General features: G+C 28.3%; 4 protein-coding genes across 5 annotated transcripts; 2 read left to right on the forward strand and 2 right to left on the reverse strand.

Annotated features, from left to right (window-relative positions):
- Positions 1–3,831: 3,831 nt before the first annotated feature.
- On the reverse strand, positions 3,832–4,978 carry LOC119685790. The gene is made up of 2 exons (XM_038100174.1): positions 4,904–4,978; positions 3,832–4,524 (listed from the first exon to the last, which is right to left on the reverse strand). Exons 1-2 carry the CDS (start codon positions 4,976–4,978, stop codon positions 3,832–3,834), a joined length of 768 nt encoding a protein of 255 aa, XP_037956102.1.
- A 580-nt stretch (positions 4,979–5,558) lies between these two features.
- Positions 5,559–8,127, forward strand: LOC119668107. Of its 2 annotated transcripts, XM_038077504.1 has the most exons (7): positions 5,559–5,726; positions 5,803–5,895; positions 5,960–6,350; positions 6,407–6,509; positions 6,567–6,752; positions 6,812–7,152; positions 7,801–8,127. In XM_038077504.1, exons 3-7 carry the CDS (start codon positions 5,996–5,998, stop codon positions 8,064–8,066), a joined length of 1,251 nt encoding a protein of 416 aa, XP_037933432.1. In that variant the 5' UTR covers positions 5,559–5,726; positions 5,803–5,895; positions 5,960–5,995; the 3' UTR covers positions 8,067–8,127. The 2 variants fall into 2 exon arrangements, with proteins under 2 accessions (XP_037933432.1, XP_037933431.1); XM_038077503.1 differs by having other exon boundaries at positions 5,559–5,895.
- A 3,078-nt stretch (positions 8,128–11,205) lies between these two features.
- On the forward strand, positions 11,206–39,545 carry LOC119685799 (serine/threonine-protein kinase ULK1-like). The gene is made up of 3 exons (XM_038100185.1): positions 11,206–11,574; positions 39,253–39,426; positions 39,522–39,545. The coding sequence occupies exons 1-3, from the start codon at positions 11,485–11,487 to the stop codon at positions 39,543–39,545; spliced, it is 288 nt and encodes a 95-aa protein (XP_037956113.1). The 5' UTR covers positions 11,206–11,484.
- A 7,330-nt stretch (positions 39,546–46,875) lies between these two features.
- On the reverse strand, positions 46,876–55,209 carry LOC119669040 (slit homolog 1 protein). Its single transcript, XM_038078766.1, has 7 exons — positions 55,087–55,209; positions 48,920–49,110; positions 48,583–48,836; positions 48,241–48,516; positions 47,752–48,046; positions 47,471–47,671; positions 46,876–47,409 (listed from the first exon to the last, which is right to left on the reverse strand). Exons 1-7 carry the CDS (start codon positions 55,137–55,139, stop codon positions 47,255–47,257), a joined length of 1,425 nt encoding a protein of 474 aa, XP_037934694.1. The 5' UTR covers positions 55,140–55,209; the 3' UTR covers positions 46,876–47,254.
- Positions 55,210–65,347: the final 10,138 nt, after the last annotated feature.

Below are 65,347 nucleotides of genomic sequence, written 5' to 3' on the forward strand. Positions count from 1 at the left end.
TTCAAGCGCTAATGAAATCCTTTGGATCACATTCGGTATGAATGCGCCCCAACGAGGGTCGAATGCGTTCCAAACATGTTTCAAATACAAAGGAATACATTGAATATACCCTAAATAAAAGCTTTTCATGGCATTTTAACAGTTTGAGAAAGCTATTTTCAACGTATTTACAAAAAAAAACGTAAACAAATGTTTGGTGGTTGCATTTCCTTGAAAACGATGCACCTCTTTTTATAACTTCTACTTCACAAAAAGTACTTAATAGAAGTTAAAAATATGTTTTCATTTTATATTGTAAGGTTTGAAGATATATTTAACGATCATGCAACATTTTTTTAGTTGAAAAAACAGCTGTTTGAAATGGGAACAAATGAATTACAACGAATATAAACACTTCATTCAAAATGAGCTTTAGCAATGATCTGTTCACCTTGCTAATTAATAAAACTCTAAAAATTTTCAATGTTAATAAACTTTTATTCAACTTTTTACAGAGAGAAAAATCGGAACGTTCTCCTCAATCAAAACAAAAAACTTAAAAATATTTGAAATTGAATTTTACTTTTTAAATTCAATAAATGCACAGCCAACTGGGTCGCCACAGTACCCCCTCCTAGCGATGGAGTACTAGCAACAACGCGACACCACAACTAAGTCGACAACACCACTCTTAATCACGAAATTCCGCTAACCTTGCTGGGAAACGCACTACTCTACCAGCTCGTGTCACTTTCGGAATCGGCAACAGGGATTCACGCCTACAATCACCAGAAGTCACTAACTGATCACCATTCAACAACGCTGAAGGCTGACGCGTTTCTGGAACAACCTGTTCAAGATCATCACACGTTAAGTACGCCGCCTTCAACCTATCATTCGAAACAGTCACCTCTCTCCCACGACAAACAATAACAGACGTCTTCTCACTACGACTCAGCACCTCAAATGGACCTTCATAAGGCTGCTCAAGTGGAGCTCGAGCACGATCCACTCGAAGAAAAACGTGCTTACAATTAATAACGTCACGCGGAACATACACAGATGGATGACACTGTCTTGTTGATTCAACGGATTTAACCTTAGCTAAAGCCCTTCGCAACGCCGACACAAAATCAGTCTCGGACGACTTCTGCTTGAAATCCGAAAGCATCTGCCCTGGAACACAAAGAGGATTTCCAAACAACATCTCTGAAGGACTAGCATTTAAGTCTAATTTCGGTGTAGTTCGCAATCCCAACAACACAAGCGGAAGAGACTGCGTCCAATTACTTGAGGAATGACATCGAATGGCTGCCTTCAATGTTCTATGGAAACGTTCAACCATACCATTTGCTTGAGGATGATAAGCCGTGGTATGAAAGTGTTTCACTCCAAGCAATCTCGTCAGTTCCCGAAATACAGCAGACTCAAACTGCCGACCCAAATCAGTGGTAATAGCCTGCGGAGAACCAAAACTTGCCACCCAACCGTCGATAAAAGCCGCTGCAACTTCTTCTGCCGTAATGCCCGACAGAGGCACAGCAACAGGCCACCGAGAAAAACGATCGACGCAAGTCAAACAATAACGCTTCCCCTGAGACAAAGGCAATGGACCCACAATGTCAACATGAACATGCTGGAACCGACTATCAATATCAGCAAACGAACCAATTGGTGTTTTAGTATGCCGCTGAATCTTGGACTTCTGACACGCAATGCAACTACGCACAAACACAGCTACATCCTTAACCAAACCAAGCCAAACATACCTAGCCTGCACCAATTTCCGCGTTGCTCGAATACCAGGATGAGCCAAACCGTGGAGTTTTGAGAGTACCAGCTGCCGACAGTTTGCGGGAACAAAAGGACGAACACGACTGCCTGACACATCACAGTACAGTTCAATACTCGAATCCGGCAATCTCAACTTCTTCAACCCAACACCATCTTCAGACTGGCTCTTCAGCTGAGCGAGCAACTCTGCATCAGTCTTCTGCCCCTCAGCAATTAACTCAATAACATTTGCCTCCAACTGAACCGTAGCAACCCGAGACAAAGAGTCAGCCACCGTATTATCTGCACCAGCCAGATGACGAATATCAGTGCAATACTGACTAATAAACTCCAGCTGTCTTGCACGACGAGGAGATGCCTTCTCACTTATTTGCCTGAACGCAAACGTTAATGGTTTGTGATCCGTAAAAATGACGAAATCACGTCCCTCTAATGCATACTTAAAATGCTGGACAGCTTGATAGATAGCAGTCAACTCACGATCATAAGCACTATACTTAGTCTGCGCTGGACTCAAACCTTTTGAATAAAATGCCAATGGCTGAGTCACACCTTTCACTACTTGTTGGAGAACAGCACCCACCGCAACGTCTGAAGCATCAGTCGTGAGCGTCAATTGTGCATCCAGAGCCATGAAGTTAAGCAACGTAGCTTGGGCAAGATCCTTCTTGCAAGCCTCAAAAACCTCTATATCTTCTGGAGTCCAAGAAATCACCGACTTATCATTCTTGCGGTTACCTGGTGTAAGATGAAACAACCGCTGCTGATTCTGCACAGCGTTACGCAGAAACGGCCGATAAAAGTTCACCATGCCTAAGAATTGTCTAAGCTGTTTCACCGTTGCTGGCAGAGGAAAATCACGAACAGCTTGAACTTTACTCTCCGGAGGACGTAAACCCTTTGCACTAATAACGTGCCCAAGGAACTCGATCTCGGAACAGCCGAACTTACACTTGGCAAAATTCACGGTCAAACCAGTTTCTCTAAGTCGATCTAAAACCAGTCGCAAATGCATTCTGTGTTCTGCTTCATCTTTTGACGCAATTAAAATATCGTCGATGTACGCAAAAACGAAATTAAGATCACCTAGAGTCTCATTCATAAAACGCTGAAACGTCTGGGCAGCATTACGGAGACCGAAAGTCATAAAGCGAAACTCGAACAGGCCAAACGGAGTTGTAATAGCTGTCTTCGGAATGTCTGCCAGTGCAAGCGGTATCTGATGATACGCTTTCTGCAAATCTATCTTCGAAAACATAGTTTTACCATGAAGAATACTCGTCACATCATGAATGAACGGAATCGGATACCGATCAGGTTTAGTTTGCGCGTTGAGCATGCGATAATCGCCACACGGTCTCCAACTTCCATCGCCTTTGCGAACCATGTGAAGTGGACTTGCCCAACAGCTTTTCGAAGGTTGACAAATCCCTGTCTGGACTAAAAATTGGAATTCCTTCTTGGCTTCTTCAAGTTTGGCTCCAACTAAACGTCGGGGACGAGCAAATGACGGCGCACCAAATGTCTCGATGCAATGTTCAACCTTAGTAACTAAACCCATCCGATTTGCACTCATAATGCCTAAATCACGGTATTCATTAACCAGCTCAGCATAAGCTGAAACTGAACCACACACACGCACAGTATCTTCTTGAGACACAGCAGCCTTACCCTTCATCATCAAAGTCGTCTTCGAATCAACTAACCGCTTCCTTTTCAAATCCACTAACAAATCATAGTGATTAAGGAAGTCGGCTCCAACAATAGGACAGCTAACATCCGCAATCACGAACGTCCACGGGAAATCTCTACGCAAACCCAAAGACAAAAGCAGTCGACGCTCGCCAAATGTTTGAATAGGCGTACCATTAGCGGCATATAAATTAACTGATGCAACACTGTTAGCCCTTTGCTTCCAACGACAGAACGACTTCGGTAAAACTGATATGTCCGCACCAGTATCAATGAGAAAAACGGTCGACGTGGCGGGATCTTTAATACTAAGTCGAGCTATACGAACACTAACCCCTTCTCGGCTCGACGACGTAGAAGGAGTGCCTAGTTTTTTGACTGATGAGAGCTTGCCACAAAACTACAGGGCTGCCGACAAGCATTAGCTCTATCACCAAACCTTTCGTGATACCAGCACCAATCTGGATGACTTCCTGGTCGGGAACGAGTTCGCCTACGTCTCCTCGATGACGATCGACTTTGCACCGACTCACTACGACGTAAATCCAAACGACTCAGACGCTGTTCGATTTGCTCAAGCCTTCGTAAAATCACAGCATTCTCAGAATAGGCTGGACAATCAGAGGCTGACGCTACAGCTATCTGTTGAAAATCACCCGCCTCGCAAATACGGTCTGCTAATTTCGCCAGTTCTGCTAGTGCCACGTTCGATGCCTGCAGAATAGCGCGCACTTGTGGTGGCAAACGCTTCAGCCAAAGAGACTTAAGGAACTCATCGCTCACCTTGTCTTTAGCTAACGCTGTCAACTCCGTTAGCAACTGTGTTGGGCGTCTATCACCAAGTTCAACTTCTGACAACAACCGTTGAATCTTCCGCTGCTCGCTCTCACTGTACCGCTCTATGATGCAAGCCTTTAAATTAGCGTATCTTCCAGTTTCAGGAGGATGAAGCACTGCATCACTTACATCGGCGATAACACTTGACTCAATCGCTGCTACTACCGTGTTGAACTGTGTGATGTCACTCGTAATGGCAGCTACTGCAAATTGCGCCTCGATCTGAGCAAACCAAATCTCCGGTCGCTCGTGCCAAAACGGTGGCACCTTCACTGCTACACGGTTTACGACACTTCCACTATCAGAAGCCATTACTACACCTTCGTCTGCAACTGACATCACAGCTCGATAATTAGATATTTAGCTCAGAAGTTAATATTTCTAAATTTAAACTTTTTCGAGATCACGTCGGGGTCACCAATTTAGCAATGATCTGTTCACCTTGCTAATTAATAAAACTCTAAAAATTTTCAATGTTAATAAACTTTTATTCAACTTTTTACAGAGAGAAAAATCGAAACGTTCTCATCAATCAAAACAAAAACTTAAAAATATTTGAAATTGAATTTTACTTTTTAAATTCAATAAATGCACAGCCAACTGGGTCGCCACAGAGCCATTTTCGGGCAGTGTAAACGCCATATAAAACTTTAATAGCACATTTATACTGTTTCATTTAGGTACTTGCACATTTATATATATAAATGAGTGACCGTTCATATTATAATGAGCTCATTTATGCAGCTGATAGATCTTTTATAAACTTCACATAATAAAATATCACACAAAAAAATTGAACATATAATAGGTATATTAAATCATATATATATATATTTTATATGTATATCAATTAAATATTTAATTAATAAAAACAAAGATTTTATTTAATATTTACTTCCTCAGTGTCTTTGCTTACAGCTCAGCTGTAAATTTGTTGTTTTTTCACATTTTACATATAAAAAATATGTAATTTTGGTAATTTCTCTTGTGGAAAATTTGTTTTTAAAATTTGCATTCGATATTTTTCGTTTCATATGAGATGATTTATGAGAATTCACGTCATTTATATGAAAGTACTTTGTATGGGAAATCATCGTTATTAGTGGCTATAATGAGCAAAATTTCCTAAATGAGCTAATTCATATTACCTGCTTTTATCAGAGTTCGGCAAAAGTTTTATATTTTATCAAGAGACTTTATTAAAATTTATTGAGCGCGTGTAAACCCTAAAAACAAGTATGCATAAACAAAAGGCATTGGCGGTTAGATCGGATATTGGTGCTGATATTTTCATATTTTAAAAAATAGTGTACGAGGTAAATTATGTTGGCTGTAATACGAAAAATATTTTAAGAGCTTAAAATAAGTAACACAATGGAGCAGAATAATTTAAGGCAAAATTCAATGATTCAATTAACGGCAATGTTAATAGAGACTATGTCAAAATGTATAAATTTAATTAATTCTGACTATCATTCCAATATGCTTTTGTTGCGACAGCGGCGTAGAAAGTGTTTGCTAAAAATATTAAGGGCAAGAAAATTACAGACTCATATCTTATCAAGTCTTAATCAAAGAATATTATGGAAAACGGTATGATATTTTGTTCGTTATACGATTTCATATGATTTATGTATTTAATACATACATTTTGCAGGACACAAAGAAAGCTTTTTGGGAACGTGAATCTCAAATGAACAATGATCGGTTTTTTAAAGAGACTTATAGAATGAGCCGTTCAACATTCGAATTATTGTGCAAACATTTAAAGAGTTCAGATATGGACTTCAGAAAAGGCATTCCGTTAGAAAAAAGAGTGGCTATTGCGTTGTATACCTTGGGATCTGCAACGGAATATAGGAATATTGCTAACAAGTTCGGTGTTAAGAAAATTACTGTAGACAATATTTTGTTAGATTTTTGTCAAAAGGTATGGAAGATATTATGCCAAATTTATGTAAACCCATTCCCATTGAAACGGCAAAAAGTTGGAGAATGTGTTAGTGGCTTTGAGCGGTTAGGTTTTCCACAATGTTTAGGTGCTATTGGTAAGATTACACATTATTTAAACATACATCCTATATATGTACCTTTGTTTTGAAAGGTTATTGTCATATTAAGGTGCATCCCACAGCGGAAGTTGCAGAAGATTACCTTAACTCTAAGGGTTGGCATTCAACCATGTTGTTAGCTCTGGTAGATTACAAGTAAAATGTTTATGATCTAAATACCATTTATGTAAGTGTAAATATTTCCTTCTGTAGATATAGATTTTTATATATAAATGTTGGTGCCCCTGGACGTTGTAGTGCATCTTATGTTTTTCAAGAATCTGCGTTAAAAAAACAATTGGAAAATGCGACGATTCTTGAGGAAATGACAAAGCAGTTAGGCCAAACTCAAGTACCTGTGGTAACAATTGCAGATTTTTCTTTTAAATTGTCAAAGAGGTAAATCAAAATCAATTCATATCTTTCCCTCTTAAAGATAAAAGTTTTTTTTCTTTCAGAGTAATGAAGCCATATCCTTTTGTAAAAGAGAGTGCTGATCGAGCAGCATATAATGATAAGTTGTCCGAAAGTATAAAAGTTGCTAAGAATGCCATAGGCCATTTAAAAGGCAGGTTCAGACGCATCGGAAACGTGGTTGATAATAATATGCAAAATGTAAACACTGTTATAAAAGCTTGTTGTGTTCTACATAATTTTTTAAACGAACACAATGATGAAATGTACAATCATTGGGTACCAGAGGAAAATAATGAGGAGCTGAATAATGTCACTTACTATGATCTTGTAAATCCTGACAAAAGTGGAATAAACATAAGAAACGCTATTGCTTCATATTTGTGTAAGTTTTTTATAAAAACATTTTGAAAACCATAACGCATAATTGCATAATTTATTTTATTGTGGCTAACTTTTTAGCAAAGTATTTTAAATGTTATTATTTTATTTCATGTTTTTTGAATAGGCACATCAAAAAATGTGCATTCCTTAATTTGTGATTTTTCCAAAAAGCATGTAATTTCTTATTACATTATAAAACAATATATACAGCAATATATTCTATAACAATATATAAAAACAATTTCTGAAAATTAATTTCTTTCGTAAGCAACTTACGAGCATTCTTAATATTAAAACATAACAAACAAATACATAAAATAATTTAAAATATAAATAACTTACAACTATATTTAAATACATTAAAAACATAGCTTTAAACTTAATTAAGTATACACAAAATGATTAAAGCTAATTTAATTTTTATTTAGAAAATTTATGAACGCGCCTTTTAAGTCTTTAAACTCCTTGTTAAAATCTTGAAACTCCTTATTGAAACTTTCAATTGCTGTTGTTCTCCTCTTTTCAAGTTCCAACATTTCACTATTTATTTCCATCAGGCACTCACTTTCTTTCTGGATTATATTATTAGATTCTTCCATTAGTGCAAGCATATGAGATTGAAAAGTGCTCAAGTATTCACTTCTTTTAGATGAATGCGATGTCAATGACTTAGATGAGATTGATGTGTTTGAGTCTTCTACTGGTGAAGATTGTGCCGACGGCGATGGTACTCGTGAGGGTGCTGGCAATGATGACGGTGGCGGTGATGGTGATAGCGGTAGCATCTCTCGAACTGGTGTTGGTGTACGTGCTGGTGTTAACTGTGATAACGGTCGCGGAATGAGTGTTCGTACTGATAACTCCGATGGACGTGATGCTATTGATAACGCCGATGGTACTTCTGAAATAATTTAAAGCTGTTTATTTTACATGCTTACTGTTTGTATATATTAATAATATAAAATCAAAACTGCTGATCAAATATATATGTACATATACTTAATAATCATTTAACTATATTTAGTGTTAATTAAAAAATTATAACTAGTCAGTGCTTCATATGAAACGAACTTTATTAATATTGATATTAATTATTGACGTTAATTATTACTTATTAAATTTTACTATCAATATTTATTATGTATATATAGAATAAGTTTTTATATAATAAAAATAATTATATAATAAAAATAATTATTTAATTTCACACTTAACGCATTTTGTATTTTCAAAGCTATCAGTTGTGCCGGGTTTTGGGAGCATTAATTAATCAACTAGTAGTTAAATAAAAATATGCAATAAACAAACTTACTTATAATACTCTCATCCATATTTTCATAATTAAGCGTGTCAATAATGACATCAATTTTGTTATATAATGACCAAAGACTTGGTGCACCGCCAGTTCTTATTTTTTGCTTTTCTTTTCTGTAAGTTAAAACTTAGTTATTTTTGGACATACATAATACAATATCATTAAAATGAGATATAAAATACTTACTTATATTTTGTTGTTAAATTATGTATTTTATTTTTCAACATGGGTGCGTTTATTTCCACCCCATAAGAGGCAAGTTCGGACATCATCCTTTTGTAAACAGGAGCATTCCTTTTTGCGCTTCGTAAATCTTTTATATTCTCTCCCCATACTTTTACAATTGCAACCTCTTCAGATAATTTAAATCTTTTTGGGCACGGCAATTCCATATTGCGGTTATATTTGTTTACTATTTTCTGCATTTTGATGTTTGCACATATCTTGTGTTAAAATATGTTAAAAATAGGTAAACGCGTTTCAATACATGATAATTGTTGTTGGACACCAAACTCGTTTCGATAACTAAACAAGTTCGATAACTAAACGAGCTCTAAACGCAGAGATGCATTTCAAGTTATTTATTATCTTTGCATACATTTTAAAAGCAAATGCAAATAGTTTAGGTAAATTTTTTTATAATATAAAAATGTGTATGCAATAAATACATTCGTTCAATACATTCGTTTTTTTTTTTTTGTTAAAAGAATACAAACTTTCTTGTATTTGTTTTATACAGAATGACAAAATCACAATTTATGTTATAATAATTTATTGTAGTAAATGGTTCTTATTATGATATAAATTATAAGTTATAAGTTAAATATATTACAATTCACATAAAGCAAAAATTCTTGCCGAATTTCTATATCTATACTTAATATTAGAAGTATTCTTTTAAGTAAGAGTACAACTCAAAAATTTTGTTTTTAAATAAGCGTCTTTAGGACGTGTGTGAGTTAGGCTAACTTGATGATAAACCAAATGGGAGATTTTTTGGAATTTTTTGCACTGCACACATTTAGCCATTTATCAAAATGTATCGACACATCACAATATCATCGGTACAACTTAGAATTTCCCTCATTTAGAACGCAACTTAGCCTAACTCACACACGTCCTTAGTAATAAAAATATTTTTCATCTCAATTACTTGCTTTAGAAAAGGACGTTGGTGATTTTTTCATGATAACTCAAGACGTGAGCTCAAAATAGTTCATTTTACTAAAACGTATTGTCTCATCGGCATGTCCGGGAAATGTCCTGATTTGCGCTTTGAACGTATTCAATTAGACACTATTGTGATTACCTAGCTTCCGCAATTTAACGACTGATTTATAAAAATCAAGCGTTTTTGATCAAATTTTTTTCACAGTTAATGTCAATATAGCTTCATTCTTGCGATATAGGGATTCAAATCAACATTCATAGAACATATTTGTAAATTATAATATTCAACTAGCTATTTGAGCGAAATATATGAATAAGGAAATATAAAATAAAATTCCACAATATCTGTAATTGCAAACTATGAGTATATAGGAGCATTTACAAAAATCAATATGAATAAGTTCTTAAAAAGAAGCAATTTGTATTCATTTAAATTGTTTTAATAATTTTACTATCCCTTCTCATTAATAATTATAGTTAAATCGATCAGCATATCTCATAGTATTAGCTACATTAAAAATTTAATAAGCCAATTTTGTTTCGCTTAAAACTATTAAATTTTATTTAAGGTAAAGTAAATTGTTATTTCTGTAAAGTTTGTGTAGCATTTTTAAATTTTGACAGGGATGTTACGCTCTCTCAGATGCTCTCATTTACTCGAAAATTTGCTGGTGGAACGCACATTTGTATACACAGTGTTTACTAAGTAGCTCGTGGAACAGACCTCGTACTAGATATGTTAAAAATTTAATACGCTAATTTTTTTCGCATAAAACTATTAAATTTTTATTAATACGAAAAATCTTTAAAATCAGTTATAAAAAAATATTATATAATATTATATACAAAATACTAAAATACTTTTTAATTATAAATCTGTATATACTATTAATTTAGATGTGCATTTTTAAATTTATAATGTTTAAGTTATTCATTTAGGTTACTTCAAGCACGATATGATTGCTATATATATTTTTAAATTCTTACAAATTATATATATTTCTTATTTATGCATAAAAAATTAACTACAATGGAAAATGGCATATAGAGCAAGGCATACACAAAAATATAAGTGGTGATGTTTGGCTCTGCTATTTTTGCTAAACAAAAATTATTGCTAGTCCGGTAGCACCCTGCATTGCTGCTGTCATTTTTTTCATTTGTTTTTGTTTCTCGTTTCTTTATACAAGAAATAATTTTTCTGCACCGAGTTTTCACAGCTCAGTCTTTGTCGTGAGCGGATGTATTGTATTTTCGTCGGAGGTGAAAAGTGAAAATTGAAGTGGAGTGAAGAAGAATATTGAAAAAATTGTTTCTAAATATTTTTAACAATTGCGAAAAGGAATTTAAATCAGCGAAATTGATATTGTCTTAAAAGTACAATATGCTTTTGTAAAATAAATTAAATATTTATATTTTCACTGTCACTAACGCGATTGAAAATTTTCTGAGCGAAAAGAAAAATATGAAAAATCTGTGAATTTTATGTTTGTGGAATATAATTGATTGAATAGAAAGAAAATAATAATTATCTACAAAATATTTATATACCTATTTGTGATTAATATTTATTGCATTTAAATAAATAATGATAGTAAAAATAATAAGTAAATTGTGAAAAAATTTTTAACCAAGTAGAGAATAGTGAAAGAGGCAAAAATTGATTTTCCAACAGGCGAAAAAGAAATAAATAATTATCATATTGTATAGCACCCCCTCCCCCATCTTGTTTGTTTTTGTTTTGACTTCTTCGACGACAATTTGTCTGCCTGCCTGCAAACCAACAAAATTATATTGCTCCATTAAAATACTTCATACCTACATCCTTGCATAAATAAACCGCATGCAATGAATATCGTTGGTGACTACGAGTACTCCACCAAGGATATGCTTGGACACGGAGCGTTTGCAGTCGTGTACAAAGGACGCCATCGCAAGGTAATAATTACATAAACTGTGCATTAATAATTTATAATTATTAAATTTTCTATTTGCTTTTAAATTAATTAAGTTTAATTCTTCTAACTTCTAAAATTATTATCGGTTCTTTTTCCAAAAATTTAAATGGAAAAAAATTAAATTTTGTTTAATATACAATAAAAAAAATATTTCGGTAAACATAGTACAAAGAAATTTGTTATTTGATGAATTGAGTAATGTTTGCTTTGTTATACTATTTTGTTATTGTTGTTTGTGTTATTTTTCTATTAATATTTACGCGTGTATATGAAATAACTTACTTACATACTCAGCTCCGAGATAAGATCTTAAAGCAGAAAACTTATTTTATGGGTAATAATAATGGTAATATTTATTGGGTGACCTAATTTTGTTCTAAAGCGTTTGAAAATATAAGTCAATTAAAAAGAAAAATATTTAGATTTATGATATGTAATTTTATTTCCATTAATATATGTTAATGGAACACTAATATAATGGAATTCGATAACTCGTTATTCGATAAATTATTACTTATAATTAATTTTTGTAAAATTACCATTTAAAAACAAATTAATAAGTGTAAGTTATCGAGTTACTGATTTATATCTATATTTTTATAATTGTACATATAATTTGATAATTACACAAAACCAATTTGTATGTGAAAGTTCATCTAACGTCGAGTTACCGACTTCGGTCTGAATAGCATTGATATTACTTTTATAAAGGTAGTCAATATTTGGCATATATCGTAAGTTCATATATATATTTTATATCAATAATTTCATCAAGAATAGTTATATTGTCTTCAATATGAGCGATTTAAAAATTCTGTAGTAGGGAACTTTTGTTCCCTTTATCTGCTACTGGGTTAATTCATATCTTACATATCGCACACTCTCTTCAAAAGAGGTACAACTCGAAATTCGAAATAATTTATTTTATATCGAAAAAATCAGTTATATCTCTTCTTTTGTTAGGAATGACACTACGCTGCAAAACATTTTTTGCGTTTTCTGAAAATTGACGAATTTCGAGGGTGAAGAGGGTGTGCGATATGTATTTTCGTGGTTGGTTGTGTGACCATTCTCAATACAAGTTACTTTACTTATCTACTAAATCTGCCATTGATTAGAGAACCTGAATACGAATTTTTTATATACAAAAATATTTATACAAGATGTGAATAGGCAAAACCTTTCTCCTGTTAGCAGATATATAATGTACCATAAAATGTCAAAGCAAATACATACATTCTGACTATTTGTTTCAATTTATTATTGAAACAGAAATGTGGTTATAAAAGAAAAATAAATCTTAAATAATTATAATGAAGGAAATGCATTTAGTTTCGAAATCATATTCTATATTTCAATTAAAAACATATAATTACATTTGAAACCATCATCAAGTCTTTGATAGATCAGTTAAAGACTTCAGTTTAATCTTATCTCAAGCTTAATATCTTTCGGAATTAGATTTTTAAGTTTTATTTTCTCTAAATCTTTTTGCAAACTCTTCTATAGTGTTGGATTATCAAAGAATATACCATAGGCAGGAAATCCTATATACATTTTTTGCCTTATTGTCCGCGTTATACACCCTACTATTCCAATAGACTCTAGTCTAGACAATCTTTAACCAAATAAATACATGAATAGAGTTGAAGCAGGCTTACGAAAATTTAACCTTTTTAATTTGAAGGAATTAAAGAAAACATGGAAGAGTATTTTGCGAAAGGCCAAAACTGGCCTTTAGCTATAGTAATAGCAAGGATGATCATGAGTTTTCTCTTCTACTTTCGAAGTGAAACCTGTCTATTTTATGCATATTACAAATTTCTTCTTTGTTGTTTTGTTCTATATCTATTATTTTTAGTGTTTTATTATATCATTACAGATTTCATTTTATATATTGGTTATATATTTTTTTATATTATTTAATGTTTTGAATGTATGTACATTAGAAACCACTTCGCCTCCACACCTAACATTCAAGATCACGATAGTTTGCTAACACCGACCTTTTTAAAGCTGGAGTCTAGCTTTATTGTGAGATTAGTTTATTACTTCAAATAACTGTTGGGTTAAAATTGTATATTTTTCTTTTTAAAATTTATTTATTTACATTAAATTGACTACATATTTAGTAACGTTTCAAATCAGTCAATGTCACTGTATATTTTTTTAAATTTTTTATTTTTAGTTCAATATAAGACGTTCCTCTAAGGTTGTTTCTTCGTTTCTGTTTTTCTTTCCATATATTCAACTCTTCTATAACTAGGCATCAATAATCATTTTGTATTTCGTCTATCACATATTTTGGAGTTTAATAATTTTTATTTTTAATGTTGATTTCTCTAATATTGTCGGATAAAAAGATGTTCATGCCATTATAAACATTATTCTGCACTGGAGTAATGATCTTCTGATCAAAATTGGAGATTGAATAGATAACAATTCTTGTGCATAGATGCTATCTTTTACTTTAAAACATTCTTGGCATTCTTAGCTATTTTTTTCATATAAATTTATCAAAATATATCAGTTCTTGCTATAAATTTATCAAAATAATTTTAAAAGTATACACGTACTGTTACTGAAATTTATTATGGACATTCATGGAGTTAATTGCATTAGTGTAAACGCACTAATACTTACTTAAAATAAAGATGGAACAACCATCGTTGTCATTTATTGTGTTAACTGTTACATACACTTTAAAATTTAAATATATTAACATCTGCGAGGAATGTGTTGTTTCTATATTATATTTTTTTTGATGCAGAGAAAAACCTGAACAATTCCCCTTCCTTTAAATGATAATTTTTCCAAAATTTCTCTTTCATTTTTCGCTACCTCTCGCGATATGTTGTCAACAAAATGGCCGAATAGTTTTGTCTATACTTTATTCATATAAATTTCTTATTTTTACACATATTACAATTTATGTTGAACCAGAGAGTTAGAAAAATAGTTCATATTATTAAATATTTAATAAAGAAGGTTTTCCAGCTCTCTTCGATACTCGAGTCCATACAGGTCATAAAACTTTTCCATAAGGTTGGCATGTACATTAAGACTGAAAAGTTTTCGGAAATTCTCATTTAAAATTCGCGCGCTGTATATTTTTCGATATTTTAAGTTTATGTAGTTTGGCAGCCCTGTCCTTAATTACTATGCCAAAAATGAGCGCGATCTGTCAGACAGTTCGTTTACGGCAGCTGTTGAAACCAGTTCACCTCAGTAGTGCGTTGCGAAATGTCTTCGACGGTCTTACGACCGTCCTGAAAGGCTTTGTACCACTCATAAACTTGAGTTTTCGATAAAACTGATTCCCCATAAGCCTTTTGTAGCATTCGCAACGATTCTGCACACGAAATTCGTTCGAAACACAAAATTTGATGCAAACTCTTTGTTCAATATTTTTTTCCATTGTTTTTTTCGCAACGCACTACTGAGGTGAACTGGTTTCAACAGCTGCCGAAAACGAACTGTCTGACAGATCGCGCTCATTTTTGGCATAGTAATTAAGGACAGTGCTGCCAAACTACATAAACTTAAAATATCGAAAAATATACAGCGCGCGAATTTTAAATGAGAATTTCCGAAAACTTTTCGGTCTTAATGTACTTCAAAAATCAAGTAAAAAAAAATATTACAGGCTCACAACGTCCTGCCGGTATGATTATTTCCACCTTGCCTCTTTTCTACCTATTTTCACCCTTATCGGTATATTCGCTTTTGCAATTGTTTCTTATCCTTTTCCTACGTACTTTCTATTTTTTTGGTGAGAATTCGTATGATGCCCTTATATGTGTGGATTAGTTTTTCGTTTTTTTTTTGTTGTATTATTGAGTGACAATTTTAATCAAAATAGAAGTAAAAAGCCGCATATATAGTTTTTAGCAGAAAAAGATTAACAGTTAATGGAGTCAGACTTACTGCACAATTCCAATCTTCATCTGATGTTTGCCAACTGTTAAAGTGGGGCGAATAAGTCGGAACAATAACTATAAGTCTCGACTCGATGTTTCTTTTTTTTTTTTTTATTTTAATGTCCAAATGTACATAGTTGCTTAAGATTAATAGTTGTTTAATATTAAGATAAAAGTATCTGCATATTTCCAGCGTAAAAACAGTTTGTAGAATATTGTCTAGTTAAATGGAGACTATACTGTGTCCTAAACTATAAATATTGATTTATTTACTTGTTTTTTAAATACTGGGTACTGAAAAGAAACAGAGTTTGCGTTAAGCAAATCCGAAGATATTTCTAAAAAGTATAGAGCTACAATAATATAGGCTAAAATTATATCCAGTAATCCAGGAAGCTGTGGCGATAAATTATCACTAATTGCGCTACTAATTTTTTACTGTAAACTTTCAGTAGCCTCTAAACTGATAGAACTCTCAATTAAACTTTCTCTTTTGCTCTTTTAACGAATTGGGCATCATGTTTTTAAACTCAGCTTCTAAAAACCTTCGTGGTTTAAAACCAAGAATATTAAAGTGAGAAATCCATCAAACTAGATACTTTCTCAAAAAAACAAGAAAAAATAACGCTGGTGGAGTAACTATTTCTACAATATACTGTTCTCCTCGTCATAATATAACCGAATGTAAATCCGTAGAATATTGAATTATTTGCGGGGTTGTAGCAAATAGTTTTCTTGACTTTATCAACAATTTGTTTTTTATTTTGGTTCTACTCTACGAAATGTCTTACATCAAGAAGTCGAAAAAATTTTTAACTTGCGATCGTATTGGTAACTGCGTGGTCGGAATGAAATGTGGAGCGTTTCATCTCATCCATTATTGTTTTTTGAATGTTTACCTTGCTGTCATGTCCACTGTTTTTTACCATTTGGTTATCCAATGACCTTTTAAAAGTTTTTAACTTTAGATGTTCGCATGGGTTCCAGAGGTTAAATGTTATAAGTTCTACGGTTTAAAAACACAATCTGACAGTCACTGTTCCGGCTGGTTTTTTGTAGCCATTTAAATGTCTACATTTTTATATGATCCCCCTGTTTTTGAAATAATCGAATATACTTAATCTTCGATTATTTCATTTGTTTATTAATTAGTTTAAATTAGGAAATTTTTCTTATTACAAGAATATGATATTTGGCAAATGGCCGTATTCGCTCTAATGAGTTTAGGTATTGATGGAATATGGTTGTTATAAGTATATTTTTTTTTACGCTTATGAAGTTTCATTAGGAGCTTGTTTCTGATTAGTCATGAGATAGTTGTTTTTGATATGCTCAGGTGAGTTTCCCTTTACTTTCCTATTTTGTTCAATACAAGCTTGAACTTCGAGACATATAACTATTATTCAGATTGATATTTTCGACGGCTCTAACAATGGCTAATTATAGTTCTTTACTTATATAAAGGTCTATCAAGCTATTACGTTTGAATACCCTCGTTTTTTTCCGTAAAATTGAGATGCAGTTGTATTTGTACTCATGTACACGCTAAAATCACCTGTCAGTAGGTGAAATATGGGTACAGTATCGTATTATTTTGAAAGTTATAATTGTTTTAAACTAGCTGCAGGTCAATTGGGCTATCTATCTTATCCTAACAGGGAAATTACGGCAAACATCGTTTAAAGTCTTTCGTAAGATCTTTGTAAGATCGACCGTAAGACCGTTTGTAAGATTTTAGCTATTCTAACATAAAAGTCTTCCAAAAGAAGTTTTATCATTTATAATTCGTGGTAGAAAGCTGTTTTGTTCTTTTTCTTTCGAGGTGAAATCAAAAACAGCTATTAATCGTTACTGCACGCATTGTATTAAAAACAAAAGTGATGGAAAGTCGATAGATGTACCATTATGTTCCATTATTATTGTTATTGTTTATACATAAATAATTATTTACGGAACTTAACTCATGTCATAAAAGAAATGGTAACAGTTATTGATGCATTAGGGATAGTAGTGGAGAAAAAAAATTAATTAGTTTTAAAATTATAGCTTTAATATATATAATTAAATAAATAAATAATAATAAATATTAGAATTTAAATATATAAAATATATATTTTAAATTTTTTTGAAGACAGTATAGTATATCAATACATGTATGTTTCGTATTAAAATGAATTTAGAAATAATTTTTCAGTTTTTACAAATTTTAATTAATTAATTTATCATTTTTTTAAATCTAATTTTTATATATTTAATTGTATATAAAAAAAATATATGCATAAAAATACAAACAACATCTTGGCTGACAATCGAAAGACCTGATCAACAGCAGGTCTTTTATTTGGTCTTGTGAAAGATCGTAAACAGTTTTCAGTCTTGCACAGGACCACTGCCAGAATACGAATGATCTTTCAAACAATCTTTCGCAAAATTTTTGTGTGTGGTGAGCTAAAAGATCGTTGCCAGAATTGCCCTATAAATCTTATCTTTTATTATACTATTTTTTAAATAGTTATATATATGATTGTTGTTAGATATTTCATTGCATATTGACTTTCAGTGGCTGCAGATAAATTAAAAAAAAGTAAAATATTTATTTTTATGTGTTACATTATTTAATGAATGAGTCTTGATATGGATACATATACATATACCTATGTATGTATATTCATTAAACGGTTTTGTTATCTAATCTAAAGTTCTAAAGTTGGATACTTGAAAAATGGACAAATAAGTAAATTGTTGCAAAATCTATAAAGAAACTTAATGAAAAATTGTTCTGTCATTGAGCAGTTTGGAATTGCAAATGAGAAACGTGCTTATCCGTTTCTGAAACAGATTCCAAAGAATATTTTCTGTTAATTTTTTTTATGCAAACACGCGCAAATATGGAAATCAAAATCAAAATATTCGTTCGCTTCATGTCAAGCGTTTGCTTCGCAAAGCTGCCAGACAAAGGCCCGTCATTTAAATCAGCAAAATAAAAAGTTTTTAAATAAAACGCAGTAAACACGACAAAAATAAATAAGCAGAAAAGAAGAACGAAAGCAAAACAAAAACATGTGGACAATGTTTTGAAGTTTTGGAGCTTATTAAAGCATTCGCAAATCAAACGCTCGATTTTACGATTTTACACTGAAAAATTGAACTGAAAAAATCAGTCAAAAATGCCAAAGATACAATGCCAAAGATACAATTTAACATAAACAATTCGATCGACACATTTCGATTTCGATTGATGGCATTCGAGAAGGGTCTCAAAATTTATTATAAATATTTTTCTTGTAATATCATTGCTTCTACACCCATATAAACTATAGAATTGTTTTTTCTGTTGTTACATACCTATAAAAAAAATTAACTACATATATTTTTTAAAATGTTTGTTTTTACTAAACGAATTTTTAAAATAACAGCAATGAACTTTTCGAGGGTCACCAAAAAATTATTCAAACAATTTAAACTGATTTTTAAGAACTGAAACAAAAGCAACAAATAACAAAATGAAAAACCAAAGCAAAGTTAATTTAATTCATAAAGAAGAAATATATGTATTTTAATAAAAAAATATACATTTATATACAACAGATTTGAATTTCCAGAAAAATGCTCTAAAATATCTATAAAGTATATATTTGTTCTTTAAGAACACAAAATTACATCACAAAAAGAGCTGTAAAGGTTGACCTAATAAGAACCACATCCCAACCCATGTATTCGTCATGTAATATCCTTTTATGTTATTTGTTTCCTGCTATTCCAGATCCCTGTTGGCTACCACAACAACCAAAACATCAACTAAGAATCATATGTTGAATCATAATTGATGCATGGGTATTTGAACTCTGTACTCAATAAATTGTTTGTACCCCGATACATATGATATCTTGATATCTTATATATATATTTTAAACATGTTTTTAAACTCGACATTAGAGGGTTTCGAATTTAGTCCTTTGTGCTGTAGTTCTGGTACACATGCAACTTGCTTTCAGGGTACTTTGTTACTTTCCCTCCTCTATAACAAGAACAACAATTATTTCGAATGTATTTTATTTATTTATAGTTGTTTATTCCTAATTTTTGTAATAATTTATATACATTTTATAATTAACTAAAATAACCTCAATTGATAATGTAACTACGACAAATTTTGAAGAAAGGTATTTTTTGAATCTTTTGATTACCTTATATTAAGTATTATCTACTTGTACACGGTCTTTAAACTTTCACAGTCTTTAAAATAGTCTGATCCTAAACCCTTCTGTGAATACACAAAAATCTACTTGAATAAAGTTATCAAGAAATAATAGAAGTTAATAGCTATGTATATGTCAAATAAAAATAATTCCTGATACCAGCAAAGAAAAACCAAAAACCGGATTATTTTCGTTAACCAGGGTAGACTTAAGGGTTTTATCTATTTACTTCACAGTATAGTGCGACTTATGTTATTATTAAGACTGCTGTTTTTAGGTTGTGAATGGACATCGAAAGCTGAAAGCTTCATTCATGTTTTTGTGAATTCTTTGTTATACCTTCTGCTCTAAAAGTATTCGGATTTTGTAAATAAAACACAAATTTAAATTTTATTTCAAATTTATTTTATCTTCTTTAAAATATGTTCCTTCTGAAGCGATACACATATGCCAACGCAACCCAATCTTCTATACACTTTTCGTAGACCCGTGCAGGTATGGCTTTTAGTTCCTTCAGCGAATTCTCTTTTACCGATTCAATCGACTCAAAACGCTTACCACGATGGAGTAATTTGAGTTTCGGGAACAGGAAAAATTCGCACGGCGCCAGATCTGGCGAATCTGGCGAATAGTGCCTGAGCGATGACAGTGGTGCCGTGTTTGGTCAAAAAATCGCGTACAACAAGAATTTTCCATAGTAAAAATCGCTAAATGCACTTGAGATAGTCTCACATTAACAGCTGCTGTAAACAAACTTATTGACAGATGGCGCTCAAATTTGTACCATATGTCAAGAAAGGGTGTACCAACATAACAAAAAAAAAATTAAATCCAGATATTTTTTGAGCAGAAAGTAAGCTTTATCATTTAGATAGGGGCGTACCTCCATATACCTCCATACAAATCTCTTTTGTTTCCAATAGTAAGAAAAATATTCTAGAGCTTGTCTTATTTCTCTCTTCGGAGATAATAGCAACGTTTAATTTAATATAGTTGATATGGGTTCTATAAATGATCAGAGATACAAATGACTGTATACACTCCTATTATTTTTTTACTTCGTAATTCATATTAAATGCGTCTTCTGTGTTTTACATTCTGCTTCTTGCAAGTATGTTTTATAACTATTAAAGTTTGCTCGAATTTAATTTCATTTATAAAAAATATTATATGAAATTCGTAGGTGTAAAAAACAAAATATAACGTCATTATGATAATGAAATGTTCTCAAGACTTTTTATGCGAATTTTATTTATGAATTTTTTTTGTTTGTTTATTGCTATTTTTGCGATTGAGTTATTATTTTTACTTGTAGAATTTTTTTCACATAGTTTCCGGCTATCTGATACTTGTTTATAAACGAGATTTATATGAATATTTGTTATAAACACATATTTTAATCCTATTTAATTTAATTTTTTAATTTGTTTAAAAACTAGTTTCAATTATGAGAGTTGTTTCATAATTTAGTGAAATTATTAGTATTTTGTATGGTAGATTTCTTAAGAAAGTTTTGTGTAATTATATATAACTATAGAAAATGTTTTAATTATGTAATTAAAAATATATTTTTATTTAATTATTATTATTATTTATTGTTATTATTATCAGTTTATATATTTTTGTCATTGTTATTGAGAGACGTATATACAAACATTTAAACAATGAAAAAAGAAAAATAAAGAGTAAGAAAACAAATAAAGATAGACCGTCTTAGAGAAATGGAGTAAAATAAAAATATATATTATAAAGAAAACACAAAGTTGAAGATAAAAAGATAAAAAGTTGAAGATAGAAGACATAAATAATTAAAATTAAAAGTAGAAAGAATTATAGCTGCCAAACGGGAGAGAGCAAGTAAAATAAAATGACAAGCAAACGATTTTAAAAGATTAAAAAAAATTGTTAGGAAATAAAGGAAAATTAGGATATAGTAGAAGATGAAGTCGCATGAATAGAAGACGACAAAAACAAAAAAAAAAATATGTAATTATTGCATAAGCGAAATCAGAAGAGGAATATTAAGAAAGAATTGTAAAAAGAGGTAAATAAATTGATAGTGAGATAGGCAGGGAGATATGGCATAGTGATCCATAGTAAGTAGTTCAGGTGTCTAGGAGTCTATAGGTGTAATATTATTCATTAATGCATTTCAACTTTAAAGGTAACAGAAGGTGACTGTTTATTTTATTTTAAAATATATGAAATATATTTGAATCTTTAAGTTGCGGGTACTTTTAAATATAGTCTTTTGTTGGCTACAATACCTAATACAATAGCTTTATATATTTGCTATCAAGCCTATTCGAAACTCTTTACGAATGATTATTTTTAGTAATATGGACAAATTGTGGCGTACAGTGAAATTTGAGATTTCCTCTGATGATGGGAAGATGGGTTAGGGCACTGCAATTTTAAGTAACCCTGAGGAACAATATGAATATTTATGTCTCCGACTATATATAGCCGTAGGTATTGAACAATGTGAAAGTTTATTTTTAAGTACTATAATATGATATAATATAAACTTAAAAGAATTAAACGAACTCCATTAAACTTCATGAATAATAATAGAAAAGATTTTTATTAACACAATCATCTTTAGAGACTGAAACTTTTCCAAATCAAATTTATAATCACTAATGTAAAATTTTTTATTTTTTGATTTATGGACGGACTTTCTAATTCTCATTCTTTTACTACTTATTTATATAATTTTTTTTTTGGATTTATTTTTGTTGTGCAAAGCAACACTTAACGTTAACACGATTTTTAGTCACTTAAAAAAATTAATTTTAATTATAAAAATTTATCTCGATTTTAAAGGTTTTACTATAAAATTTAATATAACAAATGGACAAACAAAATACAAAGGAACGAGTTTTTATGTTTTAATTAATTTTAAACTTCAGTTTAAAGATGCGAAAACGATGACTAATTAAATTTAATTAAGCTCAATCATTAATGTATTTTTCCTTTGGGTTATTGACTTCTAAACTTAATTTTATAGCTTTTATGTAGCTTACGAGTATATGAAGTTTCATTTAAAAAATTTATTAAATAAAAACAGTTTCCTGTAAAACTTTTTCAAAAGTTTTTAGTTTTTGTCAATTTCAAAAAATGTAAATTGTTATTTTAATTGAAGATAATTAGTAGAAGCTTTGGGGCTTAAAGAGGTTAAATTAATACAGTAAATAATTATAAATATTTTAAACTGTGTTTTTTTGCATCGATTGGTGTATTTTTAAATGTAGATATGATGATCAAGTTAGTTATTATTGTATTTAATATGTTTTTTATATTGTATTGTATTCTAATAGCACTGCCATAAATCGAATATATATCATTTTTCATAATATCCATTTTTTTTAAGCGCTCTCCAAAAAAATTAATTAAAGCAATTAAGATGAACGGTAACGGTTAATATGCAACCACGTTTCTAACAATAGTATCTGGTTCTTCTTCTTCTTTTTTTATTTGATTGTTTCACGTACTGGGCAATATCTAACTTATCAATTTTTCCGACTTCATATCTTTTAAAACCATTTTGGTTTTTGTGTATAACGCACATCAATATCTGCAACAGCTTCATATGAACCATCTACCTTTATTCACGTCTTTTAAGAACTTTAATTTTCCATTCTTGCATGCCTTCGATTCGATTAACTTTAATAACACACCCATTTATCTGGCTCGTCCTACTACTTTATTTGATACTGAGCAATAATCCATGTCAACGTTCGTTCTCTGTACGTTTTTGATGTTTTTGGCAGCTCTTCGACAGTCCGCCATCTATATTTACCATGGCTTAATCATGTAGAATCGAAAATTCTTAATAGAATCTTTTTTTCGGATTCCTTTTACTCCGACAGTATCCATATTTCGGAAACATACAGCAGTATAAATAATACTAGGGATTTGCATACTGCTACTTTCGCTATATTATATAGTAATTTTTATTTGAAGATATTTTTATTAGCATAGCATCTACTGTTTGCACCGATTATTCGTTACCATATGCAATCAACGATATAATTATCGTTACTTATAATGCAGTTATTTTTTTTAATTTTTTAGTTCTAGTTTATAGACCTTTTTAAACCAATGACTATAAAGAATTTTGCGCATCTGGTAGCTTCAAAGTATTTTAAATAGGTTCGGACAAGCAAAATTAGAGTAGGCGAGAACATTATGAAAAGTAAATGCGGCTAGAAGACTACTTTCAAAAGGCCAAATAACATTATTGCTTGAAAGGATCCGTAAGGGTGTTGGCAAAAAATTCCAAATAAGGGTTGTTAAAAATTCCAAATTATTTATGGAATGATATCTTTACCTATTCTCATAACAAAGTTCGATTTATATTGATAACAGAGGGTTTTTTTCTAGAATCCCTTACAAACGTGCTTTTTTGGATATGATTTCTAAATGTTTGAAATTCTCTATTCTCGTAAATGTGTAGTCATCAATGCGGGTACATATTTGAAATGTGCAATCATAAAACTACTAGCTCGAGCTTCATAGAAATAACTATAGTAACTATTAAATTCAAATTAAATATAAATTATATATTAAAATAATAGACTATTAAATACATATTGAATTACAAGATAATTGATTATGAATATTTGGCGATATCCGAAAGAGCCCAAGAACATGTGTGAAAATTTCTTTTAGATATAAAATTCTTTTTTATAAAAGTTTTATCAAAATTGATCCACGTGTATTACGATTAAATAAGGATACAAAATCTTATTTTTATATACATATATATCCCTGTGTACTCTGAATCATCTTAACATCTTTAATTACAAATAATTTTCAGTATGTCTGAATTTATAGACTCTCTTCGTACTTATCAAAGCATAAGAGTAATTTGTGTTGTATATATGAAAATTTATTTTAAATAATTATATACATATGTATAAAAGTACCTAGTAATAATATGGAATAATACATGACTCACAATTTTCATTTTTCGCTCTTAAACATTAACTTCTGTCAAAACAAATCGTGTGACTAATTAAATTTCACTCAGTGAAAATGTTTGCTTATTTGTTTTCATACAATTTTCAATGCTGGAAAAAATGTTCTGTACAACTTTCACTTATTAACCTTAAAAAACGATAAATTTGTTAAATTTGATTATATCCATGTATTTGATTATATGTTGTTTTTTATACAGAGTATGCATGAGCTTTGTCAATCTTCACCAAAATTTTTATTGGCTTTCATATAGCATTTTAAGCCTACAAATGTAGTGAACTATGAAGTGATTTATCAGTCTCATTCATGAATAAATCTTACGTTACAAACATAAGAGCGTGTTTTTCGTTGGCCTCAAATGAAGTCAATTTCCATAAAAAGTTGCTTGCCAACCTGTCAGAAATGCACTAAAAACGCGTAAAACAAGAACCGTGTAAGACAAAAAAGTTGACCAGTTTATTAAGAAACACCTGTAAAAATTGCATCAGCTGATCTTACCAACAAACCTGTTGCTGCTGCAACTTGACTGGATCAGCTGCGAGACGCATCACAAACACACTGAGATATGAGTCGAAAAATAAGAAAAATAATAAATAAAAAACAATCAAAACGTTGATATACCTACATGTGTTTTGAAGAAATCCAATGTTTTTACAAAAATGATTAAGAAATTTTTTGTAATTTTTAAAAATATAATGAATGTTAATTGTTAATTGATAATTCTTATCAACATATTAACACATTTATACTCATACTCATAATTAAAAAAATCTAAAACCTGATAACAATTATAAGTGGCCTAGTGAACGTAATGTCTGTCTGACCTATAAGCGCCTCTGCCTCCAAATAAATGCAATGAAATTTTTAATTTTCATGCACTTTTCATTTAAGTAATTCCGTCTTGGAAATATTTTTCAATGAATTTGCAAATATTTCAAGTGAATATATACGCGTATTGATATATACATTATATATCATCTCAAACCGTATGCATAATATATATTATATTATAAATATTTTTATATACACAAAATTTTTATACCATGTAGTGCAATACTATTAAAATATAAAACCTTGTAGTATATATTTTAATTACCTATACAATTTTTAAATAAAATGTTTATTATGAATTGAGCTAAAAATAAAAACTACGAAATACTTGAAATAAACAAATAGCAATGTTATTAATGTTATTAATTTTCAAATAAATAAAATTTAAAAACTTAAGTACTGATATAATTGGGATTTTGTTTTTTTTTATGGTGACAAATAAATTGGTAATAATAAAAAATTATAAATAGATTTATTTGAATTATACAGTGTAAATAAAATATTATGGCAAAATATACTGATAATTTACTGTATAAATTAAGCACATAAAGTTATATTTTCTAAACACAGTAGTCCATCAATATAACGAGCACTCAAAGAACTATGAAACTCTGTCATCGACTGTTCTACTGTATATAACGAATGCATTATTCGTTACATATTACATCGGCTGAAAAACCTTGCGATTGATACATAGAAAGCATTTCAATATAATGGCACTATCTTACTTCGGGGTCAAAGCGACAGTTAGCTGAGTGAAGCTGGTAGAAGCCGCTCACAGCGACGAAAGGCTTTCAACCGCTGGTTATGTTATATCATCTATATTGTGGAATGCGCATGGTATAATATTCATTAATTACTTCAAAAAAGGAAAAACTATAAATACCGAATACTACATACAATTATTGCTACGTTTGAAGGAGAAGATCACGAAAAAACTGACATAAATTAGGAAAAAATAGTATTAGCGGGCTTATCAGACTTAACAAGTATTGTAGAAAATATATACTAATAATCAAGAAAAGCTGTGCGTGAATACCAAGGGGGCTTCAGACCGAATCGTTCAACGACCGATCAAATATTCCTGCTAAACAGAACTTGGAAATGAGTTATGAGTTCAATGCAGTAGTGCATATCCTTTTCATCGACTTCAAACAAGCATTTGACAGCATCGATAGAAAAATGATACAGGAAGCTCTACAATCACTCGGGATCAATCAGAAGCTCATAAAACTAATAATGATTACACTGTGCAATACGACTGGAAAAGTGATAGTGCAAGACAGTCTAACAGATGCCTTTGAAATTAAAAGTGGAGTGAAGCAAGGTGACTCGCTTTCAACTACTATTTTCAACCTAGTCCTTCACGATGCTATTAAGTCACTGGTGGCAACAGGGAAAATATTCAACAAAACATCACTGACCATTGCCTACGCAGATGACATAGCCATCTTAAGCAGATCACTTCACTATATGAAAGAAAAGTTCATCGACTTACAACTCAGAGCTAAGATCGTTGGGCTAAACATTAATGAGAACAAAACAAAATATATGAGGGTTGGAAGAAACATGCACAGCCGAATTTTAGAGCCCTTTCAAGTTAGTGAGTTTACGTTTGAAGAAGTTGAAAGCGCCAAATACTTGGGTGTCCTTATTAATAAAAACAATGAAATCAGTGTTGGTATACAAGACAGAATTGTAGCAGCAAACAGAAGTTATTACGGACACGCGAAAATCTTCAAATCTAAAATCGTGACCAGAAGTGCCAAACTACACGCTTACAAAGCAATCGTCCCCCGGTATTATGCTATGGGGCCGAAACGTGGACTCTAACGACAGCAGATGAAAACCAAATTAGAACATTCGAAAGAAAGGTGCTGAGAAAGATTTATGGTCCCATCCGCCTGAATCAAGAAGAATTTCGTCGGCGTACGAATGCTGAACTACTACAACTTTGTGATGGTGAAGATGTGGTGAAGTTCGCAAAGTCGCAACGCTTGAGATGGTTAGGACACGTCATGAGAATGCCGGACGATAGACCACAAAAGCGAATACTCCATTTCACGCCATATAATGACCGCAGCAGAGGTAGACCACGTATAAGATGCCTCGACAACGTGACTGAAGACATCAGGAAAATGGGTATACAAAGCTGGAGATCTAAAACATCATGCAAAGCAGAATGGAGAAAGCTGGTTGATGCAGCTAAAGCTCACCCCGAGCTGTAACGCTGATGATGATGATGATGAAAGCAGGTGCGCCTGGGTAGAGGTGATACGTCAATCCGAAACCCAATAATGTAGTTATTATGTTAAGTAAGTAACTTGCTGAAATAACAACCCACAACAATAATGTAGATCATTTAAGATTTCTATATAATGGACTGAAGAAAATAATATGCATTAACATACATTGTAATTATGATAATGTAAGACTGACAAGTGGAATCATATAAAAAATCAATACGGAAAGAATCAAGATATGAACAAATTTAAGTTTTCAAAAAATAATTATTTTCGAAGCAAAATTTTACAAGCAAAATTTTTTGGTTTAACGTAATTATTCGATATAATAAACTCGTCAGCTTAATGAATATTTCAATTAAACAAATTTTTTGATTTGACAGGCTGGGCAGAAAACATCTCGTTAAATTAAATGGCTACTGTAGCATAAAATCTCTTCTAACGAATTTCTCTGTTAAGGAGACAGAATTTCTGTTAAGGAGTTTTTCTAAAAACATAGTTTATATAAAAATATTATTTAAATAAAAAATTTTTATTACAATATTTTAAATATTGTTTGGAAAAACCTAACCTATTTGGTCCAACATCCGTCTTAAAATAACAAAAGTTGGTTGACGATGAGTGTTCGTTTAGGAAAGTTTTCGCTGTAGTATCTTTTTGATACTCAATACATTTTGAATTCATCTTAAAATATATACAATCTAATTACACAATTCTTTAACATTGAAAATGTTTTTATATATGTTTTCTCCAAAAATTGCAAAGAAAATTATTTTTTGTTTATATTTTTGATGTTTTTGGTGCTATTAGTTGTGGTACTCTTGTATGTTTTCGAACTTTTACTGCTGTTGAACACTGACTGTTTGCATTAGTTAATTTAATTGATGGGTTAAAGTGTTCACTTGGTAATTGAATTCAATGTACGACTTAATTAATTTAGTAAATGATGTTTAAAACTTTTTTATTTCAATGTAGTTTACTCAATAATAACTACTTATATTCAAATGCATACATTGGTAAAAAATATGTTAAAAAAATTATAGCTACAGATATACTATATATGAATTTATATTTCTACAATTATATATTCACATATTTGTTATTGGTATTTATTTTCTTTAATCATTTAAATTTATTTGATTAATTTCATTAATAACAAAGGCTTAACCCAAACGTTATTCCCATGTATTAAATCATAAAGAACGTATTTTTTAAACTGCTAAAAACATTTATAAATTACATGCAAATACTCGTACCACAAATCTTATAAATGCACAAATGAAAATATTTCATTCATTTATCTGAGAATTTGAGCTTTTACACGTGGTACAAGCATGTGCATCTGTGTAATGTAATGTAAACACTTCGTGAACAAAGAAGTTTTTTTTTCGAAATATATATATATATAGTAAAACTAAAAATAAAATACACATTTATAGATTCTTAAATTCGTCGCTTCGACAGTATCAGCCACAGTCGTATACTTTCTCCCTGCAAATGAATGCTCACTGCATTCAAAGCAAATATCATCCAGAGTATTGTCTTACGATTTTCATTCTTATAAAATTTCACAGACATGTGTAACCGCTAGTTGGGAAATACTTATGTATCACAATCACTGTGACAAAAATAGCACAGATTATATTGAAAATAAATAAAAAAAGATGCAATGAAATCTTTAGCACTTGTCTATTTTATATATAAGACACATGTGTATTTGGAACTTTTACATTTCATAAATTTTAAATTCTAAAATTATAAATATGTATTTTCTTAGATTATTACAAAAATAAAAAATATTTAAGTTAGCGTTAGCATTAAAAATAAAAACGACAGTGTAGAATACTTAATGTCAAAATAATAGACATTTGAATATAATATATAAAAGTGAAATCTCAATTAAACGGATGCTCTCGGACCGTTTTAATTCTTCATATAGTTCTCTCAACCAGACAGAATTGTTGCTACCCTCACTGGCCGCTCAGGGAATCCTCCACTGCAATAACAAAACAGTTTGAGAACTCTTTTTTAAAAGAACATTAATAATTATATATATAATATTCTATAAAATACTAAGTTTTCATTACGGTTATTATAGATCATTTTATTTCCTTGTTAGTTCTCTTTTGATTGCACTAACTATTTATATTTGTTGAATATTTTTATTTAGTAAATAGTTCATGAAATAAGCCTTTGGTATACCTTTATTTATAGAAGTTTCGGAACACGGAATTGACCACATTTTAACGGTTATTTCGTCTTTCAAGACAACATATTTGAAGATAATGTAGATAATCTTTACACAAGTGTGAGATAAAAAAAATAATTTAGAATCTAAAATACAGCTGTTATCAGAATAATATAGTACAATATATAGATATAATAACATAATAATTTTACTTCTCTATTGAGGTGGACACCTAGCTGTCCGGCCATTTTTTTTTGTTGGTCTCTCTTGATTTTTTTATTGTCTTCGAAAGTTTATAAAACATATAGTAATAGTCTTTAAAAAACGGCTTTGTAGCATATTAGTGATGAAAGCTAATAACCTATAATATGCTTAGATGTTATACAATCATTACAGACTTATTTTCGTACTCAACTACAATAAATCATGATTTCCAATAACTGAGTACTGTTATTGATGATTCAATGTATGTTAATAATGTTATAGTCTTTGAAATATCAAATATTCATTCTCACTACCATTAATTAATATTAATGCTTATCGATAACTGAATCTCAAATATCGAATAATAAGCTTTTTTATTAGAAAATTATTTTTTAGAAATATAAGATTTTTATCAATATTTGCTCAAAAATATAAGCAGTCGAATTAGGACTCGAAAATTCATTCAGATGTATTTAGTAACCAATATAACAAGAAATCGTTAGTTTCTAATAGAAATATTACTTATATTTAGAAACAATATACCATAACATAATACTTGCAAATTTATATTATTTAAAAAAAGGTTTTATACATAGACAAAGGTAGAGATTTTATACTCTACCTTAGTTTAGTTTGATAAATTAAATGGATAGAGCGATTTGGGCTCCAAATGTACAAAGCCCATGGATTATACTGAATATTTTATGTTTAATTGTTTATGAATTTATGTTTAGCTACTAATATGTGCAAATATGATTTTTACCTTAAATCTTTTCAGTGTTTTGATCTATTTGTACAGGCTTTCTACATTCTTAAAATTGCTTAAACTTTAAGAAGACTATTGAGAAGCTACTTAAAAATTTCGTATATCTACTGTAATTCCATTGATTAATCCTTTTTTAGAATATCTGGTTACAGGTCACATTTTTTTTCTAAATTAAACGTTTGTTTAATATTTTTAATATATTATATATTTCGACTGTCCTTGTGAGCATCATCAGGATCAATATCTAAAATTAATAAACATTTATTAATAACATCTATATCCCTACGTCATGTTTTTGGTTCTGTTGTCCATATTGCACAGTGCAATTTATTTGGACATTTGGATTTTATTAATATTAATTAATGTTTATTAATTTTAGATCTTGATCTTGATGATGACTCTATAAGTGAGTCCAAATATATAATATATTAAAAAATATTAAACGTTAATTAAAAAAAAAAGGTGACTTGTAGCTGGATATATAAGGTATAAAAAAACATTATTAAAAACATCAGGTCGAGAAACCAATTTAATTTTTGTATAATATTTGATATGCGTCCAATAGATGTTAATTCTGCATATCCGACCTCTTATACGTTTATTACAACAAATGCCCGTGGTGAAACACCACGCTTTTCACTGTTTGAGGAATGGTGGTTTGAATGGTGGTAAAATTCATTTTATAGACATTGAAAAAATTTGTAATAAATTTTAAGTTAAAAGAAAGTCTACTCTTAATCTTTAATCTTCTACCATTTAGAGCCATACCCAAAATTAATGCTTAGTTATAATTATTATATATACTTAAAGTATTTGCTAAACGTTTCTTAAAAATTTTATGGAGAGTTAAAAAATAATTGCAGTCTACTTCTACTTGAAATATATAGTCAGTAGCATTTATCTACTAATGTCCAATGCATGACTAATTTGTTACATTTTCGATTCTTTGTTGGGTGTCCACTAAACCGGGTAAGCGATTTAATGCAAATTCCTTAAAAAAATGTACATATATATAAATGTGTATAATCCCACATAATCTTAATGCAAATCGATTTTGTTGAGAGGCACCTCCACGTGCCATAAACATTTACGTTCTAACATTTTGTTTTGTCTGTGCTGCCATAAATCTTACAATATTAAATAACCTTTTGCTGTTATTTAATAGCAACACTTGTAATAAATAAATAAATAAATAAATAATGCAATAGATATTTGTGAACAAATGCGCTGTTGTGCATTGCATTGTAGTGCATTGCATTGTACTGCAGTTGAGTGCAGTGCAGTGCAGTGCAGCGCAGTGCAGTGCATATTTTCTCTACTCTCCTACGGTTCGTTACGTGTATCTGCACACATGTTGTTGCTCACTACAGCAAATCGACCAGGGAAATGTTACAGCGCAATGTCAGCGCAGCAGCGTATGCTAATGCACTTGTTGAAAATTCCAGTTTCAAACATGAAATATTGCATCAAAAAGCAGATAAGCACTTATTATTATAAATATGTTAATAAATTACAACTGATGCAATATATTTCTACTATATATGCTTGTTATGGTTGCAGTATTTCGAAAATACTACTCATTTAATAATTTATATATTTTTGCTTTAATGAAAACCTAAACAGCTATTTTTGATTAAAAAATTTAATTAAAAATTTATTGTATAAATTAGTACACAAGCTCTTATCTTTGAATGAAAATGAAACTTTATTCTTTTAAAAAAAAAATTATTAATTTTCCAAGTAAACATTTTAATAACAAATGCTTAATATTGTTACAATCAAACTATTTCATATTTTTCAAAGCATTTTTATATTAAGGGTACAGACGCCTTAAACATGTGTCTCATTTTCGTTGGGAATACCAGAAAAGATGATTAGATCCCCTTTATTGTTAGTAACTTCAATACATCTATTCCATCGCATCTCACTGATACCTAATACGTCAATTTGAGGCAATCACATTCGGCAGAAAATTGTTTGAATTTACCTGCTTGGTAAAGAGTGCGTACATTCCATTGTCCAAATCGAGTCACTGTTTTATTGCGAATTTCCGTTACCGATGAAGTCTGTCCATTAATATTGTTAGTATTAGTAGATACTTGAATAATTAGTAATTTCAGATAAAATATGTTATTGGCCCAAGCTATCCTAGTTTGGTGATAGGACAGCTATCTTGTTTAAAGTGTTTGGATTTTCTTGGCACCCGAACTTACCCGAAAACGCCTCTGTTAGCTAATCAGTATTTCCTCTGAGTAGCAAGAGGTTTATGAAATGGTTATCCCGTCAAATACTTGGTCGCCGGAGCCTTATATGTGTTAACGGGGTACACCACGTGCAGGTTAAGGTTGACATTTGTTTAAATGTCATTACACCTTGCACCCCTTTTATATTAAATAAGTGTAGCTGTTTATGATAGCATCGTCTATTAGAAAAAAAATTGAAATCCATTTACTCGTGTTATAGTTAGTATTTTTTTTTATTCATTAAAGTCTTGAAAAATGACACTCGCAATTTGTATTAAAACTCATTAGTATAAATTTGATTCATATGACTTTATAAATATAAAAAGTTTTACATGTCATTAAAAGGTCGTTGGAAAATAATCAATAAAGGAAAAATAAAACTGTCATTCAGAAGAATATAAGTTGAACTAGGCCAGGGAGTTATTGATCTAACAAATAATTTAAAATTAGTTAAGATTGTTCTTTCTGCAATTTTTATTATATATTAAAAAAAATTAATGAATTTCTTTAACTATAATAAAAATGGAGTAACATTAATATGACTTTCTCAGTATTACGTTCCTAGATTAGGTTCTATACATAAGAAGAATGTATAAATCATGCAACAAATAATGCCTCTACCAACAGAATAGTATTAAAATTTAATAAATAAAAATAAAAATATGATTAATTAATTTAATTATTTTATAGCTGGATTTCGTTCTAATATAAACACAACAAGTGAATTTGTTAATAAAACTTTCACAGCCAATTAACAAAACTCTGTGTGAACATAAAAATTCAATACAGGTTTGGGTCGGTTGGTTAAGGTGCGCTGACTCTGAGCTTCGAATTTGGCAGGACACGAGTTCAATTTCTGGTACTTGCACTATCAAAAAATTATTTATGAATAATTAAATACAAGAATTATTTCCAAGACCACTGATGATGGGTATTTCACAATACTCGAAACAGCTGTATGATCAGCTAAAAATTGAATTAATTAAAATAATATAAAACGAATTTGTTGTTGTAGTTCACTATTGTTCAAAAAACCTCTTTATAACAAAAATAATATATTTATATTTTGTATAAAAAACTACTATATATTAGAATATGCTTAGCAAACTTAAATGCGAGTATAATACAATAATACGTAAATTTCTTCAATGTTTTTTATTTTGTTACTTTGACTTTGTTTATCAATTAAATTTTCATTTCATTTAAATTGTATATATAATTTGTTTTTTTTTTTATTTACACAATTACTTGCACTTATACACATAAAGTACTTTGTAGTACATATATACGGTTTTAAAACCGTTTATACCATACATCGTATATATTGTATATATATTTGGTATATATTGTATATATATTTGCTATATTTATAGTCTACAAATATTACAGTATATGAAATAAAAAGTTGAGACACATGTCTTTATCTCATCGGTGCATTATCAGCGTCGCTGGCTCTACTCATTTGTTTACCTGTCTGTATTTATTTTATCATTTAGAAAGGTTAACTTAATTCTCTATTTGCAACGCATTTTGTGTAAAGCAAATTAACACTTAATCAGGTCAAAATACTGCACCTTCATACGTGTACTAAATTCATTTATTTTGTATCTTCGCTGGAGTGATATAAATAACAAATTTATGAAAATGTTATTTTTAATGTTTTCATTTCTAACAATAATGAAACCTATATAGTATAAAATAAACTTCTCATATAAATTTTAAATTATGTATAATAATTAAAATGCTGCACAGTGGTTTAAAACAAGAATTTGTTTCACAAAAATAAAATATTTTTACTACTAAAGCCAACTGTTTAATATGAACTGTTGATGTACGATGTTCTAATAAACTATTTGTACATTATTACTTACCAATTTTATATGGTAAGAATTATCTGCAAAATAATGTTTTTACTGAAGTTAGTGCTTAATGATCGGTCTCAAAAATATTCGAGTTTACAATAAAAGTTTCAAAAATTCAAATAGTAATGAATTGCAACAACAAAAATTTTATTTTTAATTAAATGAATTTTTTGGCTGATCACACAGCTATTTCTAGTATTGCTAAATACTTATCTGTAGTGATCTTTATAAATAACTTCTCTTATATTATTTGTGTTATTAAAGACTTCTGTGAATCAGAATAAAAAACTTTTTAGTTGGTTTTATATTTTATATAGTTATTATTTATATAATGTTCGGCAATGTTTCGACTTCTTCGATGTTTATTTAACTTCTTCCTCAGGGCGGAAAATTATTACAACGGATTCTGTAAGCTTGTAAGGGGGCTAAGTTACGAGTATATTGGAATACTTATCTGTTTACAAATTTAGTTATAAATTTTAAAAAATAAATAAAATAAACAATATACTATATATAAACAATACAATAAAGATAACGTCTAGTGTAGCTAGTGCTGATGTAGTCACTATTCCCTTTCCTATTTACGGTTTGGTCGTTGTTTTTTAGTATGTTTTTAAGATTTAATCCTTTAATCCTTTGTTGTGGGTTTTATCTATCTATTATTATCACATTATTTAGTGCGTTTTCGATTGGGAAATTTGGATTCTATCTAGATTTATTTTAGATCTTTCAACTTTTGTTACCCTATCGGGTCTTTTTTAGAGTAATCTAACATTTTTGTAGTTGTGTTTATATTTTTCATAAATATATCGAATCAAATCACACTTTATTTGTCAAGTCATATAAAATAGCTATTTAATTTTAAGATGATCTTGCTACTATGACAAAATATCTAGAATGTTATATATTAATCTTCACTGTTATAGATTTTGCTAGAGATTTGTCAGTCGAAAATGAAAATTGCACTAAAAGTGAATCTCATTTGAAAACGTTATCCCATATCTTCCAATCGGCATTAAGGTCTGCTCAAATTGTAAAAAACACCTATTCTTTTGAATTACAAAGAATTTTGCACCTACTCTGCTTTCCATCTGTACGTGAAGATATGGTAAACACAATTGGCTGTATTAAATTCCTTATCCTATTCATCTCGCGATATAAAGATTGTATAAAAGGATTTTTGAAATTCATTTGTGGGACATAAGTAGTCCATATCTATCACGTTTTGTCTACCACGGTAGCTAGAATCAAATTATATTCCTTCGGTTTGGCTTTCTAACATTTACTCTTATGCAGTCTTAAGTGTCGACATTGAAGTACTGCTTTTTATGTGTAATTCTATCAAGTGCACCACAACGATGAGAGCTGCTGAGGATATGTTGTCATAATCCTTGTAGATCCTAAGATTGTTATTCTCTGTATCTATCCGAGTTTATTTATTTTCTTTCGTTTATACAGTGTTGGGTACCAGATCAGCGAGTCATGTTTAGAAGAAAAATTTTAGAACAACTTCTCCTAAATATCATTTTAGAGAAATAAAAAGCTACGCATACTTTCTTTACATTTCCAAACATTCTTCAACGTTTGCTTTTCAATCAAGCTTAGAATTAATAAACTTAACTGGAAAGCTATTAATCGAGTATGATATCTCGATATATCGCGCGTCAAGACTGCTTTAGCTAGATAACAATAACTCAATTTTCTCTGGGTTTACTATCAGAGCACTACTCGCGATTTATTCGTTAATTTCGCCCTCCATGATGAGATTCATTCAATATACAGGTGACTGGTATTACCACATCATTATCTTATGCAACTATGTTAACTTGGTTCTGCTCTAAGAAAGTATGAGTGAAAGAACTCTCTTGTGTGGTGTCCCTCTGTTGATGTATGTTGCGATTCTAGTGTTTTCTAATTTCATCGTATAATGACTATTTAAAATAACTGCCAAAAATAAATTTATATTTAATTTTATTATAGCATTTAACTTGCCTACTGAAAATATAAAAGTTTGTCTTAAATAAAATTTATTCAGAAAATCGAAATCGATTGAATCTTCGGTAAGGCTAATGCTTTTTATTTGCTATTCTTTAATATTTATTCATATTTTGTGTTCTTATCTGTTAATAAAACATCTGTAATATAATTTTCGAAGCAGAGTATACTTAAGTCAAAATGATGTACTGATATCCCCCAGGTACTATATATGTATTTATAAATATTTAATTTTTTAATTATTTCACTTACATATGTGTATCTGGTTTTGTGATCAACATCGCTTCATTAACAATTCAAAGTTAGTGGAAAAGTGCAAATAAAATACTCTTTTGAATTTTTAAAAAATAAAAACAGTTTCATCAACTGTCAGGTAGGTCTACTGAATTGTGATCTTAACACGTGCAACACGTGTCAAAAGAGCGTGTTTTATCTCTATATATCCATTACCAGTATCAAAATAAAGTATTTTTCGATATAAGCATTTGTATATTTAAAACAAAATCAATTAAGTAAAACAAAACTGCTATATTTGTCAGATTTTAATATTTTTGTGGCTTTTGAATTTAAAGGTTTAAATTTCTTCTGATGCTAACTAATAATCTTCTTTCTTGTTTAACCAAAATATATTACGTATTGAAAATATTTTTTTTCTGTAAATTAGAACTAATATTAGCATTATACATAAAAGTTTAGATAGCGATAATGTGTAAATATACATTCGGCTCATATTAATGCCATTCATTTGATACTTTTTTTAACCTGAAAACCAGAGTAACTTTTGTGAATAAAAGCAACCGCAAAATATTTTAGCAATATCTATTAATGTTTTATAATAAGCATCTTTTAAGTTGAAGTATTGGATATTTATTAAACAACGAAATGGGCCCTGAGTAACAAGATACTCGATATAAATATCGTTCTCGGATACATAAACTGATGTCAAATCTCTAGTAAGCGTTGTAACTTCATTCTTAATAGTCTGAGAATTTTAGACTTTTCTCAGTTGGGTTGGCTGGGTTTGTTAGTGTCCAATTAATATGAGCATCTTGACACGGAGACATCTCCTCTCCAGTAAATTTAGGGCTGTCTAGAAATTTCATCGAGAAACTCTTAAATTCACTTTCTGGACAGAGATATTCCACTCGCAACGGCTAAGTTGGCTATCAAACAAAAAAAGTTAGCAATAACTAAAAAAAATTAAGATGAACATTCTTGTCACAGACTGCAGGACTTACAGGATACCTTCTAGACAGTTGCTTCAACTAAAGTAGAACCTACTCAGTACTATGATAACTATAGCTAAATGCGTAAAAGGGTAAAAGCGTAAAAGGGGGTTATGCAATGAGACTTGGTCTATCTCGTAGTGATTTTGTCGTAGGCGAGGTTCTGCAAAAAAGCAAGAAACGGTTATATCTTCTCTTCGTGCCCACATTGATCAGTAGAAGATTTAATATCTTTGGGGTCCCTTTTTCATCGATCTGACAGCTATCAGCCTTCAAAATTAGAGATATAGTTAACTTTATTGACTTGTTAAGCTGGTTTTTATTTGAATGGGAAAGTCGAGTCTGTTGTATTAGACCTTGTCTATTGCCAAATAACTTTGGTCTTTATATCTATTTTGGTGGTTTTCTTATTTTGTTGTAATAGCAACTTCTTTATCCATGGTATCATAACGTTATTTGAGCCGTTATTTGTGCTCAACTGGGCTTTGGGGTACAAGACCGTCACTCTAACTAAGTTTAATCTAACATATATGCTTACTATATCCTTAAAGTTTTTCTGCGCTTGGTACTAACTTGTTTCTACGTAGAGTTACTGCTACATCAAATTAGAGAGTATAGTTAGATAGATAGTCTTTTCCATAAATGCTTTTCTTTCATGGTGGAAGGATAAAACAAAAACCTGATGTTATTGATGCTGTAGTGAAAGAAAAATATTAGGTTAGCTGTGGAAGTACTTAATACGTTCTAATCTATAGTCTTTGAATTTACAGGATTGGTATAATAGTACATAAATAAAATTTCAAATAAGCTATAGTATGTACGAAAATGTTAAAATTAACCTTAATTAATATTCTATATTTTGATAGACTTTATTATGTGAATTAATTTAATATATATGAATATGATAATTACTTTAATTTAATTTAATTCTATTCAATATGTTTTCTACTTTTATTAAGATCTTAATAAAATATTAATTTTCTAACTTTTTATTTTAGAAACACTTCCCAGTTGCCATAAAATGTATCACAAAAAAGGGTCTAATTAAAACACAAAACTTACTCGGTAAAGAAATAAAGATTTTAAAAGAATTGACCGAGCTACATCACGAGAATGTGGTAGCGTTGTTGGATTGTAAGGAGTCGCAGGACTGTGTAAATTTAGTTATGGAGGTAAGCATTAAAACTTTTAGTAAAAAAAATATTTGAGCTTTAGATATATTATTAATATATTATATATGATATATATTTTATTATTATCAACATAGAAAGAATATAACATTAATAAATAAATTTAGTGGATTGCTGTGAAAGAAAATCTATATTAATCTCCTATGAATCGAAAGATTAAAAATTATATATATAATATAATATAATACAATATAAATGCTGTAGGTATATATTAATATTTCGTTTAATTTAAAAATTTTAATGAATTTCAAAAATACAAGATCATTGTAGAAATCATGAAGAATGTAATAAGTTCCTTGTAGTAAATACTTGTCTTTAAAATTTTACTATATAACATACTATAAATATTAAAATATTTTATCAGAAACATACTTCATAGGATACACATATATATTTGTATTTCAAAAAAATATTCCGATCTGATAGGACAAATCATTTTATTATACAATTTTGATAGAAAATATACATTATTTTTTTATTTGGACTTGTAATTATGATTTTTTTTTCCTAGTTTTTAAAGTATTTGTTTAATTTAACTTTACGTTTTATAGAATTTTTAAAGAAAATAATATTGATTAAAAAGTAGCGGAGCAAATTTTTTTGACGCCAGGAAACAGTTCAATTTTCTACCATCTTTTTTTAAATTTGTCTTAAATAAAAAAAAGGTTGAATAAATTTAGTGTAACCGTTCCCCTAGAACGTTAGTCGTACCACCGCAAACAGAGTCCATATCAGTTTTCGTTAATGTATTTTATATTTCTTATGTTAAATCGTTTATTTTATCTGAATTTTTTATTTTTTTTAAAGCTACTTATCTTTGAAAATTGATTAAAGATTTCACAATTAAATTATAAATTAAATAATATAATATAAGTGATAATATATTATTATTTATATTGTATTAAAGTAGACATGTAGTCTGCCACTAAAATATATAAATTTATAAAGTATACATGTTATGGTAGATAATGCAGATAATGGAATAGTTATAATTTTCGAAAATATAGAAAATTTTGCTTTATTGCGTATTTGAGACAATAAACACATTAAAAAAATTATCAAAATTTTAGGTTTAAGTAAAAAGTACCGATGTCTTTATAATGTAGGTATATGTTATTGACCAAACCACAAGTAAACTCACCGCGACCTACAAGCAAACGCAAGTACCGCGACATGTAGAATTTATGGTGTTCATTCCATAGGTACTCTTATAAATTAAAAATATTAATAAACATATCAATATCATTTCAGTTTTAAATGTATAGTAAATTATATACAAAAATTCTGTTGTTCTGAATTTCCTTCTAAATACTAAACAATTTTTTGATATTGAACTAATCTTTTTATATATATTCAACTTCTTGGTTTATTTCCTTTAAAACTTGTTGTATTTGAAGTATATTACTTCTTGTCTTTAATTATAAATCATTTTTATTTTAGTTCTATTATTATGTGTATGATGTATATTAGCATTGCCATTATATTATGTGTGTGATATATAATAGTACTGTCACTAAGAGATGTAGAGGGGCACAGTAATCTATAAGTAAAGTCCTATAAAATCTTATCCAGTTTCGTCGCTCTTAAGAATTCAAGAATATGGATTTGGTTTAGCATTGTTAAATCTTTATCTGGAATTGATTGTCCTTTATCTTTTGCACAATAGTTCCGCTAATATTCTTGAAAAGTGCTCTGTTGACTCAGATTATTTGTCGTATAATTTGTACATGTAGATTGATGTCATACCTATGATATTTAGATGTCTTTTCCACTATTGTGGCTGGCTGAAAGTTTGTTTAACATACTTAATCTATTCTCGGATAAGCGAATATAGAATTTAAATCTTTGCGATTGTAGTTGCTTAATGGCACTTTGAATAGTCTCAGACCTGTAATGTTTGTAAAGAATTCTTGTCTTTCTTGATCCTTTAGCAATTCCCCTTATAGTACTCTACCTTTACTGCAATAAACTTTCGGTGCTAATATTGCCATGGAGGTGCTTTTTTTAGTGAAAAATTTTCTCAATCTTTTTATTTCATGTCTTGTCTTGTGAATAGTCTAACAGGAAGTTGTCAGCTGCTCTATCTTTACTGGAATAAAGTTTCGGTCTTAACATTGTCGTAGTGGTAGTTTTTTTAGTGAAATTTTTCTGGCCCTTCTTATGTCCTGTTTTGTCCTGTGAACAGTCTAACAGGCCATTCTTAATTCTTTGTAAATTTCTGTCGTTATTTTATTTTCTCTAATGTTTTAGTTAATATTATTAATTATTTTTATTAATTTTAAAACTTCTACATACTCTCATACGTTTATTGAATTCGTAAAAAATTGTATTTAGACTTTTCTCTAAATTTTTGGTACAACGTATATTTTCTATAATTATTTTAATTTATTCTTATAAACTCTATCTCTTAATTAATTTGGAAAGTAATTAGATTCCATATATTTAATAAATGTATGACCCCAACAAATGTCATTTGTTATTGGTATAATATATTATATGTATATACTATATATATAATTTATTTTTATAAACTGTACATATGTATTCATTGATTTGAAAAGTAATGAGATTCCATACATCTAATATTTAAACCCCAATAAAGCGCATTTGTTATTGGTATAACATATTATCTATATGTGTGTACTCTATGTAACCTCGGGATCAATAAAAATCGTGGTAACCCGCGTGAACTTTGATATTGATATGGCATTTGCCGAAAAAGGAATAGAATAATAGAATGAGGAATGATATTCTGTTTTCAAATAATTATTTGTAGACTAGATTTTATGACTATATATTTGTCATCCTGCGCTATAAAAACACCTCATTATTTTTTTTTAACAATTATTAAAATAAGAACATTTTATTGTTATTTTAAACAATAATATAATGGACGAAAATTTAAAATTAAATATTAATTGTACTGATAATGATAGATTTTTTTTGATATTTATATTGTAAAAGTTAAAATTTCATACTGATTTGCAACACCGTTATTGTTATAGTTATACGAAAAAATTCAGATATTCAAATATTATTCTCTATGTCAAAATAAATAAATAACTTATATGATAAATTTGATTTGCACTTTTTAGTAAACAATTCTCTAAGTGCAATGACTCAAGAAAAGTATTTAACTGTGTACGTCACTTAATTCGTCTTTTTATTTTAATAACGTAAATAAAAATAATTGCGTTTTTGAGTAAAAAATTTGGTAGCGAGACGTGGTCAAAATAATGTAGGCAAAAATACATTGAGTGCAATCAACGAAGAGGGAAATTCACAAGTCCAACTAAGCAAATTATATGTAAACAAACGAGTCGATTTAAATTTCACAAATTTAGATACACTTCGCATATCCGGTTAAGATAAAATAAAATAAAAAATGTGGACCTCATAGGTGTCTTCAGTTTCAGTATGGATTGATTTTAAGTTATAATTTAAAAATTGCCAACGACTCTTCGCCAAACAAACTCTCCAATTTATTCGAGTTTAAATTTCTTGCTATAAATTTTTATTTTTAATTTTAATATTAAATTTTGACTATAAAAATCATAAATGAAAATTCTTTTACGACTCATTTAATGACGTCTTGTGTTAATAATAATAAACGCGTTTTTATTTTACAATATCAGGAAATTATATAGAGCGTTGACAGAGTTATAATGCGCAAAATTTTCCGCATTTTTTTTTTAAGTAAATAGTGCAAAAACTGTTCTGAAGGAATTTCAATAAAACATATGTGTGAAGAGAGACCAATAAAACTAAACTGGGTCAATTGACGCAGTACGCACTCATTTGCCGAGGTCTAAAATTCTTTGTGTGGAGAAACGTGGCGTCTGATTTGTTTATTTTGATTAGATTTGCGTCTATTTTAAATCAGGCAAGCCGAAAAATTTACTATTTATAAAATTAAATTGAACTTTTGCTAATTATTTAGTAAGAAAGTAAACAAACAAAATGAAGACAAAAGATTTTGAAATTTTTTAATTAACAAAAATAACAAGACTTTTCAAATAATAATTTAATTGTGAGTTTATATGTCAAGTGAATTTTTGTATTTTATAATTATTTCCTAGTTTTTAAATTGTTTATAAAAAGTATAAAAAAGGTGTACAAGGGTTTAACACAATTTTTTGTTTCACTTTTTGATCTACTTTGTTGTTTAATTATTTTTCATTATTTATTTATTGTGTATTATACTTATAAACTTTTGGCCTCGTCATAAAATTGTAACAATTACGATTAAAAGAACTTTTTTAAGTATTGCAAAAATATCAAAACAGCACAGTTGAACTAAATGTTATAATAATGACTGAGGTGAAGTCAGTCTGACTACAGACAGAACATCACTGTTATTGTAAATATGTACTAGACAAATTCTATCGGTTGTTCCGTTATATAGTAAAATGCTTCAGAATGCAATAAACGGTTTCTGACCAAAAAAAATGGTGAATTACGTTACAAGCAAAACTTAATTCTAGATTAAGGTCATTATTAAATGTTTATTGCCCTAAAAGTTAAAAAGTAGTTGCAATACAACTGTGCGTTTTAAACCTCAAATTATATTAAAACTTTTTTTCTCATAAAAAAATTTAAACTGACTAGGACACCAAAAAGGTTTTTATTTGTAGATATGGATACGTTTTTCCCTCGCTATTGTTCCTTGCTACTGATATATGTAGGTCTACTGTCAATTTTACTCTGTAACTTCTGTATTGATTCATTGATTCAACTAATAAAATATATTATATAATATTAATATGTTTATATTGGTGTCGATCTCAAAACTTATATGTGTTTTATTTTTTCCAGACCTGCAAAAATTAAACACATGATATAATATTTTTATTCTCTAAAGTTCAGGTTCAACAAAAAATAATTTTTTAATATTAATTTTTTCTTGCCGAGAGTGATGCATCTTTATGACGAAAATAAACTATTTAAAAGTTAGACGGATTCGAATAGCAAAGAAAAGACAAAGACAAAAATTTTTAGTTAATTTATTGAAATTTGGCTGATTATACAAAGCTGTTTCGAGTATCGTCAAGTACTCATCATCAGTGGTCTTAGGAAATATTTAAATTTCTTTTTTATTAGTTTATAGTCTGTATATAATTTGTTTGGACTGCAAGTGCCAGTCTTAGAACTCGTGCCTGTCAAATTAGAAGCAATGACTAATCGTGTTTTTCTGCAAGTAGTCAAGGCTGCACAAACTTTCAATGTTCAAGTTCCAGGTTTTTTGTCACTTTTATATTTAATTAGTGACACTTTATGTGCTGGATGCATTTGACATAATTTTTGATAACCTGTCGGAACATAGCTGATAATAGCTCAACCATAACGTTATGATCTCTCTAACATAGAATTCCGTCTTCCCCTAAGAAAAGTATAGTGGTGATAAATCGCATGATGTTGGTCAATTCACATCACTAAACTTAAAATTGTATTTCTGAAAAATTTCTCATGTCACAAAACGACAATAGGACGTGTTGTGTGGTTTGTGGGACTGTGCTGTTGTAACCACAATTCTTTCACTTCCATATTTTCCAAATCAGTTTAAAAGAAAATTTGTAATTATGTAGCTGTAACAATCACAATTGAGGGTTTGTAACACTTTTTATCTTCACCAAAAATAAAAAAGGTATAGGCCCAGGACAACTTAAGATCAAATGGCACACCATATTATGATTTTTTAACAATTGTTTAAGAATATTTATTGTCCCATATGTAACAACTTTTTTTTTTGTTATATTCATCAAGCGAAAATTGAGTCGGAATTTATTAAATAAATTTTTAGAATTTCAATACATTCAGTGGATGAAAAATGACTTATTAACAGCAACTTTGACCCGAGAACTTTCACCCAAGATTTATGAGGCGTTGTTACGATTATGGTATTGTGTTAGGCATATACTGTTAAAATTACCATTACCATACCATTATAACCATTCATGTAAAATAATTAATTGACTATTTATTGTATTATTTTTATAGAAAATCAATGACTATCATATAATTTTTTTATGTTCACATTTGAATAAATTGTTCCAAAACTCATTTATGATATTTAATTAGTCGTCATGACATTCATTTAACAATATCATAATTAAAGCATCGCTTATGTTGAAATTCATTAATATATTAATATTAGGTAAATATTAAACTAATTATTTTGGGAAATATAAAAATAAAAACAAACATAAATGACCTCAGCTGCTTTGCATAGTGTAAACACCTTACAGTTTTTGTTGTACTTAACCCATTAAGTACCAGGCAATTTCAAACTTGAAATTTTACGATGAAATTTCCATAGTAAATAGTAAAAAAAACAAGTTTAAGTAAATGAGAAGAGTTTAATGTTTATTTGAAAGATTACTTACTTATTTGGCCATAACAAGCGCCTCTGCTGCGTGCGCGCCTTCTCCAGTCCCTCAACTTGATCACTCCACCGGAAACACGGTCTACCTCTACGTCTTCTTCCGCCAACTACTGCTTCAAACACCTTTTTCGCGGGAAAGATTACTCTCACTTTATCTTTACACTAGCCTTGTGGTGCACCACACGGTGGTTCGAAATAGATTAAAGCTTAGTAAAAATATAAGACATGTATAGCTATCAGCTAGTTTCTTGTTTTTAAAAAAATGATCCCTCCACTAGCCATTTTGCTGCATTTACTTCTGTTTTAATAAATTTATCTTTTAATATTTCATATGCACGGATATAGCATTCAGAATTTTTAACTCTAATCTTAAAATGCTTTAGTGCAATTTTTATAGAATATAAATAAAATTTTTGTATTTTTTTTTAAATGTTAGTTTTGTATATAAACAAGCCACTTAAATAAAAACTGTTTAAATAAGATTTTAACTTAAATGTAATCATTTAAGGTTGCATGTCATTTAAATCTTATAAATGAAACACTCCATCTATCAATGACTAAATAGAATAATTGCTTGCATTAAAGTTTTTATCTACGTTTTTATTTCTTTTTTTCATTTCCAGTTTCATTGAAACCATATTTATTATACGTAGAATAAATAATAAATTAATAAATATTGAAATTTTAGTTTCATTTTCTCGTGATCCCTCAAGTATAACAAGTACTTTAGCCAAAAGTACACATTGAAATTGTTTATACTACTCTCATTTATACACATATGGTATATCTAATGTTAGTTTGTATGTGCATCCGTACATATATATTTTTTCTATTTGTTAGTGTTATAGTCGTAATTGTCAAATTAAAATACATTACTTTTTTATTTAAATTACTATGAAATTAAATTTCAATTGATTTCTGTTTCAATAAACTATACGCTCTCAAAGCAAAGTTAATTTCCGTGCTTAATTAATTATTTGTGCGAGTAAATTTTTTAATTTTTTTATAAATTGCCTTTAATTTGACCTAGTAAATAAAACTACTTTAAATGCTTTTTCAATAATTTATTTGTTGTCAGCTTGAACAACTAAGCACGCCGAAGACTAGGCAACTTAAACTTAAGGAACGCTTACAATAAAATTTTAAGCGATAAAATCTTCTATCTTGTGATTTTTGACATTTCTGAAATAAATTTTTTATATTGAATTTAAATTAATAGTATTTAGCTGAGTGTAATTCTCAAACATAATGCTAATTAAATAACCTAATTGACTTAAACTAAGTTTTGTCGAAGTGCATTTGGGTGCGTTTTAGTTTTTTATGGAATAAAGTTCTAAACATTTCATACAATTAATTGAATTTTTGTTCATCGTTTGCCTAAACCTAACTAAAACTACTTAACTAATATTTAGTGCAGATTTTTTTTTACTAAGATAACTTATTAAGTGGTATCTCCTCAGTTGGATGCACCTGATCCTTTGGTTCTGGTTTGTGTGTGCGACAACATTTGGTTTTTATACCACCAACGTCTGTGCGGCATATAACACCAATTATTAGTCCAATTAAAGCGATGACCATAATACCTAAAATATTTGAAGTTGATTATTTACTGTTATTTTTATACTAAGATTCATTGATTCTTACTTATCAACATAATATTTATGGCTTCCTGTGAAATTGGAACTTGATATGCTTTCTCTTCTTGCTCATTATTTACAGCAGTCTTTGTTGGTGATATGTTAGCAGTTAAAATTGGCCGCTCATTGGAATCGCTGTTGTTTTCACTAGACTGTGTTAGATTCGTCAGGTCAATTGTTTGTAGAATTGAGCTCGTCATATTATATTCTAGTTTAAAAAAAATAAAAAAAAAGCGAAATAAATATTTATAAGAATATTAAAAACTGTAAAATATTATTATATTTTACCGCTTCTGTTATTTTGTGGTTGCTTTGTCTTTTTCACTGAAGCTGCAGTTGTTGTTGTTAGCTTGTTGTCCGAGTCTGGTGGTGCTATATACGGCGGATCTGTGGCTAATATTAAACTCTCATTAAACGAAGAACCCAAAACAAGTTCAAAACAACTTATATCAAAATGTTTAAAACTTATATTATCGATAGATTTCAATAAATTACAGAGCTCCTGTACGCTCTGTTGATCCAATTCCGGCAACCTCAACTTAATAAGATTTCGCAGTGGAGTGAAAGCTTTAGTATTGATTTTCTGTCAAAGAAAAGTTGTAGAATGAAGAAACGTCAAATAATTTGTTTATGTGCGTGAGAAACAGAACTAAAAACTTAAAGCTTTAAAAAGCTTTATTTGTTATTCTCTTACTCATTGCATGTGTGCGAGTGTTGCCAGTCAAAATAAATTTTAAAATGAAATATTTTTTGTTTCTTTGTTATATATACACATACCAGATTAAAGTCATTATGATCCAATTTCAGTGTAGTTAAAGTGCTGAGATTTGTGAATGTGTCATTGTATAATTCCGTCCAACTACAGTTTCGGCATGATAATTCTAATAATCCCGGTTGATTCAAAAAAGAGCCATCATTATTTAGAACTATGGAATTATTGCTTAAGTCCAAAGCGCTCAGGTCATAGGCGCCTGAAAAAGCATCAGAACTTAGCTCTGTTAAACGATTGTTAGCTAAGCGCAAGCGTTGCAAACGACGCAAGCCTTCAAAAACCTGCAATATATAAACATTTGTTTATATTTATATTTATTTTTTTGTATTTGATTTTTATATATTTACTTCTTTTTTAACTTCTGCTATTTCATTATAATTTAGATTAATTTCTCGCACTTTCGTGCAGTTAGTGAAATCAGTTGGAAGTAATTCTTTGATTCGATTATTACTTAAATCTATAATTAAAGCAGTGTTTGGTAAATCTTTTGGCACATGTGTTAAGCGTCCATTAGCACATTGTATATATTTGTAATCTTCCAAACAGAGGCAAGTTTTAGGACAATTTGGTTCTAGTACATGATTGCTGCGTTTTGGTAAATCTTATATATGTCATTGGAATATAAAAATTGATTATTTTTATAAAATCTTATAGTTTAAAATGATAATTATTTATTGTAATTACCTATATTATTAAATAGAAATGGTTTTTTTGTAGTAGTAGTAGTTGTAGTTGTTGATTTCAGTCTATTCATATCTGTAGAATTATGAGTATTACGTTCGGGTTCATCATAGTAGTCGTCATAGTAATCAGCATATTCGTCATCATATGATGAGCTTCGATTTGTAGATGGCGCTCCATATACACAACAAATACTTGAACAAAAATTAAATAAATTAATATAATTCTAATTATAAGATTTGAATTTTTATATTTCATATATTATAATATATTATTTTTGAGTTATATAAAACTTGACATACATAGGTAATATCCTAAGTTAAATGAGACTATCATATATTAAGTATTTTACTGAGTTTCATACTTTCCAAGTTATTTTTATAATAATAACTTTATAATAAAATAATAATAATAAAAAAGTAACTTATTCCCTTAAATACAGTATATTTTTTAATATATACAGTCAAACTTCTATAACTCGTAGTATCATTTTGCAAAGAAAAGATTCGACTTACGGAGATCTCGAGTTAAAGAATTTTTTTGTAATTGTATGTAATTTGCTTCTAAACCCTGTTGCACTCAATTTAGTTCGACTTATAGAAAATTCGAATTATAGTAGTTAGAGTTATGGAAGTTTGACTGTATATTGTATATATTTATCTTAGCATACTCTTCATAGTAGTCGGTTGTGTATCATGTAGGTATATATTAAATTTTATAGTGTACCTAAAATTTTGAATGCCACTAAATTGATATATTAACAGTTAAGTAAAAAAAAAATATATATATAAGGTTTTTCTATAATTTTGGTTTCTGGTTCATATAATTATATATGTTTTAAGACTTCTTGTGCTTTATAGAACCGATAATTTGAGCATAACGAACTATCAATTTATTGATAGGTAGCTACTAATTAGCGCGAACCGTTCATAAACTGTGTACATGTTTTTAAAAAAGATTAGATAAGAACTGCAAAATATAACGTCAAATTTGTTTTATATACATTTTTATATTATTATACGATTAGATAAATTAAAAGGTATTAATTAATTATTAGATGTTCTATCGGTAGTTGCTCATTTAGTCATAAAACAGTTATGTTAAGTATGTAATAAGGAAAATTTGTGTTAATTGATAAGTTATGAATACTTTTATTATTTTTGTTTGTGTAATCATTGACTAATAAAAGATTATTATTGCTGTGTATAGTTCAATATAAGTTTTTTTTGGGTATAAATATCAGCTTAAATTGTCTTCCTAATTTCTGTTATTTAATTTTTTAGTTGTATTTGAATTTATTATGGTATCAAGTATGAAACTATTTTTTAAATTACAAGTTATTGTTGAAGTAATTTTTTAGTATTATTTTATAAATAAACTACGTTTCTTTTAAAAAATTTTTCAATTTTTTTTAGATTATCTCTCTTTTTAAATTTTTTATATATAATTTTATTTAATATTTTGACTAAATATCGCAATTCAACATTCTGGTGATTTATATTTTTTGCTTTCATTTAGTAAAAATCTTAATTTATTCGTTATTAGATTTGTTTTTAGTTCACAAATTACTTTAGAGTCGCAAAATAAATGAAGATAGTTTATTACATTTATTTTAAATGTGGATATAAAAACTTGGCATTTGCTTTGAAACATAAAATATATTAAAATTTGTGCCATTTAAAGCAGTGTGAACAGTTTCTAAATATCTTAATTTAATTTGATTGTAAATTAAGAGATTTGTTTGGTGTGAACATAGTTATTATTGAAAGTCGTAATTAAATATTTCTAACTAATAATTTATCCAAGTATTTTAGTTCTTTAAATCAATCGTCTGTTTTACTTTAAGTAAACATATTAAATTATTATTTTAATTTTGGTTTTTAAAAAATATATTCATTGTGTTAATAGACTGAAATTTATTGTTTTAATTCTAAAATTATGGAAGAGCAAATGTTAAAAAAAACATTTCAACCATTTCAAATTTATTAACTATATTTTGTAACATTATTATCTGATGGCAAATGTCCTTTTAGTTATTTATTGTATTATTTAATTAATTAACTATATTAGTCCTATTTATTTGTGATGATAATGACTATTTTGCTTCATATGATAAAATAATATATTCACAATATTGTAAAGCAAAGAGAAACGAAAGAGCTAAAATAATTTCATATATTATTAAGTTTTTGATAGCTATAATTTTGTAGCTTATTGAATTTTTATTTATAGACATTATTATGATTAACCTAATTAATTAATAAAAATGCTTAAACACACCTAAAAATATCTACTACACTAAAATGATTTTATTTTATATATAAAGTAATTTTTTTCCCCTATAATACTATAATCCTCCATATTTAAATTTTTTTTTATTATAAATTGGAAGACTTCACGCAAACTTATGAAATCGTTCCTTGTGTATTTATCGCTTCTTCCTAGGTATGCTAATTGTCCTTTATGCTTGACCTACTTTTTTTGATGTGGTGTCTTACAAATAGCTAATTCCCGCCCATATAAACATATCCATATAAACATATAGTATGTATCTTAGTGGTTATTTTTATACAATTGCATTTATATGTATACGTCATGTCAACATAAGCTACTGCAATTATGGCTTGTTTGTTGTTATTATATATATGTTTTTTTTTTGTGAATCTTATTTAATGGACGTGCTGAAACTCAAACATGTTTGCACTATGGTTTCAACGACATTTGACCGGTTTTTGTTTTGTATCTTACTATTTAGCCTCATAGTCTCTATCTGCTGTTTTGCAGACTTAACGTTTTGTATGGTATTCTTTTTACTTATTACTGTCTGTTTATGGTTATATTTGTCAGTAATCCTGCTTCACTACATAACACACGAAAAATGATTTCACTTCGTAATGGAATACAAATTTATGCTTCGTAAACAGAACTACTTATTTCACTTCTAATAAATTTAAGAAAATAATTATAAAAAAATGTTAAATATATACAATTTTTTAAGTAAATATTAATTTTTTATTTATTTTTTTGTTGTCAAAATTGAGTATCTTTGACACTTATATGGAAATATATGGACGGTTTAAACCGAACTCCTTAACTCGGTATATGATAATTTCACAAAAGCTTCTTTATACTTTAAAATTTACCAATACCGGGTACTGTCTAAATACCTTTTTATGCATTTTTAGCCACTTTAGATTTTTGTGGCTTCTTTTTACTAAAATTTTTTATACTTTACTGTTTTTATTATCTAAAGTATATTGTGTTTAATTTACTATTATGTTTAATAGCATATTCTAAAAATTGCAAGTAGTACACCATGTATTTTGTGGGACATATTAAATAAAAATATACATTATAAAAGTGCTACAAAGATAATGATGAAAAATCATATATATTCAAATTTGCTTATAAATTTTCTCACTTCATATATTATAAAACTACATTTCATTAATTTTATTAATATAAATGAAACTCAAAAAAAAAAGAAAAAAGAATTAAGAGTGTGATACTGTTTCAAAATACACATTTCAATAAAAATTTTATTTTGCAATCATTAACACATTGATTACTCATTATTGTATTGTTTATATAATTATAACAAAAATATATAGAAATATAAATATTTTAACAATAATAAAAAACATTTAAATTTGATTTTAACAATGCCTGTAGTAAAAATATATAACAATATTTCCTTGAAAATCGAACATTGATAGGTCGAACATTGAACATTGATAAAGTTAACTTCTAACAGGTATTTTATTTTATAAAAAGTTAATTATGTTATAAAAGTTAAGTTTATTAACCTATTAATTATCTTGCAGTGATGATTAGTTATATTGAACCTAAAATAGTTACACTAATGATAAGAATGGTGTCTTTTTTATTTATCTTTCAAATTAAAAAATTTAAATTTCTTGAATATAAAATATTCGAATTTGTATTATTTATGAGGGGTTTCTCAACCACCGGTTCGCGGCCCGGTAACAATCCTTAAAATATTGTATTTTCTTCTCTAATGATATTATTTTAAAGAATGATATTGGTATTAATTCTTGCATAGGTTACTTTAAATTATATTGGCTATACCTAGGGAATCTACTTAGGTCTATTGGCTCATTGTGTTACCGTATATAGAGAAAAATTCATGGTTTAAAACCACTTAGAACAATTTTTGTAAAACTCATTGATTTTTTTTTCAGTTCACAATACGTTTTAAGCTAAAAAACACTGATATAAATAATACATTTTTCAAAATTCAAAAAAAAAAAGAATAAAAACGTACAAGATTTCTTATTAATGCAAAATTCTGTTATGGGACAAGTTCTATATCTAAGCATTTGTAAAGAAAATATTAGTTTCAAGATGACTTTAAATAACAATTATTAATTAATATAAACCCTTAAAAAAATATAAAAATGTAAATATTTGTCCTAATCAAATTATTGCAAATTTACAACCTATTGGGTTTTGTTATCGTCATAGAAATTTTGTTTCTTAAATTATTATAGAAAATTTTTTAATACTTCTTAAATTGTTACCAAGTGTTTGTGTTTTTTTTATTTAAAACTGAAGTAATTACTCAATTGTTAGTACAAAGTCCAGATCAAATATACGTACATTATGACAACTTGGATAAATGCTAAATGAATACACAAACAATTAACTTTAAACATTCTCATAGGTTGTTATCGCAATTAAGTTCAAGTTTTAAAAGTAAAACACTTTGTACTTTGGCATTAAGTAAAAATTTAGTGCAAAAATAGAATTTATAGCAAAAAATGTAAATTAAAATTTTATTGATTACTTAATTATCATAAATTGACTGAAAACATTTAAATGTTGAAATGAATAAAATCTTTTTTATTGTAACTAAAAGTGTAAAATGTAAGTTAAGTTTTGAAAAGTCCATACAAAATTTATCAAGCAGATGACGTTAGATCTAAGTGTACAGTATGCATCTTATTCAAAACATATTTCACCTCTTGATCTATATTAATTAGCTATTAATGAAAGTAAGTTAGATAGAGAAAAACCTTTATAACGATAGTAAAATATTATATTATTTTTACGATAATAATATAGAACACTATTATTCTTTAACAACTCGCATTATATGAACAATCTATGGATATCTATATATTCAAGGTATTCTTGATTTGTAGAAACAAAAAATAGTTTCATAAATATAGGTAGGATCATATTCTTTCATGTTAGATAAAAATTATGATAATATATTGTATCTGTTCTATTAGACTTAATCAGTATAATAAAGAGGTTTTTGAAATAGTAGTGAACTACAACAAAAATATTCATTATTATATTTTTGGCTGACCATACAGCTGTTTCGAGTATTGCCAAATACCTAACCCATCATCAGTGGTCTTGGAAATACTTCTGGTATTTAATTATTCGTTAATAATTTGTTTGAGACTGCAAGTACCAGGAATCAAACTCGTGCCCTGTCAAATTTGAAGCTCAGAGTCAGCGCTCGTTAACCAACTGCCCCAAGCTGTGCTTGACTTTTATGTTCGCACAATTTTTTGGAGTTTTGTGTATTTGCTGTGAAAGTTTTATTAACAAATTCACTTTCTATGTTATATAAGAACGATTATCAGTATTGTTATCTAAATATGTTATTACTTCGAGAAAGAAGAAGAAAGATTCCATACATTAAATTCTTTTGATGCTAGACACAAACAATGATAATACATCTATTTTATAATAGCTGTATAATTATTATTAAGATTATAATAAATAAAAGCATTTTTTGTGTCCAGATTTTTCTTAAAAGTAATGTTATTTTTACGCATTTTGTTATATATAAAATTAAACTTAAGTTTATGATAAATTTGATATATTACATTAGAAAAAAAATAAAGCTCATTTATACTTTATTTTTAATAAAACTATTGCAGAATAGAAATTGGAGTTATATAAATATTGATAACATAACAAGTCATGTCTTTATAATTGTAATTATAAAGTGAAGATAATTATATATTAAATTTATATAAATACAAAAACTTTACATATTGTTAGGTTTTAGTGTTAATATTAATTTATATAAAATAATATATGATTATTTTGTTAAATAAGAGTAATTAAATTATAAACTATATTAATGTCAAGGTCTAGTTTTTTTATTTTATCATTATTTGTTGTTTTACCTTATGCTGAGTATAAAAATCAGTAATAATCCGAATTTGTAGTAAACATGCATATTTGTTGCCTTATATAAAATTTTTTTCAATTTATCTTAAGATTTTTTTTTAGTGAACAAACACTTTTAAAATTAATTAAATACTCAAAAAAATTCACTTGATTATTTTATTTAAATGCTGTCATTGTGTAATCTTTCATTTTATGTCAAAAAAATCTGAACTCGTAGATCATTTTCAATCTGTTAAAAAATTCAAAACTTTAAAACTTGTTTATTTAAAAAATGCATTTAACAATATTTATATAGCTTTTTAAGAAAAATATTAGTGCTGTAATTATTAATAGAATTAATTAGAATATTATTATAATATTATTATATGCCATTATTCATTTTCTTAAGTAGTGAATTAATATTAGTTTGAATTTTAATCATATACAAAGTCAATTTTATTTATATATCTATATTTTTACGCTAACGTTATTATTATTTGTTATTATTACTAATTATTATTATTTATTATTATAATTAATTATTATTATTTCCTTGTTGTACTTTGGGTAAAGACACCGCTTTTAGTAAGAGCATAGAGCGGATATTTTCACGCTAATATTACTTTTATATATATTCACATTTGTGCACATATAAATAATTGTTTCTGTGAACCTATTTACTATTTAATATATTGTTTATGTTGCTATAATATAACAGTTCTTGTTATTTCGGGCTAAGAATCTCTAAACTTTCTTTATTGATTACAATAATAAAAATTACACACGCCATCTGCTGGTATAGTCCTTGTTCCGAATGGTCATTTCTAATTCTAAACAATACCTCTTCTTTTTACATACCCCAATCTAATTTAAATTACACTGGCTATTTGCTGGTATAGCCCATGTTGTTTTGCCTACCCCTAACATAATCATATTCTAACCCATATATTTGAAATTTGTAATTCCTTTCGTGCTTCCTACAACATAGATCTACTCGGGTTACAATAATACCCTAGCCGCATCTAGTATATTATGCTTTTTGTACATTAATCACATATAATTTCATATGTTTTATGTTTTCAAATAAAATCGAAATCGATGTGAAGATTGATGTGCTTATAACTAGACTATATTGACATAGTAGAAAATGTTGCACAGAAAATTAAAATTTTCTAAAATTTATAGTTGCACGCGAGAATATGGAATTGTGCCATAAAGAAGTAATTCATTTTAGATTATCGACAAATCTATTTTTGAAATTTATAAATTTTCGATCATTGTTACACATACTTTTAGACGATCACAACTATTTGGTTTAATTCCGTTTATTGATCGTCAGGTTCTTAGAAAATCTGATATATCACATGTTAATACATTGTCTCCAAACCATTTCATACATTTGCTTTTAAGTAATTTGTTAACTATAACGACTTTGTTACTAATATTTTCAGTTTTTTTTTGTTTATATTTTTATTTTCAATTGACGCATTGCAAATTACGAACAATTGTTAAAAGTTAAAAACTGTGGTTTGCCTCACAAATTACAGATTTACTTGCTTTATTTGTAAAATTGTTCATTAAAAAAAAAAAAAAATAAAAAAATGCGAAGTCATTTTTCTGAAATGAGTAACTAAATAGCATTGTTTATTGTTTTTCTGGACAGAGAATGCAAATGCAAATTGTTTAAATAAAATTAAAAATAAACTACACAGTAATAATGAGGCTGGCTGAAGCTCATTAAACAAATTTAATGTTTTTTCTTTCACTCTCTTACAACATTGTCTCTCCCATGTTTTGTGCTTCGGGCTATGGACCACTTTATCTTATCAACTTAGAATGTTTTTGTTATATAGTTTCTTCATTATTATTATTATTGCTTTTTTAAGTCGTCTATGTGCCTTGTACCGCTGTCAATTCCTAATCTTTAGATTTTGTTTTTGTTTTTGTTTTTGCTTTTGTTTCTTTTTGTTAAGACAAATCTCGGAACAAATAGTCTAATTGATGTTGTACGAGTACTCGTTTGTAGTATAATTCTTTTAGATTTTATGGAGAGAAAGATTAGCATTATTTTTTTATGTGAAAAGATGGTAATAATCAATTGAAATGTTAATGGTAGCTAACAGCAGGCTTATCAGATTTTTTGTACTCATTTATAATTTAAAATTTAATATTATTAAGTAAAATAATGAAATTCATTTCTTAAACATAAAGTAGTAGTGCTTTTTGGTGGATCACTTATAAACCGCTACAAAATTCATTGAACTTTTATGCATATTTATGTATATTAGATATAAACATATTTGCAACAAATATATAAAAACATAAATACATATTTTATTTTTCTTTTAAATTTTTTCAAAAAATTTTATATATAAATAAACATATTTAATCAGGTGATTTTGCACATAAATTATAAAACTCTTTTTTAAAAAACCGAAAAAAGTAAAATAAATGAGTGATTATATTATTTTATTATTTAATGATAAAAAAAAAACATTTCAATTTGCCGCCACATTTTCTTGCAAAGGTATAGTAAGTAAAATATTTAATCAAGTTTTGTTTTTAATTTTTATTTTTTTATATTTTTTTTTATTTTGCGAAACAACATTTATTTTGCAATGAAATTTTTAGTACACGCTTATATGTTTGTGTGTGTGTGTGTGTGTGTCCATAAAATAGTCAGTGTTTTTAATCGCTGTACTGGCAGATCATAAAATATTGACCTTTAGACATATCGGTGAGTTATTTGCCGACTTTAATTATATATTTAACATTAAATTAGCATACGACGACGAGTGCTTTAATAAATATTTTTTATAAATGACACATTCTCTGTTTTAGTACAAAATAGCGTTTCTGTAAAATTTTATTTTTATGATTAATTACAAAAACAATGCAGAGCTTCTAGTCTTTCACATGTCGTCCCCAACGAACCGCCGCACATAAACGTTCCAAAACAACTGATTTTTAATATTTTTTCCATACTCAACGAAATGGAATTTTATTTTGAAATATAAGCTTTTGTATATTTTTTTTGCCGTACTCTTCTGTTTTCGTACTCTTTGCGTCTTCGAAAAGCTTTGCAATGTTCTCTTATTTTTTCAAGTTTTTGTTTTGGAAGAAATCAGTTGGAACGCATCTACGAAAATTGCATTAAAAATATTAAAAATTTTGTTAATTATTAAATGTAATTAAATAATTAAGTTAAAAGTTATTTCATGTTATAGCAGACATTTTCTTCTTCTTCAAGATTTACTTATTTAATCATATAGATAATAATCAAATGTCATGACTAATATATTTTTATTGTTTCCAATTGTTCGGAAACGTACATGTCAATGACTTTCGATTTTATGCAAATGCCCGGCATTTCCACATTTATTTGTTATTTTCCCTTTTCCGTTATTATTTTTGTATATCACTTCAGTATATATATCCACTAATGTATGTGCATATATATACATATCTAGTATTTATATTTGAATTTCTGCTCCACTTGTTTCTACATTTTTAAACAGATTCAACTAAACCCAGCCAGTCAATAATGAATGCTGCGCTGCATTAAGCGAATAGTTGCTTTATATCCCCTTTGGAATCAACATTTCTACATATTTTATATGTTAGTATAGCTTAGAGATATATTATTAGTTTTCGCATAAACAACAACTACTCGCATAGTTGATTATGCAAAATATTTATTCAAAACGTTGAATTTAAGTTAGCATTAATGTTGCATTTATTTTACAATATGTATTTTTTTTAATGAACTATTTTACAAAATCATCTCATTGACATAAGTTAATTATAATTTAATAACTAGTTTAAAGATTTAATATATTTTTGTTTTTAGACGGTTTGAAAAATGTTCTATAGTAATTTCACTCTCAAGGTATTGCCAATATTTTGTATTTTCTGCAATAAAATACCTTCGAAACTGTGTAACTAGTAAGATTTTACTTAAACCAATAGTTCCTAACTATTAGAGTCTATCAGAGTCTTTGACTAAAATTAATAGATTACTTCAATGTTTGTATAGGTGACATTTTCTCATATCTATACCACATAGGTCGAAAACTTTATTCTCGAGAGTATAAATATTCAACATAGAAAACTTCTTAATTTTACATTCATTTTATTTATTTTAACTCATTTATTTCAGTTGTAAAATATTGAATTAAACATACTGTTTGTTTGCACATAAAAGCCTGACAAAATCGCCATTTTGTACAGAGTTACCATCAAAAGTAGTGTTTACTTTATTTGTTCTTTTGTGACATGCTTACAAAAGAAAAGCTTACTGCTGGCTTATTTTTAACTTCCAACTTTTTTAAAACTGCTCAAATCATATGGTTGCCAAGACTAAAAATTCATCTATTGTGAACGATTTTTGAAAGTACGTACAAAATTTCCAGTTAATTGTCAAGAAATATTTCACAAATAATATTCAATTCTTTTTTTTAAGCCTAACAAAATTTCCGGTTCTTCCAGAGTTGCAATCAAAAGTAGAGTTAATTTTATGTTGTTCTTTTGCGACATGCTTACAAAAGAAAGGGCCTAATGTTGACGTTTAATTTTTATGGATATAATCTTTATATTTTGAAAAAATGTTATTCATTTTGAAAATAAGAATTATTCTGTTGTTGAAAAGAAAGAGAATTGTAATTTACATTTTCTGTTAGTCCAAAAATTTTAATTTTTTTTTTTTCTAGAAAAATATACAGTGTGAACCATGAACAAAACAAAATTAATAAAATTAATAAATAACTATGAAGTAAAATAAATAAATTGAAAAACATTTAGAAAAATGTGTAGAGGTAGTGCAGTATATATTTTGCCGATATAATGTCGATAATATAAATGCTAGATATAACATATTCCTTTTACATATTCCTACATTTATAAAATCAAACACTTTTTATATTTGTTTAAAGATTTAGATTGCTTAATATATTTTCGACTAAACACATTAATGTTAGTTAACAATTTTTCATCAAGCAATAAAAAATATATGGAAATAGGGAATGTTAATCAAACAAAGAAATTGTTTTTGACAACCTTCTTTGTGAAAAAGTTTTCTATCTTTTTTGACTGATGAAATTAAAAATAAATTTGCAATCGTTTATTATTTTCTTATGGCTGCGATATCCTTTTAATATGGATGAGGGTGAACTCTCTTTAAAAATATTACCGAACTCTATATATACGCTGGTGTAGTAAGTAAAGGGTAAATAATTTTGGCAAAAACCTACGTATTTATATGAAAATGATCGAGTTATGTAAAATTCCTTCTGTGAAACCATTACTGATTTCAGCATCGCTCATAAAAAAAATAAAACCAAAATACATCTAAGGTACAATAGAACAATTACACAATTTTCGGTGAATTGTGAACTTCAACGGTTTGAGGTGAACAGTAACTCTGCAACCCAACCCTGGACTGATCCTCAACATTAGAACTGTAGGTAGTCACCCTCAACAGGTTTTTCAGTGATAATCTTTATGTCAGTAGTTCCTAATTCTCGCATTTCTGATGTTCCTTGCATCTACTATAATCAAAAATTTATGTAAAGGAAGGGGTCTTACAAAATGTTTAATGTTTTTTTATTGGACTATATATTAAAACGAAAATGATGCAATTAGGAATCAATATCAAAAGTCGCTATTGTAATTAGTTGGGGAATGTTTTTAGTTGGAGATTATTTTATAGTGCTTATACAAAGTTTTAGATTACTGTCTGATATTACTGATTACTGATGATATTTTCAACAATAAATAGAAAAAACTAAAATGAAATATTTTTCTAAAAGGTGCGAACTAAATTTTGGATTTCTAACGAGACACAAAAATAGAAGCAGTAGGAATATTCATCTACAAAGAATATTAAATTTTGTGGGACTGAAATGTTTTAATACTACGTTTTATTTAAAAAATTTTAAATACTTTAAATACTTTCAATTAATTACATTTTTTTTTAAAAGTGTTATCTGAATCTTATATTTGTACGGTGGTTTTATGGAAAGTTAGAATAGATTCTAAACAATATTCCGGTGAATCAAATTCAGAATTTCAACTATAAATCTCTGTAAGTGAAGAATTTTCAGTTTCAATTGTTCGTTTTAAAGTGTAGCATATAGTGGTCACTTAAAGGCAAATGTTTGCACTTTTAAATTTCAGTATTCTACTTCAAAAACTGAGACATTAGTTTTTGTTGAAACAGAAATATAGACTTTTACTGTGTTTTTACTTTTATTTTTCTTAACGTCCGTTTTAACGAAAGAAACTAAATTCTTAATATAAACTATTGTTTTTAATAGAGAGTTGTATCGAACAGTATTAAATTACAACAATAAAAATTTTTATTTATTAATTAATTGAAATTTTGGCTGACTATACTTGGTACTTGCAGTTTTAAAAAATTATTCACGAATAATTAAATACAAGAAATGATTCCAAGACCACTGATGATGAGTATTTGACAATAACCAAAACAGCTGTATGGTCAACTAAAAATTCAATTAATTAATAAATAATAAAATTTTATTATAATTTAATTCTGTTCGAAATTGAAAACAATATTTATATTAAGCATTTGGTTATTTTCGCCAAAACGGACGTTAAAAAACATCAATTTAATATAAAATTATTATGGAATAATATATGAATAGAAAAATTCATTTACCTTTCCAATGTCGCCTGAGTGAATCGTGGAGTGGCATTAGTATTAACATGACTTTCTTCGTATTAGGTTCTTAGATTAGGTTCTATTCACAAGAAAGTGTAATAAAATCATGTAAAAAATAATGCCTCTACAAACAGAACAGTATAGGAGTTTAACAATTCTAAATAAAAATATGATTAATTAATTTAATTATTCTACAACTGTTTTATGAATTCAAGTAAAAATATGTTTTTGCAGTAATTTTTTTTAGTATTAAATAAGTTTAGGAAAAAATATGTAATTAGAGAAAAACAAGGAGCATTAGTCAATTACAAGGTTTCGTAAAGTGTGGACCTCCAATATCTATAGTTTGCGCACAAATATAAAAATCTTTAAAGAATGCGTTCTTTTAGTTCTCCTGCGTGGTTGAGAAACCTGGTTTGTTACAGAAAACAACAGCTGTCTCCGCAGAATTTTGCGTATTTTTTGGCCAATCAGAATATCAAATCAAGACCTTTGGACCAGAAAAAATGTAAGAGATGTCAACCTTGAAACTCACAAAAGAAAATTTGGATGGATCGAGCATACAAATCGAAATGCTCCTACTGAAATTTGTCAGCAGGCTTTGGTATACAACCCACAAGGTAGTAGAGGAAGAGGTCATCCAAAAATAACATGGACACGTTAAATGAAATAAATAACGTTTTGCAGCCCGCAGGAAAAAATAAGTAACATTACTAATATAACAGACGTAGCGTTGCGGCGGGATCGTTGGAAGCGACTTATAGATAGCATATGCCCGGTATAATACGCGTCTCGAAATCATTGACGTCGAGCAATGCTTATTATTATTATAGTCAATTAATAGTTGCTTGTAGTAATATTAATTTCTGAAGTTAATTTTGTAAATATAATTAATTTATATTATATATAATTTATATTATACATAATTTATATTATATATAATTTATATTATATATAATTTTAATATAATTTAAATAATATTGATTATAACTGACTTAATTAAATGTATCTACGATTATTTTTTTTTGTATACGTTACATTTTGTATATATTTAAATATATGCTTTGATTAATAAACATATTTTTTATTTATTTGTTTATTATTTATAATTAACAAATGTATATTTGATAATAATGTAGGGTATTACGTGTAATGTAGGGTATTATTAAATACAAACGACCGTTTCGATAGCAATAATAAACAAAACAAGTCGTAATTTTTAAAACAATGCTTTCTCTCTTATATATAGTATTTTTTCTTGTTGTTCATGTTTAAATAAATTTAAGAGAAAACAAATTGTGCTCTTAATTTTATAATTTAAAAAAGAATTTGCCTAAATTGAAATGTATGAAGTTTGTTTTGTGTGTCGAGTTGTTTGTATTATAAATAAATAAATTACAGTGTATGTGTGAACATTGTAGTTCCATAAGATATTCAACTAATGAACAATGAACAAGTTTTGAGTGTCCTTTTTTTCAAGGCCAAAACAGGGAGTATAAATATTTTAAAAGCTAAATGAGGAACGGCGACGTGGTATTTAGTTGATTGCCCTATGAAGCAGTTAAAAGGTAAAAATAGCTGCAATTCATCCACTCGTATTGTTTGTTTAAGTTTTGTTCCAGTTTATGTATTTTATACTGAACCCTTTAAAGGTACATTTCATTGTCAACTAATTAAGTATTACGTTTCAATAATATAATTAAAGAGCATATATAAAGTTCATGAAAGGGCATGTACACATTGTGGATATATATTTTACAAAATACTAAATGTTTTTTTTTTAATTTTTTACTATAAATATATTATAGGGTGGGGTTCAAACTAAACAAGACTTTTCAAAGATAGTGAGATTTGTAGTGAAGCTGTCTTTTGATAATTATATATATTGGTATTGCCTTTAACTTACTGTAGTAATGTCAAAATATATGACACGATGGAATCCAAAGGAAAAAAAACTATTAATGTCAAAATATAAGATAATATGGAGTCCAAAGTAAACAGAACTATTAAATGACAGATATTTGTAGTAGGCCAATCTTTTGCCAATTGCCTTCATAAGTGTTGTCTGTATTTTACTGAGCTACTGTCAAAATTATATCATATATAATTTATACAATTCATATAAAATAGTTATTTTTTCCAGCCTTTTGGATAGATAGCTTTTAAGTCCACTAAACCCTTTTTTAGCAGCAAAAACATTTTTTTTTTAAATTAAAAGTCGCATGTTGTTTACTTTGTAGTGCATCTTGTATAATATTTTTACTGATTAGTGCTACTACCTATCATAAATTATTATCTACATAATATTCCTTTATATAGCATTGACAAATTAAGTACATACTAGGATTGTAGGATTTCCACACTAATTTGTAAACCTCGTTTTTACTGATTTTGATTAGGCATTTCTTATTTATGAAATTATTTTGAAGTACAATGAAATAAATTAAATTTGACACTATTCAGTCTGAGTATTTGTTTAGTTTGAAAGAAATTCAATGAAAACATTTATTTTTCCACAGGTTTTACTGTAATATACTGAGATAAAATGATATCGGTGTTATTGATATCTTCTTCTCGGATATTCCACAATTCTGGTCAATGGACTTCTAGATAATCGAAACAGAATTGTATTCATTTTGCAAAAGTTATACATTATTTTATATGGGGGTAATACCCGTATACTTTTTGTAAGAAATTTAAAAATTGGAATCGTAAAAATATTGTGAAAAAAATATAAAAAGAATATTTTATTTTATATAATTAATTAATTGCACAATTAATTACCTTCTATAGTTTAAAATAATTTAAACATTTTTTTATTTTGTGTTATAAAAGAAAGCTACGATATGGTAATATAAATTGTATGCATACATATATTAAAATCCTACTATACTTTGTGTATTTATATCTAAAAGTAGATATTTTTCAATGTCGACGTATCTCAAAGCCTCAGTCATTCCCGCTTAGTTAGCAAATAATTGAGAATAAATTTATTCGCTTACGCAGATTTCTTTAAATAATAATGCATCGGACCTTCCTCATCTTCTAGTCTGTAAAGTAAAACATATATGGGCAGTAATTTACGAATTTATTATGTGTCGTGTAGACATGCAACAGCTTAAATTTATTGCAATGATTTATTTTAGTTATTCTCTAAATTTCTATTAAAAATATTTGTGCAATCAAGTTTAAAACAATTCTTACTAAATTAGACGACTTGTTTTAGGTCAAGTGTGCCAGTAATGCATATTTGGAATTTGTTAAATATTGCAACCTCACTATTTGCATATAACATATATTTTTTATACGTGTATTTTTATAACATATTTAAAAAATAATTCCTTTTTATGTATTTAATATTATATAATAATTAATTAAAATATATTTAAGCTCTTGTAATTATTATTCGTATTGCGCTTAGGTTAATAAGTTACAGTATAATTTTTATTTAATTACTATGTGATTGATTATAAATAGGATAAAAGCAATATTTATATTATATAAATTTTTATATTTATTTTATTTTTATTTAATTGTTTTATTTCTATTTATTTATTTTATTTCTATTTATTTATTTTATTTTTATTTATTTATTT

This window comes from Teleopsis dalmanni, chromosome 1 (assembly GCF_002237135.1).
Source record: "Teleopsis dalmanni isolate 2A chromosome 1, ASM223713v2, whole genome shotgun sequence".
Classification (NCBI taxonomy): Eukaryota; Metazoa; Arthropoda; class Insecta; order Diptera; family Diopsidae; genus Teleopsis; species Teleopsis dalmanni.

Coding starts and splice junctions, on each gene's coding strand:
- LOC119685790 (XM_038100174.1), bottom strand. CDS start 4,978: ATGAAACAGTATAAATGTGCTATTAAAGTTTTATATGGCGTTTACACT. Junction 4,525..4,903: donor AATGGCTCTGTGGCGACCCA/GTTGGCTGTGCA, acceptor TGGTTTGCTCAG/ATCGAGGCGCAATTTGCAGT.
- LOC119668107 (XM_038077503.1), top strand. CDS start 5,677: ATGGAGCAGAATAATTTAAGGCAAAATTCAATGATTCAATTAACGGCA. Junction 6,351..6,406: donor ACAATGTTTAGGTGCTATTG/GTAAGATTACAC, acceptor TTGTTTTGAAAG/GTTATTGTCATATTAAGGTG. Junction 6,510..6,566: donor TTAGCTCTGGTAGATTACAA/GTAAAATGTTTA, acceptor TTCCTTCTGTAG/ATATAGATTTTTATATATAA.
- LOC119685799 (XM_038100185.1), top strand. CDS start 11,485: ATGAATATCGTTGGTGACTACGAGTACTCCACCAAGGATATGCTTGGA. Junction 11,575..39,252: donor ACAAAGGACGCCATCGCAAG/GTAATAATTACA, acceptor TTTTTATTTTAG/AAACACTTCCCAGTTGCCAT. Junction 39,427..39,521: donor GTGTAAATTTAGTTATGGAG/GTAAGCATTAAA, acceptor TTATCAACATAG/AAAGAATATAACATTAATAA.
- LOC119669040 (XM_038078766.1), bottom strand. CDS start 55,139: ATGCATGTTTACTACAAATTCGGATTATTACTGATTTTTATACTCAGC. Junction 48,517..48,582: donor TAGCAGAAGTTAAAAAAGAA/GTAAATATATAA, acceptor TATATATTGCAG/GTTTTTGAAGGCTTGCGTCG. Junction 47,410..47,470: donor CATAAATATTATGTTGATAA/GTAAGAATCAAT, acceptor CAAATATTTTAG/GTATTATGGTCATCGCTTTA.